Source organism: Nothobranchius furzeri, chromosome 1, assembly GCF_043380555.1.
Source record: "Nothobranchius furzeri strain GRZ-AD chromosome 1, NfurGRZ-RIMD1, whole genome shotgun sequence".
Classification (NCBI taxonomy): Eukaryota; Metazoa; Chordata; class Actinopteri; order Cyprinodontiformes; family Nothobranchiidae; genus Nothobranchius; species Nothobranchius furzeri.
In genome coordinates this window covers 84,764,779-84,822,880 of record NC_091741.1, presented here as the reverse complement: position 1 = coordinate 84,822,880, position 58,102 = coordinate 84,764,779, and the positions used below count along the sequence as shown (strand labels likewise).

The window sequence follows — 58,102 nt, the reverse complement described above, 5'->3', positions numbered from 1 at the left end:
GTTTTTAGATTCAGGTGCTTAAAAAGACAAACGCACCGTGAGAAGTCGCTGGGGGGTGCTAAAAGCAAGTCAAAACTGGCTAGTTCCCCTTTAAAGGGGACATGTGGCCTTTTTAAGTTGTGTTTGTTCTGTGGTCAATACAAAATATGTTAATGAAGTTCTTTGCACAAAATCCTGCTCTTCTTTAAGTTTAATACCTTCCACAATGAACAGTGTCAGGGCTGTGTCACCAAGAAAATAAGCTGGAGCTGGCCGTGCCCACCCAACCCCGTCTCAGGTTGCTATTAGCTGAGAAGCTCAGAGTTTTTTTTTTCTTTTTTGGGGTTGGGTGGAGCTGCTGCTCCTCCAACAGCAGTTCTCTCTAGCACACTAGAAGTGGTTCTTATCTATGTTCCCTGTTTGTGACATCACAAACGGGGACTTTTTGGGTAGCAATTTCAGAAATCTAGAAATTTCTCCAGCTATGAAGCTAGTTGACGACGGGGTGGGGCTTCACGGACCACTTCGCTGCCGTACAATATCTGTGAGGTGAGGGGGTGCTGACCGTTTAGTTTCCGCGCGTTGTCCGTGGGGGTGGGGGTCTTTTTCGTTTCCGTGCTTCGTCCATGAGAGCGGGGAAGGAGAGGGGGTTGCGCGCAGACCGTTCCATGTGTGTGGAGAGGGAGTCATTTCGCTTCCATACATCTCCCATGAGGGGGTGGATATTTTGTAGCTGTTTGTCCCTCAGTGGAGAAATTGCATTATTACAACAGCTCAAGGACGGGAGCAGCAGTAGCACACAAAAGAAATCAAGCGAGAGTAAAATCGGAAATTAAGATAATCAATATAATTATTGCACATAATAATGATAGTAGTAGTAATATTGCACATGTCGGTGATGATATTTATAGTGGAATGTTACAGATGAATGGGTTCCATACTAGCAGTGACTATTATGGAGTAGCGGTGGCAGAAAGGAAATATCTGCATTATTTTTCCTTCACACAGCGAGGATGGATCAGCCTGTGTCACTGACGCTGCTCCTCAGAGTAGACAAGGCGTTCTGCAAGTGGTGTGACTCATGGTCCAGCATCGATCTGAGATTTGCCAGCACCCTCTTGTCCCCCACCTCTAGTACAGTGTCCAGATGACAGCCCAGGACAGAGCTGGACTTCTTTTTTAACCTGTCCAGCTCCTTCCTCTCTCTGTGTGATGCTGCTGTTCCAACAGACCACACTGTACAGGATTGCCGATGCCACCACAGAGTCATGAGGTCCCTTTAGTAATGTTACTTCATTATTAAGCATTATGTCAGAAAAATTAGCCAGCTGCTACAGTAGGGAAAACAGATGGTTAGCTTAGAGAATACACATGAAGTAGACTATCTGGCAAAAGTATTTAATGTAGTGTTCAGTCAAATATGAACAGTTCTGGGTGTGATTTCTTCAGCATGATGGAAACACTCTTGAGTTGATTCTGTTCTGGGTAACTTGATTTAATGAGAATCCCTCAACTGTTCAAACTGAGATTGCTCTGACTGCAGGTAAGATACAATCACTCCGTTCACCAAATGAAAGTCTGGTGCTTCTACATGTAGATAAAGCTCTTAACTCAGAGCTGATTAAACTATGTGGTGACAAATTCACATTTGGTAAAGTTGTTTTTCTAGTCAACCACCAGAGTCTGAAGGGTTTACCAGACAAGCTACAGATTTTTAGAATATGGTGATAAAATCATCTTGTTTTTGTCAGATGATCATCTGCATTCACAGGAAGGATGGGTTAGGGTAGGGTTAGGGTTAGGGTTAGTGTTCTGAGAAACGCACCAAAGCAACTGAGAAAAACTGTAACATTTGCACAGCAGTTAGTGCATTTCTCAAAACAATTAGTGCAAACTGCAAAACCTAGTGGATAGCCTGCAAAAGCACATCACATGCTCAAAATTGATAATCCATTCCTCAAAAGCAAGTATTCATGTCAATGAAACTGTCAGTGCCATCAAAATGAAAAGTCTTGACACCATCTTTATGGACAAGATAAGCAAATGGCTTTGTCATGTTTTCACTATGACAGTTTATAATTTCAGTGTTTTCCATTGCAAGAATATTTGGTGACACCTGAAAATGCTCAAGACAGCACTATGTCCTACTGGTACAGCCATTTGAAATGTGCAGTAAAGTTACTGTAGATGTTATGGGAGTTTTGGGAGTAACTGAGACACTGAATACGTACGTTTTGCATTTTTACTGTATAGAAGTGTTTGTAATTCTACAGCATTGTGCAAAAGAAAAATATGCTAGTCACTTGTTTACTGTAGAATACATGTAAACAAAAAATCACCCTTTTGGTAGAGCTGTGCACAAATGTGAACAATCTACAGTACATGTAACAGTACATACAGTATTGCACAGTACTGTAACATACAGGTACAGTAAATCATTCTGGCACATCCAGACGTTCCTGTCCGTCTGGCCACATAGTTTCATCTACATCACAGCGGATGTCATCCCTGGCAATGCAGCGAGGAAAGTATCTCCTGGAGTGGCGAATCCATCCTCTGCAGGACTCTGCTGTGATGTCATCACAAGCTGCATCCATGGCTGCTAGCAGGGCCATTTGGGTATGTGGATGCCTGTCATATACCTTCCACCTCCAGGAAGAGAAAAATTCCTCAATTGGATTTAGGAATGGAGTGTAAGGAGGAAGAAGCTCCATAAGCATCCTGTCCTGTGCTGCAAACCACTGCCTGACTACAGCAGAGTGATGGAAGCTAACATTATCCCAAACCATTACATACATTGTCCGATTATCACCAGGACACACACCAATTTTCATTGGTGTGAGATACGGTTCATCTGAGAAAAGTAATTTATGGAGATTTCCCTGGAAACTCCTTAAAAATAGGGTTTTCAAAATGGGTGTACAAATTGTTTGACAAGATGTTCAACAGTTTTGAGTGCAATGACACAAGCAATGAAATGAAGACTATTAGTTGTAAGGACAATGACTATTCAGCCGGTACAAGTATCAATAATTGTGACATTCATGATAAAAGCAAGGAGATAGTGATGGATAACAAGTCAAAAGTGACCATTCTTTAGACATTTGTACTTACTCAACTGCTTCATGTCCAAAGGCATTTGCAAAATGAATGTGAAACCGTCACTAGGTTGTGCCAAAACGACTACTTGTTGTGGAGGTTGAACTAACTGTTGTGCAAAGTTTAATTCTGTTGTGAGAAATGCACCAAAGCAACTGAGAAAAACTGTAATATTGATACATTACAATTAATACTGAATAGATATTTGGTGGCATAATTCACATACATATGAATATGACAAGTTATTCGCCACTTGTTAGGTTTTTGAATTTTATTTTACATATAGTTGCAATCTGTTGAATATATAGCAAAGACTAGTGTTTTTTTTTGCTTTGTTCTGTATGTTTAAAATAAACTTCGTTTACACGAGAAATGCCTGAGTTGGACAATATTTTAAATAATCTTTTCTGTTAGAAAATCAGCTGATAAACTGCTGTTTTGGTTTTTCCACGCCTCCACCGGATGCAGTAACACATCCGAGCCGCTGGGCGGCGGTGCTTTATTTCCACTACTGTGACGTTGTGTCGTCTGAAGCGGAAGTAGCAAGTGGTGCTATTATTAGCTCGCTGCAAGGTGGGGATGAACCTGACAAGTGAATACATTTCTAAAATATGTTTTAACATAAAGGTCAAAAACAGAAGTTTACCCTGAGCGGACATGAAGACGGTGTTCGTAACTGTCGGGACTACGAGCTTTGACGAGCTCATTGAACGCATCACGTCCTCTGAAGTCACACAGGTGAGAAGTTACTGGAACTTATAATAAACTACTAAACATTCAAACAAATCCATATTAAACGTGGTTTTGAATCTCCCGTCAGGAACTGAAGATTCGTGGTTATGAGCGGTTGGTTCTTCAGGTCGGAAGAGGGTCTGTTCTTCCAGCTGCTGACAGCTGTTCTCACGTCAGATTGGAAGCTTTCAGATTCAAGGACTCGATAGCAGAGGACATGAGACAGGCTGATCTGGTCGTCAGCCACGCAGGTGAGTAAACACTGAACTGAAGCCACTGACTCACTCTGCTCCACACTCGGCTCTTGTCTTAATAACTTGTGTCCTTTAGCCACTAGACCTGCTAGAGCCTCTCAGTCGCACCCTTGGCTAAATGTTACCCTCCGGGCTCTACGCACCAATCTTAGAGCTGCGGAACGGAAATGGCGCAAAACAAAAGATCCTGGTGATCAATTGAAATTTCAGGAATTACTGTCCTCATTCTCTGCCAGCATCACTGATGCAAAGAAAGCTTTCTACACTGACAAAATTCTCAGCTCTACTGACTCTCAGAAACTATTTTCAACATTCAAAACTCTGCTCAACCCTCCTTCTCCACCTCCTGCCAACAATCTATCAGCTGACACCTTTGCCTCATTCTTCACTGACAAAGTGGCAGCGATAAGAAAACAGTTTTCTCAACTGGCCACTCCTGAACTTTCACTACCACAATCTCCTTCAAGCCCAACCATCTCAGACCCTACTGCTTCATTTTCCTCTTTTTCCCCTGTCACTGAGAACTGTGTGTCCAAGCTTCTCACGTGCAGCTGCCCTACTACATGCCCACTTGACCCCATTCCAACTAAGCTGCTCCAAGCTATTGCTCCCACAGTAGTCGCAGCAGTCACACATGTGATCAATGCATCACTGACATCCGGTACATTTCCCACCTCTCTCAAGCTTGCTCAGGTTAAACCGCTGCTAAAAAAAACCATCTCTTCCTCCAAATCATGTGGAGAACTACCGACCTATCTCTCTCCTCCCTTTTCTGTCCAAAATCATTGAAAGGGTGGCTTTCAAGCAGATAACAGAATACCTCTCACAAAACTGTCTGCTTGATCCTTACCAATCTGGGTTCAAAAAGGGCCTCTCCACTGAAACTGCTCTGTTAGCAGTGACTGAATCCTTAAAAGAAGCTAGAGCGACTGGCAAATCCTCAGCACTTATCCTGCTCGACTTATCGGCTGCATTTGACACTGTCAACCATGGCTTCCTTTTGTCAGCACTCTCTACCATGGGCATCACAGAGAAAGCACACGCCTGGTTTGAATCGTACCTCACAGGACGATCATTCAGCGTATCTTGGCTTGGACAATCCTCTACCGTGCACCACCTTGCCACAGGAGTCCCCCAGGGCTCTGTACTAGGACCTCTTCTCTTTGCCATATACACCACCTCACTGGGTGAGATCATTCGATCACATGGCTTCTCCTACCACTGCTATGCAGACGACACCCAGCTCTATCTGTCATTTCCACCGGACGACCAAACTGTCTCTGCACGAATATCAAACTGTCTCTCTGACATATCAAAAGGGATGAAATCCCACCATCTCCAACTCAACCTCTCTAAAACTGAACTACTTGTCATCCCAGCAAAACCATCCATTCAGCACAATATCTCAATCCAAAATGACTTCCTATCGCTGGCTCCTTCAAAGGCAGTTCGAAATCTGGGTGTTGTGATTGATGAACACCTGACCTTTAAAGATCATGTTGCCTCTGTTGCCCGTTCATGCCGCTTTGCGCTGTACAACATACGTAAGATCAGACCATACCTAACACAACATGCCACCCAGCTCCTGGTGCAATCTACTGTCATCTCCCGCCTCGACTACTGCAATGCTCTTCTAACTGGTCTTCCAGCCTGTACTGTGAAACCTCTTCAAATGGTCCAGAACGCAGCGGCGCGTCTGGTCTTCAATCAGCCTAAAAGAGCACACGTCACCCCTCTGTTCATTGAGCTCCACTGGCTACCGCTAGCAGCACGCAACAAATTCAAATTGCTAACACTAGCATACAAAGTCCGAGATGGTACGGCTCCCATCTACCTGAATCCTCTTGCAAAGGCTTACAACTCGGCCCGGCCGCTCCGGTCATCACAGGATTGTCAGCTAGCAGTGCCTACACCACGCTCAGGACAATCCTGACTTTTCTCATGCATCGTTCCACAAATGTGGAATGACCTTCCTAACACTACCAGAACTGCAGCTTCCTTTTCTATTTTCAAGAAACTCCTGAAGACCCTGCTCTTCAGAGAGCATCTTCTAAACTAGCACCTTGTCTGCACCCGTCCCCATCTCTACTGTCCACTCCTTGTTCCCTCCTCTCCATGACTGATGTCAATTTGTTGTTGTTACTATTGTTGTTAGCCTCAAGGGCAAAATGCCGATTATCACTTGTAAGTCGCTTTGGACAAAAGCGTCTGCTAAATACATAAACATAAACATAAACTTAACTCCTACAACCAGAATTCAGGCTATAGATGTCAGGATGAGAACAATAGGTGGTGTGTGTGTTTATTCATGGGAGATTTTGTATTTGGTGTATTATCTGTTCATAAACCTACACATCTTTAATGTTTTGTCAAAACCTCATTTGAAGCAATGCTGAAAAGTCGAGCTATTAAACATACATTCCATCTTTTTTTTCTTTTTATCATCTTTCATCACTAAACTTGAGTTTGATGTTTTAATTCCTTTTCCTCTAACCACTTGACTCTTCAGCAGGAGCCTCTAATTTCTGCCTTTACATGGCAGGTCTGCGTCTGATCCTTCTTATGCTTCTCTGCTGCGTCATATTTAAGACCTTGGCAAAGACAAAATAGCTTGTAATTGTTTGGACTGATGATCCTGGGTCTGCAGCTGTTTAAGATATAGTGCCAAGGGTCAGTAACTGTTTGAGTGAATCTCTTTCTTACACCTGTAGCTCCTAAAATGTTTTCACGCTGTTGGTACATCCAGTCAGTGGCTTTTAATAACTTCTTTTTTGAGTTTGCATAAACCATTTCTGTTTTGTTCAAAGCCAGACGTTGCTTTGACCTTTAGGTCCATGAATACATTTATAAAGTTCAGACCAGGAGTTGAAGGCAGAAACGTGGTGATAACAGATGTGAGAGCAGAGTTGTGACAGAAAACTGACGGTTATTGCAGCAGACAGATACAAATATTACAGACAGAGCAGCTCAGCTTCAGTCTCACAATTAATGAATCTCTCAATAAACAAGTTCTGGCTTTTTAGTTTGCATGTGTAAAAAGAATCTAATGAGCAGTTCATTAACTGATTTATAAAGTGATTTGAGTGCACAATGGGACATGCTTAATGTGTGTGTAAAATAAGTAGAAAAGAAATGAGTAAGGAAAAATCAGTGTAGCTGATCATCAAACCATAACCTTAAAGTACTTTATTGTTTTTATTAGTGTTTTGTATTAAACCAACAATGGTAGTTGCTGTGTTTTATTTAGTGAATTTTCATGATTTTATACCCAGTCATCACTGGTCTGAGACTTTGTCTCAGTTGCCACAGCTGGTGTTACCAAGTCTCTAGTCTGCAGACTTGGTTGGTAGGAAGTATTTAGTTGTGACACCTGCGACTGTAGGAGTGTTCTCTGAGGAAACATCAACCTGCTTTCTTTCCTGCTTTTTTAACCAGATTTTCTTTGATTCATTATTTGAGAACCCAGAGTAAATGGAAAGAGAAAAAGAGGATTTGAACCTATAACCTTCTAGCAAGGCAACAGTGCTACTAACTGTGTCACCATTATATTTGTGTTAACTTTCAGCAACAAGCAGGTATGGTGTTTATTACTCAAGTAATGCAAGGAATGAAATGGTAAATGATATTTTAAAGGGACACTAGCCAGTATGGACGTGCTTCAACACACCGTAGTGTCTGTTTTAAACCACTGTCGTAAAAGCAAACTGTTTCCCCCTGTCTCTTGTTGTGTGCCCATCTTTTCAAGCCAGCTGACCACGTTTAAAGTTGGTGCAATAGCATGATGGCGAGGTCTGTATCTAATTTGAATCCTTTTTTGTCCCTGAGCTCTCGTCACTCAGAAAATGCTTTCTTGATGTAGACTCGTTTCAAACGTTATTTAACTCTTTGTTATCTTCATCAGATAAAGATTTTCTTTGTTCCTTCAGGCTCTGCCATGGTGAACACGATGCATTAAATGCCAACCATGTATAGCTCGTCTGTCCTGAGTTGTAAATGCGGATTACGCGAGATACGAGATTTTGTGAGACTTCAGGTCTCTGGTCCGGAGAGGCTGAAATTGTAAACGTGGAATTCTGCCCATGGAACCCTGGAACGAGGAGGGGGCTTAAAGACTAATCATTCACCCTGTAAAGGGTCATCTTAACACCTACTGACTCAAGAAAATGACTTAAAAACATGAAAAGGTTTCTTAGTAACATTAATCTAATCATATTTAGTTTTTCTCCGTTGGTTTGGCTCATTTCTTGAAACAGAAATTACATTCTCAAACCTCTAAGGTCATTTGGCATCACACTCTTACAGTTTAGCACAACACTAAAGCTCACCTGCAAAAGCTCATATCTCTTCCAAAACTGTTCACTCAGGCTTCAATCTAAATCCCTTTCTCATTTAAACTCTCATTAGTGTCTCCAAAATGGCTAAGATCTTTCTCAATAGCTTTGGCTCATTTCTCGACACGGATCGGACATTCTCATCATTCTTGGTGCTTTCGTCAAAATAAACCTGGATGGTTGATCACAACAACATGGTTTACCTGCAAAAGCTCATATATCTCCTAAAACAGTTCACTCATGTGTCAAAACTACATTTCTTTCTAATCTGAATAGTCAGTGCCCCCAAAATGCATCGTCCCTTTGGCATTGTGTGAGTACTGCCATACAAAATGTTTAGACGTTTTGTCACTATGGCAGAGGACCAACAATATACAACCGAAAAGAGTAGCCTCCAAGGTTTGACATCACAGATTGCACTCACACTACCAAGGAAATTATAACCAATTTTTATTCACATGCAAAGAAAGTTTCATACATATGTAAAAAGAAAATATACGTTACAGTAATACAGTAAATTGTATGAACACAAAATGAAAAAACAAGGACGTATTCAGTGGTCGCTGTACTCATTCTCTCGCTCTTGTTCACTGTCTTCACCCTCCTGATTATTTACACGCTGTTGTCCGTCTGGCCACAGATTCTCGTCCACATCACAGCGGATACTTTCTCTTGCGATGCAACGAGGGAAGAAACGGTGTGCATGTCGCAACATCCCCTGCATTGATCTCCTGTAATGTCGTCACACGCTGCGTCCATAGCATGGAGCCGGGACGGCTGATCCTGAGCATGATGCTCATACACTCTCCACCACCAAGCAGACAAAATCTCCTCTTATCGGGTTGAGGAAAGGAGAGCAAGGTGGTAGGAACTCATGACTATGGCGTTTAGACCCATGCCACAACTCGTGCACGCGGATTGGGTCCACATCGCGCGTGTGAACGGGACTCGCGAGTGAAAATATACATGGCGAGAGGTCATTTGTGCACTGAGAGGGAGCAAACTGTGTCTGTGAGCGCACAAGGATGTGCACAAGTGACAAACCTGCATGCGCGCGTTGCCAACGAGCACACGGCAGAGGAAAACGTGCGCGCGCGGCAGCCTCTCTGCGCGCTCGGTTTCTGACTCCGCTCGCTCGGCTGTTAAGGGGTTTTGGCACTCTGGAGGCGTGGCCTGTGGCAGATCCTCTCTGTCCTCTGATTGGTTAGTTTTGCCCGCACTTTACCCTCTACCTCATTGGCCCATTGGCTTCCTGTCGGACCAAAATGATGGGAGCTATATCTATATAAAAAAATCTGATATTCAGTAGTTGTTGTCATAGCTCAGCTGGGAGAGTGGGTGACTCTCGCCCCGGAGGATCCAGGTTCAAGTCCGGGCAAGGAAAATAGAGTAGATGTTATGTTAGTTTTTCCTAATTTCTGTGATATTATTTTACAGTTGTGACCGTTCGACTGTCATTAAACATCCGAATGTTTGCTGGGCAGTGTTTTAAAAAGTGCACATAAGCTAGATTGTAACTTGTCCATTACTACAACCCGCCGTGTGCTCTCAGGTCTGAAGATAAGCTCCTCCTAGCTGTTCCGAATGCACGTTTAAAAAGCCGTGGAGAAAGGGCTTTCTCTGTCTGTGCACCGAAGCTGTGGAACACATTACCACTGCTAGTGAGGCAAGCACCAACAGCTAGCATTTTTAAATCACGCTTGAAAACTCACTACTTCAACCTAGCTTATACCACATAATTATGAACCTCACTCACATCTGCACTGTTTAAAAATGGACTCCACAATTATCGACTTCCGTATTATTGAGGTTCTTTGTAAAATGTTTTTTCCTATTTTTATTCACCCTGTGTCTTATTGATTTTTAGCTGTTATTTTTGGGAATTTTGTTGTATTTCCTTTTTATCTTTTATCTGTGTTCAACATGTTTATATAACGCCTGTTTAATTAACCAACATTTTTAGTGTACAGCGCCTTGTTTGGTTGTAATGCCTTGTGAATGCGCTTTATAAATAAAATTGGATTGGATTGGATAGATGGTTTTAACCATATAAAATTATATTTTTTTGTGATACTGGAAAAATACATACTGAAATAAAACTACTGATTGAAAATTTTATGACTGTGGTTGTACAATATATGAGTCACTAATACACTGCAAAGGCCCTTAGAGTGGGGCTTCCAGAGAGAGAGAGAGAGAGAGAATTTGTATTCTGTCAAAGTTGTAATATTACTTCAGACACTCTTGAGAGGAGACTCCAGGTAAAAATAGACTTGTGGGTGTAGGTATGTTCAAGTTAAAAAAGTTATTGCCTCATTAATGTATTGTTTATTTTTTCAGCATTTAATTGACAAATTATCCTTTCAAATAATTAATTGATGAGTTACATAATTGTCCATTTAGAATTGTTGAATGGACTGAGTCAAGTTTGGTGCACTTTATATATTTCAAAACATGTTACTGCGATATTTTTTTTCCTTTGTTTATAAATGTCCAAATGACATGCTTTAAAAACTCCTCATATGGAAAATATATTGCAGCAGAATAAAGATGTCCAAAAAGTGTATGTAGAATGCTCCACCTCCTCCCGCTACATGCTTGCAGTCACTGCCATTCTGTTGTTCCAATGTCGGCGCGGGTGCACATCTTAGTGACATCATGTGTTATCGCAATATCGCGGTAGAGCCAAAAACGTATCATTACCCAATTTCATATTGTTTCTACCTTATATCGTTTATATTGCCCACCCCTAATCAAAGTTAATTTGTGTATTTTAACTGAGCTGTCACATTATTTTAATATTTATGCTAATCTCGCTAATGGAAAGCACATTAAATTGTTATACAAAAACAAACTGCCGTGCCTTGCATTAGTTATTTTGAACTTCTCTATAAAATCTTAGGTACACTTATGTTGCAAGCTTCTCCTAGGTTTTATAACTGCTATCATGTTCTTCCTTAATAGTGGAGTCCAGCAACCCATCCGTTCTCTGTGGCTTCAGATTTAGTCTTTTTAGATAAATTTGAGTTTTTATTTAAAGTTAGTCCATTTAGTTGACATTTTATTATCTCTAATGAGGTTCTATTTATTTACTTTTTTCCTCAGGAGCAGGAAGTTGTCTGGAGGCTCTCGGCGCTGGCAAACCTCTGCTGGTTGTCGTTAACGACAAGCTGATGGACAACCACCAACTGGAGCTGGCCAGGCAGCTCCACATGGACAACCACCTGCTGTACTGCACATGCAGGTAACTCTCACACATGTTGACATTCGCTCATGTAAATGATAAAACTTCATTAACAAGGTTTTTGTTTTCTTCTTCTGCTCTCTAATGGTTCAGCACCCTGAAGGAGACCCTGAGGGATATGGACCTGTCTGTCCTGCAGCCGTTCCCACCCAGGCAGCCCAAGAACTTTGCAAACTTTTTGGACAAAGCTCTCGGAGTTAAATGAAACTTTCATTCCACCAAACGGCTCACCGTTTGTTACACAAGAGTTTTATTACCAAGGACTGTAAATAATTTGTTTACAGCTGAGTTGTGTCATTTTTCTGCTCAACAAAACCACGCCTGTCTAAGTTCCTGTTCCTGTTTATTATTTTCTATAAATATGTATATTTATATTCATAAAGATAAAATTTAGAACTTCACCAGTTTAAGGACTTTGTGTTTAATAATAATCAGAAGAAGCCATGCTCTGGTTGCATAAAAGGTCATTAAGGTGCAGCAAACATTTGAAATGAGTCACTAGACAGGATCTGTTTGAAAACAAGCTTCAGGTTCAGTTTTCCTGGTGTTTTTATTTATTTATTTTTTTATAACTTTGGAACTAAAATCGCATTTTGTTGCTAGAGCTAGATTTGTGATCATTACAGCTGACTAATGAACCCAAGGGCTCTGTGTAAAGGTCAGGTTTGGTGATAGCAGATAGTGTTAGACAAAACAAAGATGCACGATGCCGAAATTTAAAATAATTCTTCAAAATGAGTTTCATTACTGCTTGATTTACTTGCGATATTTTAGTTTTATTTGCATCTTCAGTGGATACCTGTGATACAATTTATTTGCTTAATACAAGTGCAAATGTGTGTGTGTGTGTGTGTGTGTGTGTGTGTGTGTGTGTGTGTGTGTGTGTGTGTGTGTGTGTGTGTGTGTGTGTGTGTGTGTGTGTGTGTGTGTGTGTGTGTGTGTGTGTGTGTGTGTGTGTGTGTGTGTGTGTGTGTGTGTGTGTGTGTTTTTTGTGCACACATAAGGACCAAGGCTTGCTGGGTTGGTGTTTTGCATCTCTCTAGTTTGTGTAATCCCTGCATGGCTCGCTGTTCCTTCACAGCAAGTAAATATCTAAAGCGAGGTTGTCAATTATTTGATGAAATTTAGATCCGCAGCACTCTGAGCATCTTTTTAAATATAAATTAATTTACAAAAATCTGAAAATACACTGCCTGGCCAAAAAAAATAAATTGCAACCCTATTGGATAATTACTGCATGGGTGATTATAAAGTTATTTAACCCCAACTGGTGAAACGAGTTGCTTCTCATTTCTTAAACAACCATGTGAAAAGACACATCTTGTGGTCGTGGAAAAGATGTTTGAGGAGTGTCAGATCATTGGCATGCATCAATCTCCTTGGAAAACATCAAAGGAGAATGCAGAAAGGACTAAAACTGGGGTTAAGAACTGTCCAATTAAAACTCATGAGTCCAGATGGACCCTGTTCCAGAGTGATGGTGCATCAGGGTAAGAAGAGAGGCAGATGAAGTGATGTACCTATCATGCCTAGTGCCTACTGTACAAGCCTGTGGGGGCAGTGCTATGATTTGGGGTTGCTGCAGGTGGTCAGTTCTAGGTTCAGCAACAGGATGTGCTCCAAGAATGAGGTCAGCTGACTACCTGAATATACTGAAGGACCAGGTTGTTCCATCTTCCCTGATGACACGGGTATACTCCAAGATGATGATGTCAGGATTCATCAGGCTAAAATAGTGAAAGAGTGGTTCAGGGAGCGTGAGACATCATTTTCACACATGGATTGGCCACCACAGAGTCCAGACCTTAACCCCATTGAGAATCTTTGGAAGGTGCTGGAGAAGGCTTTGAGCAGCGGCCAGACTATCATCAATGCAGGATCATGGTGAGACATTAATGCAACACTGAATGGAGATAAATCTGGTGACATTGCAGAAGCTTACTGAAACAATGCCACAGTGAATGTGTGCTGTAATCAAAGCTAAAGACAGTACAACCAAATATTAGAGCGTGTGACCATTTTTGAATTTATTCTTTGGGTGGTAACCTTTTTTTGGGCCAGGCTTTGTATTTGCAGCAGATCATTTTAGGGGACAGGTGTTGTCACCTTTCTCTTGAGGGTGAGATGATTAAACACGTAACCTTGTATTCTGGTTATCATTTTCAGAGCACTTCCTCCTCCCCCAGCCAAGAGCAAGCACTGGCTTTTAAAGTATTTCAACCAAAGTAGATTAACTTTTCTTCCTTTGCCTCGATTTGAAAGCATCCTTGAGCAAATGCTGTATTTATTTATTTATTTTTTTACTAAGATAAGAAGCTTGTTTGTAAATTTTCAATCATTGTGGTTTTCATTCATGGTCAGATGTTGTACAGCAGTGACTTTAAAGTTACTATAAACTAAAAACAAAAGCTTAATCATCACATCTGTAGTGTTGGTACATCGTTGCCAACTCATCATTTCTTATAAAGAAGAGAGTCTTCACTGGAGGAGGTTTTCTGAAGCAGGAAGTGATGGGTGAACATCAACACGTACTCCATTCAGGCCTTTTAGACTTTAAACTGTAAAGTCTATAAGAAACGTCGGCCCCCTCTGTTGCAGTCATGTCCTCTGATGAGCAAACAGTTTTATTAGTCTGTCAGCACACGCTGAGAATCAGTTTCTCCTGTGTTATGGTAAAACGCCAAGCGGCCAGAAGTGTTTAACAGGAATAACTCGGAAGATTCTCTAGGAAAGTCCCTTCTGTTCTGTACTGCCAGTTGAATTTCAGAGGAAACAGGATCTGCTGAAGCTGGGGCACCAGCTTCTGTTATCAAGTGACATTTTGATTGGACTCATTCTCACATTAAAGTGACCTTTCAGATATTCTGATGTAGGTTTCTGTAAAAAGTTGTCGATAGCTATGTGAACAACCTCATCTTGGAGAAACGGATTAGATCTCAGTTCTGACCTAAAACAACCTGATCCTAAAGATTTCACAGCAGTTCCTGTTACCATTACTTTATAAACTTTTACACCTATTTATACCATATTTCACATTATGTTTGTTTACATATAATTCAATGGATGGAGATTGGCAACTTTAGCACTTCTGGTTGAAATGGCCGAATAATTCTGTCCAAATAACCATGAAATTTACAAAGCTTTTGCAATTTGAACAAAATCTGAAATGAAATTTGTTGTTAGCTTGTCTGTTTGATCAAACTAATCTGTTAATCCAAGTCAAAACTATTCAAAAGAGGGTCCACAGCAGGTAAGACGGTTATTATTCATAACTTTTCCATAGAACCCCACTTCAAAAAATCTGAAATATCATTTTAAATCAGAAAAAGCGATGAAGGATTCAACCAAAATCACCAAAGATTTTAAGATTGTCAAATTTTTATTGTTTCTCAGCCTGAGACCAGCTTAGTTCAAGACATTTTTATTATTTTGCATTTTATTATTAACATCAATTATAAAGTGGAATGTGCTGTTAGAGGTCAGCAAGAAATTCTCAGTTTGATCACGAACAACAAAACATATTGTAAACCCCACTGTTGGTTGGCTTCTATTCTAAATTCCCCATTTGTGATGTCACAAACTGGGGCTTTTTGCAAAGGCTTGTTTTAGGCACATGATTCCTAAAATCAAGCACTAACAGCAGACAGATGGACAGATTTGTTTTCATTTATTGTGAGTTTACAGAGGCAGAAGAGACCCACAATGCAGCACAAAGGAATGCAAATGTGAGTTTTGCATTATATTTCCTAAGTGGCTGAAATTCTAGTTTTCATTCTCAGCAACAGACCATCACTTTGTCAAGTAGGACCAGTAGGTCGAATGCACATCATTAAACCAATCCTGAACTTCATCGCATCAAATCTCCACATGCTTTCTAAAAGTAAATAACTCAAAGTATGGAAAATCTAAACACAAATGAGAGGGAAACAAAGTCAAACAGGGTGTGATGGGCAGTTCACTCTCATTTCTCCTTAGTTAGCAGGTGGCTAACTGCTAGGCCTGAGCTCTGCTAAGTTAGCTGGTGCTAGTGGTTAGCTGGTGCTAGTGGTTAGCTGGTGCTAGCGGTTAGCTGCTAAGACTCCTCTGTCTGGAGCATCTGGAGGTGTTCAGGGTTTTGAGAAACAGCTGATCCAGTAGCTTCGTCCTAAGGCACTGCTCACAACATGAGCCACCAGAAATGAACCGAGCAGCCTCGACTAGTTGCTGTGCTGGATATTTAGTCCTTTTGTTTCTAGAGGTTTGGCCGCTACATAGGTCTGGTGACGGGGCTAGACAGGAACCATGAGTGCAGAAAAGTAATATGAATGTTCTCAAAAAGAAATTTGATTGGAACAAACCAATATAATGAGAACAAGATCTGGATAGGTGCACAGAAACAGGGCCAGCTAGATCAATGCTTGGTCAAAAGGTCAGTTATATAAATCACCTGACATGAACCCAAGTTAATTTGCACATTGGCTAATGGTTGAGCATCATGCAGATCTATGTAAACCACGACATTGTGAAAATCAACTTTGTGACGCTTTTATATGAAACGAATAAAGATCTTCCTCAGACTGCTGCCATGAAGTTACACACAATGCCTTTTGTATGTTGTTGGTGAAAACTCTCTCGCCACATGACTAATAGTGAGTCACACCATGACACAGGAACAGCAGCTGTATAATGTTTTCACATTCGTTTTATCTGAAATAGGATTGTGAGACCACGATCTGTCCTTAGAGTGAAAATATCATAGAGAAAAAAAGCCTTTGTTAGATACTGGTGAGTTGAAAAGAGGACTTTGGGGATTTGTGTCGTGAGAAAGGTTAGATCCTGTGTTTTTGCCCCGTGACCTCTGACACATGGATAGTGTCGGCTTTTAAAAATCTGAGTGTTTACCAAAGTGCTCTGCAGTGCTTTGTAAAAATCAACCTGTGGAGTGTCCACAGATATGTATGTGCCAGCCTCTGCATAACCGTCTAAGAAACTCCAGCCTATAGTTGAATTATTTCAACATCCAAAACCTGCTAAATTAAGATCCACATCAAAGAGTGGCAAAAGGTTTCAGAAGAGATAACAGAAAAGAAAAACAGAAGGTGGAAACAGCTCATTGACTAATGTTCCCATATTTTATTCCACAAAATTGCAAGAAAGAGCCATTTTCCATGGTGGGTGATATTTAATGCATTCTAATGTTTGTATACAATCTGACTGGACTTTAAACATGTCTGTCCCAAAAGAACATTCTGACATCCATTTAAATAGTGAAACATGCAGCCTCGCAGTTAGAAGTTTCCATTCTGTTTTATAGTGACTTGTTCCCTGCTATATTTAGTTCAGCTTCTTGGTTTCAAGTTCAGGTTCAACTATTTTCTTTTTCATTTTAAAGAAAAACAAAACAGTGTTGTTTTTGGTCGAACGAGTGCAAAGAGCGAATCACAACGCTCAACACGGTGTGTGTCACAGAGGCGTTAGCATCCTTGTTGTCTGTGGAATGAAGCTGAAGAACTTTCTACTTGTTATGAAGCAAGGTGTGTGTGTGTGTGTGTGTGTGTGTGTGTGTGTGTTAAAGAAAAATTTGCTTCCTGTTTTTTAGTTCAGTTCATGCCTCATTATTTGGATTTGTTTTTAAATAGATGTACATTAATATGAACAATGTTGTGAATAATTTAGCAAGCTAGCTATCATTTTTTATATTTTGCTTCCAAGGAGTCACATTTTTAAATGATCATTTCAAGCAATCTTGATCAGTTTTTCTTCTAGTTTTTCTTTGGACTTTAGCTGATTTTTCCACTCTTTTTTATTCCAGTACCTCATTAACCTAGAAATGATTTAGACATTAAAATATCCCAATGATTCGTGGATTGAACTTCAGGGATCAATCTGTGTTGTTTCTACATATTAGCCTACGCAAATGAGCAAAGACATCATTTCGTAGACCACAAAGACCCAATTTGTTGAATTTCTATGCTTGACACTGGAAAATACTACATAAAACACAATTTGACAGATAAGAAAACATTTAAAGCACAAAATATGTGATCCTAATTAGTTCAACAGCTTCATAACGCATGATTGACTTAATAATGATGCAGCATACAGGTCCTGTTTTAGATCTTTGCTGAATTTTATTTCTCTATTTTCCAAACACACTGCACAATATGTTGTCGGACAGACAACTGATAAAAATGCAGCCAAAGTTAAAAGAACAAGTACAGTCCTAGGAGCTGACACATAGCTGGTAATCTCATTTTATAGCAAGCCATTGTAACATATAACCAAGCCACACATTTGCCCCCTTCCCTGGTTGTTATGGTTCTGAGTAAAATATTGTTCTTAGTGGTCAGAATCAAGACTGTAAAAAGTAGGCATGTGGTGTTGTTCCACTATTGAAAAGTGAAGCCATGATTTACACGTGCTGCCTTTTAAATATGATAAAAAAAGAGATTTATATAGCGCTTTTTAAGGTCTCTGCTCTACAGAGAACCCATTATTCACTCACTCACTGGTGGTGAAAACTTACATCATGGCTTCAACTGCCAATGAGCAGTCTGCCAAGTAAAGTGTCCTTCCCAAAGACACAAGTGCAGAATGACTAGGAAAGAACAACAACCCTCTGATCACAGCACAACCTGCCCTACCTCTTGAGTCACTGCTGCCTGTATTTGTCTTTTAGGAGCCATAAGGAGCCTAATCTACGCCCATCTACTTCCGGTCCATGGGTCCCCTTCTGCCAAAAGATAGAATGGTAGTCTATGGGCCAATAAAAATTATTTTCTAATCCCATTTCATATGTGCCATGGAGTTCACATGTGATGTCTTTGAATTTTAAATACACATTTTGAATCCAAGAAAATGCTTGGCAAAAGTGGCTTTATGTTTTATGTGAACACATGTAGAGGACACCAACTGCTTGTTTTACCAAATTTGTGTCACATGACCATACAAGGAGGACAAGGAGAAGAAAAATGGCCGAGTTTAGAAATATGCACCCTTCATCCAGGATGACAGAAGGAACATGGAGAAAAACAGAATAAATCTGGCCATGTGGTAAGTAGCAGCTACGCTGGGGGAGAAGAGTTTCTGCGGCAACGTCATATATGCGACTTGTGATTTGTTGTCTTTTTATTACAAAGTTTTTACAAGCAAACAAATCTCAAAGTACGTGACAGACATTATCAAAACAAACATTTTTTCCACTTAAATATAAGTACAACAAATGTGTGTTCATTCAAGGCGTCTCAACTAACAGAAGCTAACCGTTAGCATTTGCAACTCTACAACATGTCAGAACTCCTCCAGGCTTGTGTTAATGGTGAGAGATAAAATATCAGTGTTGCAGAGCAAATTGAGTAAATGGTGGAGTCTCATGAAGAGATGTCCAGTTCCAAAAAAATCCAAAAAGGATTCCAAACCCTACTGTGTTCTGCTCACCTCTGCTCTGACTCACTTGTAGTTCTTGAAACAAGAGCACCAGAGCTTTTTTCCACAGAGACTGATTCTTAGGGCAATTATTAACACTAGAGACCACTGCAAATGTATTGAAAAAAGATTAATTAACTTAACTTAATAAAATGTTAAATTCTTTTGTCAAGGATTTTAAGCAGTGTTGTGGTGCCTTTTATCTTCACTTTCGTGTGGAAGACAGGCCAAACCGTAGAAAAGATCTTCATTTTGATGGGTACCTAGCTATGATTGTTTGTTGCCTGAAGGACCCACCAACTCATGTGCCCTGTTTTTTTTTTTAGTAATAAACCGTCTCCTTGATTTTTCATCTTATTAAATCAAAAGTGAGCGTCAACATCATACTCGACACTCAGATTTGGAAACCTAGAAAGATCTGATTTTAAATTCTCGTTTACATTTTATATGATACATCAGCTTTCCTTACCACTGATTTGGCCTGTTTTTGCCTCTCTGCGCTGTTGTTTGCAGATGTTCATTAGCATTTAGATATAGCCCTCGGTCTCTCGGCTCCTCCTCCTGCGCTATGATTGGGCACACTGTTACTGGAGCTGTCAGCCCGGCTCTGGGAAGCTTTCCTTTCCTCTCAGTCCAGGCAGCAGCTTCGAACAGGCGGACTACTACCAACGGTAGTCGCGCTCCCTTTTGTTAGCCAGCTCGGTAATCATCCAGAGAGAGACTCCAGCCGGATCCATGCAATAACACACTTGTGTTTGGAAAATGATCATCTGCACGAATAAAATGGAATACCCCTTAAGATCGCAGTGCCAGCGAGTCCAGAAACAGGTACCACATTACTAACACCATCCGCTAACTAACTAGTACTGTTCATTCATTTTTACAAAGAGAAAAGGAGAAAAACAGGCGCTTTCGGCAAACTTCACAGCCATTTAGACTTTTAAACCATGTTTCTCACTGTTAGCAATTACAACTGAACGTTTCGCCAAATTGCATCATGTTTCAGTTGGTAAACTTTTAAAACGGAGTAATGCTAACCGGAGCAGTTTCGGCTAGCCGAACCAAACTTCTAACTCAGCCAACGGCTCACCGAGCTAGCTAGCTTGTTGCTACTAAATCATAACCGAACGGGCAGATTAAGATTTATGTGTTTTAATTCAGGTCTGGGAGTTGCTACATTCGCTTATGATTGGGGGAGGGGGTTGGGGTGTGGGGATGGTGGAGTGGGGTGTCCATCTCCTGCTGTTAAAATGTCACGTAAAGCTCGCAACGTTTGGTCGTGTTGAAACAACGGTGTAATAAATAAAAACCAGTTCCTGGATGTGGATGTGTTGTTTACGTTAATGTAAGCCACTGCCTCAGGGCTAAAGTCTGATCTGACCCTTTAAGTGGTATTTTAGGACTGATGTGACGCTGTCGTGGTTGAATTTGACTTTTTTTTTTATTTAAAATTAGCCTAAGGTAAAACACTACGTGCCATTTTAGTTATGTGGAGGAAGCTGCAGGTGGAGATGACATCATCTGAGGATTTGGACAAAAGAAGCAAAGTGTGTCAGTTTGGTGTGGAGTAATGCAGTCAGTGTCATTTAAGTGCTTTTATCTGAAAATATAAAACACGATAATGTAAACGTGGTAAATGCACAAGTGCATGCTGAGATTCTGCTTCTTTCCCCCTCTTCACTTGAGGCCCTTCTTAGAACTGGAGGCTCTTATTGTGCTGTTTTTGGCTGAACTGGACTGCCAATCAAAGTTGTTTTTCTCCCTTACTCATGTTTTTTCCCTTTGCAACAGCAAGGGGCGCTGTGCAGAAGGCAGCAGGGAAAAAAAGATGTTTACTGCAGATTTGAGTCCAGAAATGGAACAAAATAAACAATCTGATAGCGTATACTCTGGTATTAAGTCCAGTCATCATTCTATGCAGATTTTATTGATCTGGGATTTGAAAATCTGGGACTAACAATCGTGTTTTGTTAAAATATATACTAGTAAATTAATAAACAAATGTGACTTTGATTTGATAATCAACTTGCTCATAATCTATAGTCTTTTACAGAAAGGTCAGATGACTGTAGATTGGCCTTTTTTCTGTCCTGCATCAGTCTTTTGTTTGCCTTGTGCTGCATACCCTTTCTCTCCTGCCTTCTGCAAATCGCTTTAAGCTGCAGCTGGTTTGTTTTGCATTGCTCCTTGAGTTCAGGTTGCAAAGCCAAAATCAGCCCTGCCTGCTTGTTGGTGCAGGAGGAGGAGTAAGGCGGGGGTGTTGATGTAGCTGGGACTGGGCATATGATAAGGCTGGACCCCCCGGCATGCTCATTTGGAATGTAGATCGAATGTCCTCTCATATGTGCAACAGCCTCCTCCTGAAGCCCATCTCCTACTACACAAACACACCTTCACCTGTAAAGATAGATCATTTTTCTCTCCTTTGTGCATCTATCTCTCATTACTCTGTGTACAGTACTGCTGGTTTGTCAACCTGTGATCAAAGCCTGCCTTTGTCTGCATTCACCTATCCTCCCCTCAGTGACATCACCCCTGTTTTTCATTTCTACCCTGCCTCATGCTCCTCTCTGATCGATATACAAATGACCTCTTGAGGCTTAGGGAGATTTTTTCCCTTTTGAATGCCAAATTACATGCACCTGTGAATGTGTTCTCAGAACAAGCCAGTTTGCAGGCTAAAGTGGAGTTTGAGTTCATCTTGTGATGTGGACTCTGCAGAGCGGTAACATCAAAACAGCATTCCTGCTTTTCTCACTCAGGCTGATTTTTAGTAAGCGAGAAAATTTCAGTTTCACAATCAGTTCTAGTGGCTGACAGCGCCTGTAAACACAAACCATAGGTTTCTGTGCATTCATCCAACTGAAATGTTTTTTTTAATGCCACCCACAGTTGCCTATATGTTTCCTAGGTGCATTATATGTCCACCCACTCATGCTCGTTACCATTTTTTCCCTTTGATGTGGGTGTGTGTGGTGTTTTTATTTTTATTTTATGTGTATGTGGAAAATAAGGAGGGCATCTCTTTGTCAAAAAGTACTGCTGCGTGTGGCTTCTGGCTTTTTTTTACAAATGACACAGATGCATCTAGGTGTCTGGACAGTTTCAACTTGAGTTTTTTTTCTTTCACGGATCTAAATCGCAAAAAAATGTATTGTATAGTAATATACATATGCCATAATATAACTTTAGAACATAATCCACCTCTAAAATGTTTTAAATCAGTTAAGTTAGACCAAAAATGTCTAAAGGTTTGGATTTGACAGAATTCTTGAATTAGCTTTTCTGGGTTGTCAGCAGTCTTTGGTGTGAAGGATGTGTCATTTCCTGCTGCGTGAGCCCTCACATCTACTGTAGTTCCTGTTTCAGTTTAACTTTGCAATCGAATTTGTCTAGACATGTTTGAAATGAAGACGAAAATCCCCATTTTCTCAATAGCTGTGTGATTTCCAGAGATGACCCATTCAATTTCCCCACCTGGCCCAGGAGTGTTTTCAGTTATTGCAGTTACTCTCAGCCTTTCCATTTTGTTTGGATCCGGGGATGGAAATGACAAAAGTCTGTGTCAGAAATCGACTGTTTTCTTCAAATTATTAGTTCATCCTCGTTGGTATTTTGCTCTAACTTTAATAAGCCATCAAAGATGCTGCTCACAGACCCATGTGGGGCCCACAAGTCACAGTTCAATGCATATCAGACATATTCTTGTTCTGAATGATTAAATTCCTCCAAATGTGCCTCCCTCTACCACCGTACCACTCTGTCAGAGAGTCGGTGGGATCTTGGTTGTTTTCTGTACATTCCAAAAACGTTTGAAGCTCCCACAATGCTAAAGATGTTTTAGCAAACACAAGAGCTTTGTTCCTACTGGTTTCTTCGACAGAGGAGCCTTTCAACTTTAAAGTTCCCTGCACAGTCTCTGTCCATGTTCAGCGATGAGCTGAACTGTAGAACCTTTAATATGATCCATGATTTGTGTTGAAAATTGCTGAACAGTGCAGTTTCCATGGAGTTTCACTCGCACCATTAATGGTGCCTTAAAGTGTGATCATCAACATTGAGATCAGAGCTTTTTCTTCAACAAAAAACTGGGAACAAAAAATGGGTTTATGCCTATTTCATTTTTTGTGATTCTTCATTATACACAGAGTAAAAAGATCTTGTTTCTACCTTTGCCGGGGGCTCGTCCGGGACGAGCCTCTGGAAGAGGTTGAAATGAACAATCACAAAAAATTAAATCTGATGGAAAACACAGAACAAATGTAATAAGAAGGGTTGGTGCTAGGGCTGCACGATATTAGGAAAACCTGCTATATGCGATAACAGTGATTAATATTGAGATGAAGATATTACTTGCGATAAATAAAAACTTCACTCAGGAACAAAAATAATCAAAAACAAAGACAGAAAAAAATGACCAAAAAAAAAACATAAAAATGAGAAAAGCAAAAAATTTGAGGAAAGGGAAAAAGAAAATGAACAAAAAAAGGTAATCAGTGGATCCCGGGAAAAGCAGAATCCGCAGAAAGAGCAGAACAATGCTAACTCAGGTCTTTGCTAACCATCAAAATTGGGTGTCGTCCGCCTCGGGTGCGGGCATCTAACCTATGAGAACCCACCCAATTGGCCAGATGGGTGAAGAGCTCTGTTTGATTTGTTAAAAATACATCATGCTTCTGTTTGACTGACAGAATGCATTATGTGTAGCAAACATTTGAGCTGACCACTCATTGCGATATTTGTCTGTTCTTTGCGATATGCATATGCGCATGCTGATATCGCGATGACGATATAATTGCGATATATTGTTCAGCCCTACTTGATGCCTTCCTACTGCCTTAGGTTTTTGCACCCAAGACTTGTTTTTCACATATAGCATAAGCCTCTGAAACGGGGGTGTTTCTGTGATCCGACCGCTCAGTGTAGCAGTAACCTACATTTAGTAGCTCTTGTGTTTGCTGAGTAATGCTGGTGTGAATGTGCTCTTGTTGGGTCTTGATTGGCAGGCACCTGTGCACTAACTCCTACACTATTTCTTATTGGTGCTGACAGACGAGAGAAGGTCAGGGTCTGCGTCGAAGTATGTTTTTTGTTTTCCTGCCAACTCCTCTCGCTGGCTTTGATTCTTTCTTTTTTTCCCTTGTATAAACCGAGATTAGGGTGAGAACGGTGTTAACCTGTTTTTTCTACGATCTGAGAAGTCTGATTATATAGGTCGAGAGGTGGAGCTTTTTGTTGGATCAGGCTGAAACCATCAGCCGTGCAGGGCGAAGGGAAATACCACATGGAGTTTTCAGCCACATAAACACGGTGCAGTTTGCTCCGAGCTGAACAAGTTGTGTCTGCACAGCGATGATCCTAGATAGCAGTTTGTGTTGTTCCTAAAAGTGTTGCCAACAATTCAGCATTAAGCTCTCAGCTTTCACATACAGAGAAACAGAGCCTGTGGCCGAGCTCCCAACACCTTTTCCTAAAGGCCATTGTCCAAAAGCAGGAGGGCTGAGACTCTCTCTACATGCTTCTGTTTCTATTGGCCTCTGACTCCTCGGTCCAGTTGCTCCCATTTTTTTTAGCGTTTGGCCTTCTCTATTTCTCCAGAGCTGCACGAGCTTCCCTTTTCAAGGCCTCTGAAGCTCGACTTTCATATTAGTGGCTTCATCTGGGTTTGCTTAGTGTGTGAATCCCCCATTTTTGAATCACAATTCTGATGTTTTTCTCCTTTTCTTTTTCTTAATTTTAGCTGTACTGTGGCTATTATTGAGCTCAAGTAAACACTAGCTAATCCTGTGTCTGGTCTACACGTGATATACATGAAGTAGGCTCATAAGAAACTTCTGATGACGATGAAACTGAGCTGACTCTGTGTCTGCTCGTTTTAATTGATGAAGAAATAAAGTCTGGAATGCTCTCACCCCTCAGTGGCGCCGTTATCGCTTTGCATTTGCTGCTCCTCCAAAACGACCTCTCTTCGGTTGATTTAAGGTGTAGAACATGATTCCAGTCCAAAGCACAGCCTGAGCCCATCATCACATGGCGTGGACACTGAAGTCCAGCTTTCTGTTGAGCCAAGAAGCTCTGGAACAAACGGAAACTCATAAATACCCGAAGAAAGTTAGTGATGCGCTGCTGCTTTTATGGCTGTTTTATTTGATGTGAAATTAGGTTTTTATGTCTGTGATTTTTTGTCGTAGTTTAAGGAGAATCTTTAAAAACAGATGTGATACATTTATCTTGAAACCACTTTCTACTTTTTGAAAAACAATCGGTCTGAGTTTCACATTAAGGCTGAATGTTAAAATAGTCTTCTTCCCCTATTTCCTGAGTTAGCTGCTGATACAAAAAAGACGAGGAAACACTTGGATCAGAAAAGCCAGTCAGATCTATGTCACACTGAAAATTAGCGTTCATGGACTCACCCACTTTGGTTCACGACGGGGAACGCTGTTGTTGGTTTAGCGTCCAGGAAACAGCAGAGAACGGGTGTGTCCGAATCCACGGGTCCTCGCTGGTCTAGCAAGGCCGGGTCCTTGCTCGACCGCTAAGACCAGAACCCAGCGGCTCTGAATTCGGACAGTCTAGCCTTCACCTCTGCGGTGGCCTGTAGGTCCTGTCACAGCCGTGGCGGCAGCTACACACAAAGGAAAAATACTAAAGCTAGCGAAAATGGAGCAGGAACATTAAGGAGCTACAGCAGCTTCACGTCCATCAGCAGCGTTTGTTCACAACCGTTTTCAGGTAAAGTAACTTTGTTTATTCTAGAAGCTTTCAAGACTTGCATGTTAACTTTAGATGGTTTCATGTATGTTTTAAGCTACAGAATGAACTTGTTAAACGTACACAACACATTTGTACAGAGTATTATTGTGTAGGTAATTAATATAAACCAAATGCATTATAAATGTTGAATGCAGTAGGAAGTTTTCTAATTTAAATTGGACATTGGAACTACTTATTCAGCATCAAATGAGGGTAAAATGCTTTAAAAAACAAGCTTTTAAATAAAATAGCATTGAAGTGTTTTCAATGTGCATTTGTTTATTCAACTTAAGCCTAATAATGATTAATTTGTCTTAAAAATGTAAATTCTTTGTAGTTTTTATTTAACTATTCCTTGCTGCTTTTCTTTAAACTGAACAGTACCAGTGTACTGCAGGTTATAGGTTTGTTTTACATTTTTCAATAAAAAACCTCTTATTTAATCTATTACAGGTCAGCATGCACTGTGCTGCACATCTGCATCTGTGCTGGTGAAGTTGTGGGTCTGGAGGATGAGCCTGAGGAAGATGTGTATGGAGGAGGTCAGTGGTGCTCTGTCCTGCAGGAGGTACCAGCAGACCACCACTACTGTTAACAGGCAAGTCATTTATATAGGAACCTCAATTAAAAACAACACTGTGGTTTTATTTGCTGAAGAGTCACAATTGTTATACCGGTGGATCCATAAACCATCTCCTCATTTCATATTTCTGAATACATCTTAGAGATGCAACAGCCGTCGTCTGAGCCAGCCCAGCAGTCCCTGTAGATGGACGATGGAGTGGACAGTGAGAGGAAGCGTCCCAAAGCTCTCTCTGCAGACCGTCCTGTATGATGTTCCTCTGGCCAGAAACGTCCAGCCACAGGTCTGCTCCAGCCCTCCATCCACGTCTGGATCCTCCTGCAGCAGATCCAGCTGCACTGTTAAAGACTTCCTGCTCACTCAGTTTAAATAAATGATCCAGGAAGAGTCACTCAGGTTAATCCTGCTTTAACCGTACATAACTGGTCCATACTGGTTTTGATCTGTAAATAAGTGTAACCTATTATAAATAATCTTGTCTCCTTACCATCTTTTCATTTTCTGTTCATGTAACATGTTCAAAAACATCTGTAATAAAAAAAACTAGTGATGAAATCAATGACCAGAAAGAGTTATCAGTTAGTATTTGTTTTAATAAGTGTGTTCAAATATCTAACAGCTAAATAACATTAACATGATGACAGTAGAAGGCCTCTCTCCCAGGAGGACCACCAGGTAAAGCCTCTCCTGACCCTGGACACCTGCAGTCTTACAGAGAAAATCAGAGACCACGGGACAAAAAAGCAATAAACACTTTTTTACATTTATCCACATGAGAAGATAAAAATTATATTCTTCACACAAACTTTTTACTTCATTAAAATGTGTCAGCTGTGTAAATCCCTGAATGTAAAACTACTTTTCACAGCAGAATACAGAACTACTGTGGTCGTGTGTAGCCCTAACCCTAAAACAATTGACAAGTTTAATTACACACACACACACAAAAGGGAATAACCACAGGGCCCCCGATACAAACTCGTTCTGGCTGATTTCTGCCTATTTAAAAAACAAATACACAAACAAAAAATGTCTATAAACAGAACCGCTTTAAGCTTTTTAGTTTTCTACGGCTAGATTTTAAAAACTTACGTTTGAAACTCCATAGCTCTCCCCATTTTCTCTTCCTGTTGAAAATCCACAGCTGGCTTGCAAAGCATGCTGGTATAGCCTTGTTCTGTGAGGATACAACAGACCCGTCCTGGAAATGTGGGTGGAGCGAGGACGCATTTGAGGACGCAAGAATGAGTATTCTTGGAATTTGGACAGTATTCGTCGCTGCGCTGTGACGTCATCGACCTCTTACAAGCATCCTTCCCGTGGATTCATACACACCCAATGCCTCAGCCAGTAGAAGCTCACTGTTAGCATTAGCAACTTCACAGCACAGCAGAACCCCTTCAGGCTTGTGTCATTTGTGGAGATAAAACATCAGTGTTGCAGAACAGAGTCAGTGGTAGAGTTGTGTTGCTGTTAGCCAATCAGAGGAGAGACGTCAGAATATCAGGAAATAAGACTCCAGATCCTGCTGTGTTCTTCTCCCCGCTCCTCTGGCTCACTTCTACTTTCTGAAACGGGGGTGCCAGTGCTTTTTCCCCCACAGAGATTGACCCACATTCACTTATGCTGGAGACCACTGCAGACATGTTAAAAAAAACGAGTGACCTTGGTCTTTAAATGATCAGTCTGTCTGAAAGTTTTAGCTGCAACATGTATAAATTTCAACTTAAACAAATTCAGCTGATCTTGATTATTTCAGATTTTAATCGGTGGTAAGTTTTCTGTCAGCAGCACACATTTCAACCAGGATTCAAACATCAACAGGAAAGTTCTCAGGGTGTTCTTTAATAACAAAAAGGTTAATAGTTGTCTAGTTTCCCTTCAGAAACATTTATTCTCTTTTGTCCCGGTTTCTTTAGGTGATGGTGAACGGTGAGAAGGAGCGAGTGTCGCTGCTGTTTATGAAAGCCCTGGTCAGCAGGGGGAGTGTGGACGCCGTGTCCCAGCAGATGGCATCTCACCCTCAGTATCTGGAGAGCTTCCTGCGCACACAGCACTACATCCTGTACATGGACGGCCCCCTGCCGCTGCCGTACCGCCATTATATCGCCATCATGGTCAGTTACCTGGCTGCTGTCTTTGGCACAAGGTTTAATTTTAGATAAACAAGCAGCTCCCAGCATGTTCTGTGTAGAGATGGAAACGTCCTGATTGTATCCTGCAAGTTTTATTTTCTACTCCTCGTCTTTCAGGCCGCCGCGCGGCATCACTGCAACTACCTGGTGTACCTGCACTCGGCCCAGTTTCTGAGGGTTGGCGGAGACCCCCTGTGGCTGCAGGGTCTAGAAGCAGCACCAGCTCGCCTCCGCCTCCTCGACCACATCAACAAGGTTCTAGCCCACCAGCCCTGGCTCACTGCCTGCTCCCATATCCAGGTACACCAAGGGGGGAACTGAAACACACACACGGCAATGTGAAGAACACCACTGAATGGTTTTATTTGTGTCTGTTCTCTGCAGGCTCTGCTGAAGGCAGGGGAGCAGTGCTGGTCCCTCGCTGAGCTGGTACAGGCCGTCGTGATCCTGGCCCACTGCCACTCCCTCTGCAGCTTTGTGTTTGGATGTGACACAGACTCAGACTTTGCCCCTCTGGCCAAATCTCCCAACGATACCCCGCCAACCTTCTGCCCCTTCGATGCTGCCAACGGCAACACCAACGTGCCTCAGTCGCTCGCCGCTCCTGCAGAACATAAAACACGACGGCGGGTAAACAAAACGGACATGTTAAAATAGTAGTAGCTTGAGAATAGACCTTTCTTTGTAGATATTTAGGTTTACTGATCACTTGGTTTTAATACAAAAATATTCTACTTGTAAAAATTTAGATGCATTGTGGATTGAACATAACCTCACCCGAGATTCTTACTGATGCCTTCAATTCAGTTTAAAGCTGCAAACTTTTTATGACAACAATTTGCATATTTATTTAAAACTAGGATTTTCCAAAAAACTATTTTCCTTCAAAATTTCATATCAGACCAACAGGCATGGTGCAATGTGTTAAACTTTACAGATGCTGCAGAAAAATTAGCGTGTAAAGGTTTATTTTATATGTTATTATATTGATGTCAGTAATTTATCTTGGACTGAGAGACCATCAAAAGGCTCAGGAATCCTTTGCAGGTGTTCTGGATTCATTCGCTCATTTCTCATCAGCTGTAAGCCATAATCATCACAATTATAACAAATAAAGGCTTGAAATATCTAGCTTTGCATGGAATGAGTCTACCTCATATATTAGTTTCACCCTTTATGCTGAATTACTTAAATGAATGAACTTCTGCTTCAAATTTTTCAAGTTTCACATGTATTTGGCATTAAGAGCTATGGAGAAAGTGCTGTAGCCAACCATCACGGGGACAATCATGAGCTCTTTTAATGTTGTTCTTCAATCATTTAGTTAGATTCCCCCAACTAGCGGCTCATGAGCTACATTAACTCATTAATTACTGCACATTTATCTAATATTGCTGCACATGTTTAGATGGGAAAACTTGTGCAAAACATATAATCTTGGTTCTTGTTGAATTATTTAATAACTAATGTTATTTATGTTGTTATAAACATTATTGTCATGTTAGGTCATGATGTTCAGCTCATGAAGCCAAGCTGACTGTTAATTTTATTAGCCGAAGCTTGTAGAGAGACTTTTTGTTCATTGTTTAAAATGGATTATACCAATGATACGTTTGTCTCTTTCCTTGCTTAAGCAATCTTTTGCAGCGCATTAAATCAGCTGATGGTCATGAATAAATAAATGCTTGTTTTGGCGTCACATTGATTCAGACAGATTAAATGTGTTTGATTCTGCTGGAGTGTGAGTTTCTGTGTCTTTAAACTTGTGTTTTGTGTCGACAGTCCTTGGATTCTGGCTGTGACATGGTGTGTCTGAAGGAGAGGATCCAGAAGTCCCGGGAGGAGCAGGAGAGGAAGGACGAGCGTTTTCTACAGACTCAGACACTCCAGCAAACAGGTGAACCACCGCAACAACCAAGCATGTGCATGTTTACGCTCGGGTGGTTATCTTGAGTGTGAAATTCAGGTCACATGGTGTGAAACTTGAGCACGCAGCCCATTCCTCAGCCACTCTTGGGTGACACTCTGTTCGTCTCCCTCTGCTGTCATCGTCTCCATTTTTAGACATGGAAGAAGAGGAGGAGACGATATGCTTCGCAGATCCGTCGCGTTTTGTCACCGACCCCGACTTCTGCTATCAGGAGTTTGCCCGCAGGGATGAGGACCACTTCCAAGTTCTGAGAGTTCAGGTGGGGTCACAGCAAAAAACAGAATAAATAACCGAAATGATCACAGACGATAAGTCAAACGCGTTGTTCTGGTGAGGTTTAATAGTTGGTTGTTTTTGACTATTGGCAGGACTACTCATGGGAAGACCACGGCTTCTCGTTAGTCAACAGATTGTACTCCGACATCGGTCACCTGTTGGACGTCAGATTCAGGAGTGTGGCGACTCTCCCCTCCGTGCACAGCCCTGACCTGAAGAGGGCGATCTGGAACTACATCCACTGCGTGTTAGGAATACGGTGAGTTCAAGGCCTCATTCTACGCCGCTTCCTGCTCACACAAGACCTCTGATTATCCTTCAGTGAATAAACGCGTGGCGCTTTTTTCCACAGGTACGATGATTACGACTATGGAGAAGTGAACCGGTTGCTGGCGCGAGATTTAAAGCTGTACATCAAGGCCGTGGCTTGTTATCCAGATGCCACCAAAACCCCGGTGTGTCCGCTCAGCTGGACGCTGCTCAAAGCTTCTGAGAGGGTAGGAGGGTTTGAAACCATAACATCGGGGATTTTTGTGTTTAAAGCTGTTTTTTTAACCAGGTTCCCTCCTCTTCCCTCTCCTCAGATACACGTAAATCTACTCATCATGGAGGCCCGGCTGCAGGCGGAGCTGCTGTATGCACTCAGAGCCATCACTCAGTACATGATTGCCTAAGTGATCAGACGAGCATTAAGTTAAAACTGTTTAGCCGGTACAGAGAGACTCAGAGACATGAAGGTGAGGAATGCTCGACGGGGGACAAGAGCAGCACTTTAAAGAACACAGTTCGTAGCTGTGCCTCATCGATGTCCGTTTTCCCTTCTCAGATTTATTGTGTTTATACCACAGTGTGCCATGCTCTCCGCTCACTCCTTCCTCTTGTGAAGTCCTCCTACCAAACATCCTGGCTCTCTATGGTCATGTGCAATTATTAGTACCTGTTTTAATTTTTACCCACTGTTATGTGTTCCAGTTCAGTCTGTGAGAAACTGCTTGGTTGCAGCGGAGTAAAACATGGCCAACACTCCTTTTTTTTTGGCTGTCGTTTGATCGTTTAGCATAACTTGTTTTTGTTTCATTTTGACAATCCTTGTCAGTTTCGAAGGACATTCAGTCGACTGTGAAGGATGACGGTTCTGCTCTCCCTGACATTTCGTATTAATGCTGGTCCAGAACAAACACAGCTGGAAGTTCTCACATCACTATAGTTTCTTTTAATAAGCACCTTTTTAAACTTTATATACATATATATATATATTTATAAGGCAATTAGACAAGGTTTGTGCATCCCACGTCTTTCTTCTCCACTCAATAACCGTTTTGACTGGTTTCAAACTTTCACTCGTAGCTTTTGCTAAAACTCATCAAATTCCTGAGTGAAGGTACTCCGTTTTTGTTTCCGTTCTTCCTGGGACTGACACAGGACGATTTAAAAGACTTTCTTTTTTTGCAAAAAAAAAAAAAAAAACTACTCTTTGTGTTTTATCTGAATGAGACTGTTGGACCTGCGTGCTGCACTGTAGTCTGAATAGGTGCTGAGGTTTGGCAGACTCTGTATTGTTGGATTTGGAGGCTGCAGGATGCATCAAGTGCATACTGACAAAAGCAAAAGTGCTGTTAACACTGGTGCCTTCAGACTGAAACTGGGGAGCTGCAGGAATGGAGGGATGTTACTGCTGGAGGCAGAACGTGGGTTTTGGGTGCAGCTGAGAAACACTCCCAAGTGAACATATCCTTGGATGAATGGGAACAGAGTTGTTTGTGTTTTGTCCAAGTTGTAAGTCAGCAGCCTTTTTGATAAATGTCACTCTGAATGCCCGTGTTTTCAGTCAGACTCCTCATAAGAGCCCCAGCATCTCAGAAAGAGCCTTTGACACAGATGGATGTTAAAAATGTTCGACTTCAGTTCATTTAAGTAAAAGACGGTTATTTAAAAAATGCAAAAAGAAAAAAAAAGTGCTCAGACATGTTTTTCAAAATGTGAAAATCTTTTCTATAAAAATACTTTTGAGAATAACTGCTGCCTACTGTTTTTTTTTCCATGCATCATTACTGAAGTGTGGATGACTATTTACACCACTCTGATATGGGAGAAGTGGGCGTCGTATCTAATGATCGATGTGTCGTCTGTTCCCAAATATTTCCAAGAATTACAGTTAACACTTAAAATTTTGAAGATGTATTATCAGCGCAGTAGTTACATGATTAAAATCTGATAATTTAAGATATGATGTCATCTTTAAGGCTTAATGTGTCAGTGACTAAGTTTTCTAGGGTTAACTGAATCATAGCTAACTCTAAAAACTAATTTTAATTTATGCAAAACGAAACATTTCAGCCATTAAAATGTAAAAAAAAAAAAAATAAAACCCTCCATAAAACAGTCTCGCTCAAGCTTCAGAAACACCTGGACAACAGCGCTATCTAGTGGCAGACCTGCAGAAGTCAATGAGTAGAACAAAGTGGGTTAAACAGTTTTATTGAGTTTTTTCTGCTGCTCTACTGGTTGTCATCTCTGGCTGACTTTACAATGTGTAAAGAAAGAAAAAGAAAGACGGAGGTGGGAGGGAGGACAGGAGTGAGAAAACTATCAAGATGATTACAAATCAGAAACATCATTCCCACTCGCCTTTTATTGTAGAAACAAAAATCACCCTTTCCAAAATCTAAAACGCTGTAACAAACAGGGGCATCTTCTCAACCTCAAAAACATACATGGACTAACTGCTACTCAACGATAACTGAGGAAAACAAGTATTTTTGTTACATAAGGGAGGATATAGGAAAAATCACGTGACTGCCTCCAGGCAGCAACCGTAAACTGGAGAAAAAGCAGCTGCTGCAGCCTACCAGCTGTTATTTACGGGCCATCAGCTCATTTGCATATACGTCTAAAGATTATTACATGTTATGACTGAAAATAATAAGAAAAATCATGCAAATGCCAAACAAGTTGGTCTTTTGTTTCCAGATTAAAGGGGAGGGGGCAAGGTATTAAAGGTGTAAAGAAGAAACAATGGAGGATTGTTGACTGCGTGCTAACTCCTACAATAACTGAGATCTTGTGAGCAAATCCAGAGGCCCTGATATGCACCGACTGCGTCATGGCGTGCTGCAAATACATCACGTTTCATCTAGCACCATTTCACCATTTTAAATAAAATTAAAACCATTCAGGGGGTGCGCAACACAAATCAGGAGCTAACAAACTCACAATGAGGATGTTCTGAAGAATCACAAAATGAAAAACAAACACAATCTGTTATTAGAGGGGAGATGGCTGCTACATGCATCACTGTGCTCTAGTGTTTTCAACATTGGTGCTTAAGATAAAGCAGGACAAAACAAAGGGCCAGGCTGCTGATGAACACGGCTCATCCACGGCATCTCTGCTGTTATTAAAAACACAAACAGGAGGATAAATCAGAGATGTGGCACATGGGTTTCCAGTCTGTGATGCACCATTCGTGCAAACTAGATGATTATTTTTGCTGCATCTAATTACGTCAGCCGTTTTCCCCCCCGTCATTTACTTTTCCGCTGAGAGGTAATGGTTGTGCGAGTCTTGCTATGAGATGTGATTTCCATGTGGATCTTCAATTGGAATAACAAAAAAAAAAAGTCACAAAGCCTGTGGCAGGGAATCCTAACGTGTGTCAAGTATTTGTCTCGATTAATTCATTAAAAACAAAATCACGTCACGGTAGTTTGCAAAGCGTATGTACACCAAGGATACCGCGTCAGGCCCAAGCGCTCCCTAAATGCCATGCAGATGCAAATATTAGTGTTCCTTTGGTTATGTAAAAAAAATCTACACGCATCCTTTACAAAAATAGAAGTATAGAAAATTACCGTTAAAAATGATCTGAGAATGCTTCCTCCAATGTAAAAAACATCTGCTTTTATTAGTAATATATGTAATTGTATTAATATCTAATCCATCGTCTAATTTATATATTAAAACTATAATCAAATATATTCTGTTTTACTTCTCACACTGGGAATTAATTGCTTTCATGTTAGTCTTTTATTATTAAATTATTAAAGTGTGAGAGGACCCCCCCCCCCAAAAAAAATAAACCATCAGGAAAATCCTCAAAAGCAAAAAGCCTTTGAGAAGTGATTTTTCTTTTAAATTTCCTTCAAGATTTCGTTTTCATCTCTCCTGATAAATCTGCATAGTGTGCCGTCAAGTAAATGTGCAACATCTATATTACAGTTTCTTTTTAAAAGATTATATACTCACTCTCTACTGAAATGATACACATTGCTGTGGATGCGTTCTCGTAGTTTGGGGTCCCTGTGTCGCAGGGAACCTAAGTGCTCTGAAAAATGCACAGACTCCAATGGAAAAACAAATAGGAAGGAAATAAAATCAAGTACGCGATTTGAGAGTGGAAGCATTCTGCTGTCGAGGAAGTTGTAATACTTGGCTGACCGATCACTCTCTAACAAAGACTTACTCCTGAATGCCCCGTGGATAAATTCACAAATCACATTTCTTCATTTTGTTAGTTTAAACTGCACATCAAGGATTAAAAAAAACAAAACAAAAACAAGAAAAGACACCCTCAAAGTGACTAACACACCGGATTGACATTAAAAAAATGTCAAAATGCAAGTAAATAAACTCTTTTAAATCAATTATGTTGTAAATGTAAAGGTGGTCCGTGATCACAGCACGCAGAGTGTCCAACGTTCCTCCAGGCGCCTCCTATCAGGGCGGTGCACCTTGTTCAGCCGATCTCACAGCGTGTGGTCTGACGATCCGTGCAGAATGTCGCAGCAAAACTGGCCGATTCTCCAAAGAACAAAAAATCATAATAATGTAAAAAGTTCAACACCAGCTCTAAATAAATCTGGGGACACCTTGTCTAAAGCTACTCTGATGAACTCCCAGGACAGAGGAGATGATGACTTGTCTTTCCACTCCAAAAATACGCTCTCACGCACATCCTTTAAAAAATCAGTTCAGATTGTAAGAAAAGAAAAAATAAACTGTGCATAGTAGCCTGAATCTCCTCACTGTCCTACGCGTGTCTTGGCACGTGACATGGGTCAGGCCCGGGTTTTGCTGTTTTAACATCCGAGAGAGAAAGTTTGCGTTTTATGGGAAAGCATTTTGAGCCTGCTGGGAGGAGGGGCGCCCCGTTGTTGAGCAAGAGGTCAGATCCTGCAAGACAAGGAGATCGATACAAGAGTCATTAATGTTGATGCTGATTGGCTCGTCCTGGGAACGGAAGCGATGCACTTAAAAGCTTGATTACATCCGTGTACGCAGATGTGTGTGAAAATGTAGCACGCTCTCACTTCTTTAATAAATCACGTAGACTCAAATGACTTAAATAGTAAATTCACAGTTACAGAAAACAAAAAGGCTAACCGTCATTTGGGACAATAAAAGCTGTAAATATCTGCTTACGATTAATTGCAGATTAACTATTTAACAAATTTTCAGCTCTGAAATGATAACCTGACCGCATGGCCTCTTACAATATGAGTATCTACACGGTTTCTCTGTTTAACCTCACTTTACCACTAAATAATGTTGCTTATTAGCTCATTAAAGGCCCAAAGTGTCCCTGAGACATGATCAACAGAGAGAGAAGTCCATGTACCTGGCTAGTTTCGTGTGTTGAGCTGCAGAATTAGCTGGGTACCCAGCTGTGAGCCGGCCCCTGTGTGGACGGGCCGGTGTAACCTTGACCTCCGGGCAGGATGGGGTCAAAGTTGAAATCCATGCCATCTCCATCCATGAGGTCACTGTTAATAATGTAGTCCACATCACAATCCAGGTTTTCTGTGAACATTTCTATGTCTATGTCTGTAGGCAGACGGTCCTGGCCTGTGGGGAAGCTGAGTGGAGCTGGAAACTGGTTCATAGTAGAGAGCGATGATGGGTCCTGAGACATACCTGAGAGGATCATCCCTATGCCCATCTGAGAGTGATGCTGCTGCTGATGGTGGTGATGGAGGTGATGCTGCTGAGGTTGCATCTGAGGCTGCAGCGCTATTGGTGCCACAGTGCTGGGCTCCAGCCCTTTACCCACCTGTAGCTGGTTGGAGTTGGGCCTCAAACCCACCACAGATGAGCCCAAACCCATTGGACCCATCCCTCCAGAATTAGGCATGAGAGAGTCCACCTGCGCCATCAAAATATCACTTGGAGGAGGGGAGTCTGAGGTGAGGAGCGCCTCCAGACTGGAAGGGACATGGCTGCAGTAATGGCTGCTTCCACAAGAGACGGGGCTGGGCATGGGGTTGAAGATGGAGTTGCTGAAGGTCGCTGGCTCTTTGCTCGGTCCACACAGAGAGACAGAGGCCTGGGTCCCGGTGTTGGCAGGGGCCTGGGAGACGCTGTTTGGCTGCAGCTGATGGAAGGAGGAGAAGTTGGAAGCCCGTGGCAGCAGGGTGGAGGCAGAAGGTAGTGGAGTGGGAGGTGCTGGTGGGGCTGTGCTGGGGCTGGCCCCTCCTTGCTGCCCAGTCATCAGGGTCAGGTTGTCGATCAGATCCAGCTCCTCCATGACGGTCTCTGTGAGGGTGGGGGTCAAGCTGCTGCTGGTGTATCTCCCCAGCAAACTGTCCTCAGGCAGGTTATCGTCATCCTCTTGGACAGGAGCGATGGGGGACAGACGTCCACTCAGGGTGCTGGCATTAGAACTTGTGCGGGGGCGGAAAGTTGTCCACATGTCCCCATCGTCCAGGCTGCCGCGGGACGAGGGGCTGCTACTGTTGACGCCCCATTTAGGAAACTGCTGGGATGAGTTAGGGCTGTCGGCACCGGCTGAACCGGTGCTGCCATCGCCTGGCAGCCCCCCTCCTGTGCCGGCCGCTCCCGCCTGCTTTTTGGTCTGCTTGGCTCTCATGCGGCTCTTCAGCAGTTTGCTGCTGTTGTCCATGGAGACAGCTCGGCGACGAGGAGCTTTTCCAGTCTTCCCCCCTTCAGGATTCAGCATCCACCAGGAGCTTTTACCTGTTGATTCATTGTGTACCCTCAAGAACTTGTTGTGGAGTGATAAATTGTGGCGAATCGAGTTCTGAAAACAGACAAAATAGAAAATTATCAAATCCAACAGCTGCAGGTAGGAAGATTATATTTACAGATTAATCAAAAAAATTTACATATAAAAAAGCTGAAAACACTTGTTTTTAACATTTGAACTCACCTTCCAGCCGGCTGAGCTGTTGCTGTCTCCTTTATCTCTGAAGTAAGGCACAGTTTTCACCATCCAATCATAGATCTGAGCCAGGGTCAGCCTCTTTTCCGGTGAGTTCTCGATAGCCTGGCTTATCAGATCAGCGTAGCTCTGGTTCCCCCAAGCGTTACGCCGGGATGATCCTTTGCGGGGCGTCGCTCCAGCCCCGCCCACACCGGCTGTAGCCACGCCCTCAGCCGCTGCCGCCGCTTTCTCCGGCTCAGACGTGATTTGCTGCGGATCGGGCTTGTCCTCATCGGCAGGCGGGGTCCCGGCGGCTGACTCCGTGCCGTCCGTCCCCTCCGGTTTGACAACAGAGATGTCGGGTCTCGGGAGAGGCCACGTGCAGGAGCGGGGTCTGCTCTGTGGCTCAAAATCTGGGTCGATGGGGGGCATCGACGAGTCGTCCATCATGGCGGTTCCCTGAACTTTTCTTTCACCAAGTTTCTCTTTAAAAAATGACCCCTAACAGTTTAAAAGTAGATCAAAGTACGAAGAGAAACTTTTTGATCCACAAAAAAAAAAAACCACAACTGGGGGTGTCTACCGAGAAGTCTAGAAGAGACAATAATCTGGACACACCAATGGCCTTGGTTAATCCTCAGATTGGAGATTAGGGAACCCAAATAATCTCCTTAATAGTAACTATTATAAACCTTCCGATTTATACAGAGTGAAGGAGGACTGTGACTGGAGTCCTTTTGTTTCAATGAAACAAACAAAAGTGGCGGAGTGATTTGGGGCACCTAAACATCTGGATCTACAGATGTTTTGGCTCACATGGAAAGCAATAAAAAACAATCAAATGTCAACTAAAACAAAACAATGCCATTCCACTTGAAAAACACTCAATTTACGTCTTAGATGTTTAAAATAATAATATTGAAACGAGTTGAAACAGAATTATTATTCAATATCCAATAATGTTTCTTTTTACAAAAGTACAAAACTATAAAGACTCACGCAGGAATTAGTTTGATACAAAGGAGCTTCTGAGGAGAACCACCGCATTTGTAAACAAACAAACAAAAAACATCCAAACTTTCTTTAACAAGGCACAACTACAATAAAAAAGTCCATTGTACTACACCCAGCTAACAGCCACAAGTCAGTGCGGTTGAATTAAGAGTTAAGAGTAAAAATGTCTGTCCGCTGACTGTCAGAGGAGCTACTTTCTGCTGCCCCCAAAAAAGTACAAACAGTTCTGAGACGCTCCTCGCCGCCTCTGCGGCCAGGCTAGGAGAGAAACACCCAGACTAGATCCAACGAGAAAAAAAACGCAGGTAGAGCGCTTTAGTGTCCAGTTTTATAGTGTTTACTGTGGTAAAAATGTCGAGAGGGTAGAAAAGTAGCATAAAAAGTCCGTGCCTCAAGTCTGCACGATCCGCCACATTGCGGCCAGGCGCGTGTCACCATCTGCCATGTTTCTCTACTCTCCTGCCGCGGCACACGATGTGTACAAAACTCCCCAGAAGGAGGCACGGATTTCGGTCAAATTTTCCTTCTTTAGCTCTGTGAACTCGATAAATACAGCTCACAGTCTGTTCCCGGGTGCTGCGCGAGGCTGGTCGGCCCGCAACTCTGTCGGCTCCCCCAGTCGCTGCACTTTGAAAAAAACAGCACAACCACCGTAACGTTAGCTGCTTAAGCTCCTGCTACTCCAGAGTTTACAATCCGTGGAAAAGTCGGCGAGAATCCTCACAAAACGTCATCCAAGTAGCCGTTTCCAATCGGTGGTGATTTTTCAAGTTTTCTTTCGTAGTACCTATCCAAATATTAGCTTATTCACTCTCTTTTTGACTTGTTTTGCTTTGTTTTGTTTTGACTCGAGGCGAAGACTCCCTTCTGACGTCTGTTTACCACTGTCAGGCAACGTGATCTGCGCATGCGCGGATAGAACTCTGGGAAACCGAGTCACTCATGTGACAGACGTAAACAGCAGACCAGGGAGGCAACATGTACCTCTATTATATAACCGTTTATGAAAGTGTTCTAAGGACACTTGGTTCATCCAAGGTGATGACTGATACATCTGAGAAGATTCGGATTACCTGGCGAAATACCTTGTCTTTGTTCTTTAGCGTGACATACTAAATTTCTGAATTATTCTGAACAGATTAGCCAGGTCATCTGTGGAAGAACAATAGTATGTCTGTAAATTATATATATACATATATACACACACATTCGTGAGTGTAAAAAAGAGCATACGTGATTAAATAAAAGCTGAAATAATTTTTTGATATTAAATCTTGAAAATTTTTTTGTCCTAGTTATTTTTCTAAATCCTTCAAGGATTCTTTGGAATCAAGCCTACTTTTTAATTATATAGAGAAAAGGAAAAAATAAACTTTATCTATCCATCAATAACAAGAAAACCCTCATCATCATGGTTTTGTTTTTTTATTCATAGTGATCTGATTAGGTAAGATCTTAGTTCTCTAATACGGTGTGTGTGTGTGTGTGTGTGTGTGTGTGTGTGTGTGTGTGTGTGTGTGTGTGTGTGTGTGTGTGTGTGTGTGTGTGTGTGTGTGTGTGTGTGTGTGTGTGTGTGTGTGTGTGTGTGTGTGTGTGTGTGTGTGTGTGTGTGTGTGTGTGTGTGTGTGTGTTTACACCATGGTTTACACTGAGCCAGGGTCTTCTGGAGGTTTCTTCCTGGTAAAAAGGAGTTTTCCTCTCCACTATTGCTGCATGCTTGGGGATTCCAAAACAAGAGGCCAACCATATTCAGAATCACATACCTGCCTGGTTGGTCTGACATCGGTAGACTCAGACTGGTGTTGGAAGATTGCCAGCTAGAATGACGTGATCAAAAACAAAGCGCTCACAGCACGATGAAAGCAGGGCTGCTTTAGGTATGTGTCTTTGCAACACTGCCAACGGCTTCTGATTGTGTAACTAACTCATACCTGCTAATCCTTCAGCTTCAAGGCCTTAAAAGTCAGAAACCATGGTGCTGTTTACCTCTCTGTCCAGTGTCTCACTAGTATGCACACAGTTTAGAACCAAGTAAATGTTAAATGGTAATTGGTCTATAATTGATATAGCACCTTCTAGTGTCCTGGAACCCCCCAAGGCACTTTACAACACAATCTTTCATTCACCCATTCACACACATTCACACCCTGGTAGTGATGAGCTATTTTGTAGTGACAGCTGCTCTGGGGCACACTACTCTATGCAGGCACCACCAGTCCCTCCAAACACCTCCTTGCCTGCTGGCAAGATGGGTTAACCCTCCCACTGTCTTCATGGGTGACCCCGCAAGGAAAGTTGACCATTGAGCAGGATTGATGGTTCATCCCTTGACGTCCTCAAGGGATGAACCATCAATCCTGCTCAATGGTCAACATTCCTTGCGGGGTCACCCATGAAGACAGTGGGATGGGTAAGTGTCTTGCCCAAGGACACAACGACAAACTGAGCGGAACTCAAGCCTGCAACCTTCCGATTATGGGGCGAGCACTTAACTTGTGCGCCACCGTTGCCCAATTCAAGTCTTGGGATCAAATAAAGTCAACGTCTTTTCCCCATGTCATCAGATGTAGCTTTAGTAAAGAGGGCTGTGATGTGTGATAAAAACCATTCTCATAGGTAAAAAAATGAACAACTATATTGGAGATAATTTTTCAAACAAGAATAAAGTTTGATGCAAACAGTGTTTTAGTCATTAAAGTGTTTATATAGCATTCTGAGACTTGAATGGGATTGGTTTGAATTGAAAATGTTACTCTCACAAGACATGTTTTTGGCAAACATTAAAGGAAAATGTGCACCTGTAGAAAACAACAACTGTACAGCCTACAATGTTAATTATGGTGAAAGCAATATAGATTATTGAAATTCCCTGTCTCAAACTTTGCCGTATCAGTGATCACCAGCTCTAAATAAGAGTCAGTGATGCTGGTATTTTGTTGTCTGAGTTGATGTTGTATGACAGAAAGGTAACCTAAAATTATAAATTATGAAGTGACTACTGTGGTTTAACTCCACCTGACAGCAGGCTAGTTAGTCTATGTGTACTATAATTTCTGCTTAGTCTGTGCGTCCTTTTTTAAATTTTGAATTCCTGTTCGTCTTCCTGTTCATTGTAAGGAATGATAACACACCCAAACCGAAACTGAGCTTAATCTCCATCTTTAATGTTTGCTTTTAAACCTGCACCGCTCCTCATTAGCTGAGTCATGGTTGAGATGAGGCTGGTGAGAGGTTTCCTGTGTAAAACGCTTCAGTGGCTTCAGGTGTCTGATTGCCAGGAGCAGATACAGTTTGCCTTTTAACATTACCGACATAAGAGCATCCTGTAGCGTCAAATGCTCAATACAATAACAAACAAGCATGATTCACCTCTGTGCTTTTGTTTTTCTGTTGCCTAGCTTTGTCTACTAATCTGAAACTGGATCAGTGATGGCATTAAGTGGATTTTTTTTTTTACCTTCCAATGATCATGAGAGGAACTTTATGTTGAAACACTGTCATCTGTTTTAATCTACTCAAACAGATGCTGCTGTGACATTAAATCATGTGCAAGGTATAGTTATTTGATCCTCTAGATCCTCTCAGTCGCACCCTTGGCTAAATGATACCCTCCGGTCTCTACGCACCAATCTTAGAGCTGCGGAACGGAAATGGCGCAAAACAAAAAATCCTGGTGATCAACTGAAATTTCAGGAATTACTGTCATTCTCTGCCAGCATCACTGATGCAAAGAAAGCCTTCTACACTGACAAAATTCTCAGCTCTACTGACTCTCAGAAACTATTTTCAACATTCAAAACTCTGCTCAACCCTCCTTCTCCACCTCCTACCAACAATCTATCAGCTGACACCTTTGCCTCATTCTTCACTGACAAAGTGGCAGCGATAAGAAAACAGTTTACTCAACTGGCCACTCCTGAACATTTGCTACCACAAACTCCTTCAAGCCCAACCATCTCAAGCCCTACTGCTTCATTTTCCTCTTTTTCCCCTCTCACTGATAACTGTGTGTCCAAGCTTCTCACGTGCAGCCGCTCTACTACATGCCCACTTGACCCCATTCCGACTAAGCTGCTCCAAGCTATTGCTCCTACAGTAGCCGCAGCAGTCACACATGTGATCAACGCTTCACTGACATCCGGTACATTTCCCACCTCTCTCAAGCATGCTCAGGTTAAACCACTGCTAAAAAAACCCCATTTCTTCTTCATCTCATCTTTACTCATTCTGCAAAGCAAACTTTGGTCTAAATGACAATCCTTCCCATCTTAGATTACGGTGACATCATTTATAGGACTGCTTCAAAAAAACTTCTTCATAAACTCGAAGTCATTTATATCTCAGCAATCCGTTTCAATACTGGTGCCCCTTTCAGTACTCATCATTGTGATCTGTACACTAGTCAACTGGCCATCACTCCATTCCTGCAGGATGTTACATTGGTATCAGCGTATATACAAACGGTAAAACGCCGTCATATCTTCCCCCAATACTCATCACTTCCAACAACCAGCGCAATTTATGTTCCAATAACTTAATCTCTGGTTATTCCCAAAGCTCACACCTCCTTTGGCTGCTCCTCCTTCCGGTTTGCTGCTCCCAACGACTGGAACGAGCTGCAAAAATCACTAAAGCTCACTACCTACATTCCATTATCTACCTTCAATAATTCATTACAATCAATAGTTTCTGATCAATGTGCTTCTGAATACTTAAAGATTGTTTTAAGTCTGTTCTGATTGCTTGTACATATTATATATGAGAACAGTCTTTATTTCTAATTGTTTTATCTTATTTTGATCTTGTATGTATTTATCTTATCTGCTTTTCTTTGGTGTAAAACTAACTATTTTCTGTTGCTGCTGCCTCTTGGCCAGATCGTCATAAATGAGAACGAGTTCTCAATCCACTCATCTGGTTAAACAAGTCTTTTTAAAACATTTGATCTCACTAATTTGAACAGTAGTATTTGTCATGGTCTGTGTCTGCGTCTCCCTCATGTGTCTCCTTGTGTGCTCCATTCCCCTCTAAGAATCCCCCTTATGTGTCTCTTTGTGTTCCTCATGTGTCCCCTGGTCTTCAACCCTCCAGATATTCCCTCCCAGGTCCTGTGTTCCTACAGTCTCCCCCAGTCACCCCTTTGCAGTTTTTTATAGGTTCAGCTTCTCATTTTATTAGTCTCTTTAGTATGTCAACTGCAGCAAAATCTATGTTTAAGTTTATTCATTTAGCAGACACTTTTATCCAAAGCAACTTACAATTTATAACCAAAGGGCATGTTTTGATCTGTGGGTGAAACCGGAGTACCCGGAGGAAACCCACGCATGCATGGGGAGAACATGCAACTCCACGCAGAAAGGCCACAGCCGAGTTTCGAACCTGCAACCTTCGTGCTGCGAGGCAACAGAGCTAACCACTGCGCCACCATGCAGCCAGATCTAGAAACATGGACCAATCTTGAAACATCCCGTTTCATACCGGGCCAAAAGAAGTGTTGCAGTAAGCGGTGATAGGTTTTAGTAATGCCCAAGTGGCCCGACCATTGACCTTCATGAGCTAGTGACAGGACTTTTTGTTGGTATTCAAGAGGCACGACAATTTGTTTAACCTTACTCCACCCCGTTGGTTGTGAGATTGATGAAGACCATTGACGCAGTAACACATCATTCTCTAAGAAGTAGGCTTGAATCTTTTTATTGGCATCCTCAGCACTTACCACATTACTGTAACAGCTGTTTAATGACGCATCAGCCTTCTGCGCTGAAATCAGGTGTTCTCGAGTTATTGAGAGAACCACCTCATCTGCGCTCGCTTGAGACTCATCAGAAGCAGCCGGGTCTGGAATCAAAGGAGTAGCACTAGTGTCAGTATCTTTTTCCTCTGAAAAGGCAGACATTAACACAGTGTCTGCCAGTGTAATATCAGAGTCCCTTTTTGCTTGGGCACGAGTGATTACACAAGCAGGATGCAGTTCTGGACATGAAGAGGTAGAATGAGATAAAACCTGACTCAGCGGTTCATCAAGGACCTCCAAGTTTGGAAATACTAGACCTCCAACGATGTCGTTTCCTGATAACATTCTTACACCGGTAATTGGTAACTCAGGGCAAACGGCAACAGGAAAATAACCTGTAACAAACTGAGAACGAATATGAATAAAGTGCATTGAGTGCGGGACATAACCCATTTCTATTCCTTGTAGAAGAGTGTTAAACCCAAATGCGCTTTCGTCAGAGAATTGCAAAGCATCTGCAAGTATAACAGACTGAGACTCACCAGTGTCTCTTAAAACCCTGATTTGTTTCTGGTCAGCCGGATTGTCTGTAAGAGAAACAAGAGCATCTGAAATAAAAGGCTCAAAACAAGAATCAGGTTTTTTCTCACCACAACCAGGCTTCTTGCTACAGGGACTGGCTTGTATAAAACCAACTCCTTTGCTAGGCGTGTGTAAATTAGACGGGTTCTTTCTTTTAATGTCAAACAGTCGGCAATGATGTGTCCAGGCTTGTGACAATAAAAACATTCACGATTTTCTTGTGCTATCTTAGTTTTTGTCACAGAGTTGTGTGGTACAGGGCTACACATCTTTTACACTAAAAGTAGACCTGTGGGTGAGAACATATTCATCAGCTAACACAGCAGCCCCAGCAAGGGTGAGGGCCTTTTGTTCATTCAAAAACAATACCACACGCTCAGGTGCTTGTCTTTTAAACTCCTCAAGTAACAGGAGCTCACGTAAGGTATCAAAATCCTCAGCTTTTGAAGCAGAACACCATTTGTCTAACAAAATCCCTTTCTCTCTAGCGAACTCTACGCAAGTCTGACCTGGTGATTTCTTAAGCTGTCTAAACCTTTTTTCTATAGGCTTCCGGGACCAATTCATATGCCTGTAAAACTGCGTCCTTCACACATTTATAGTTCAAACTATCCTGCAGTGGTAATGCAGCTACCACTTCTACCAGTTAGCTTGCACTGCAACAGAAGCGGCCAAGTCTCAGCAGGCCAGTGGAGAGCACCAGCAATACGTTCAAATGCAGCTAAGTACGAATCAACCTCGGACTCTGAAAACAAGGACAAGGGTTATGCATTTGCTGATATCAAATGCAGTGGTTCTCACATAGTCTGAACTCAGTGACAGGGGCAGGTGCCATTTGAGCTTGAGTTTCCAGCTCCAGCTTTCGTAGTTTCACAGCAGTCTCTGCCTAAATTTCAAATTTCCTCATTTCCAATTTCAACTGGTCTTGTCTTGCCTGAGCTTTCTCCTCTGCCTCCAGATGAAGACGTGTCAGCCGGATCTTCACACGAGGTCCTCACGGCTCTCCATGCTGCTGGAAGTCTGCGGATCATAGTGAGGGAATGTAACTAGGGTCAATACCTGCTCAGCTTTCCCCGCAACTGACTCAGCTTCACTTGGATAAGGGCCCACCACATGGGCATCTGGTCGTAGTACAGCAGGGTCCTCAGGAACCTGCAAAAGTCCCGCTTCCACCAGTTTTGTTACAACCATAGTCTTTAAGTCCATTTTAAGCACCCCTGGTGGTATTTGGAGACCAAGGCGATCCGCAATTTGCTGCAAGTCCCGTTTGCGGCAACTCTCAACCAGCTCATAAGAGGGCGCTGCTAAAAACGTCTTTAGGTCAAACATGGTTAAAACACAAGATACTCCCCAAACACAGGATTAACAGGATACAAATGAATCCCAGACGAGCCCCCACTTATGTTACATGCTGGCTATGCTAGGAAGGTAAGGAGGCAACTTAAACCCGTGACCAGATGGAATGGGAGGAGTACATGCATTTAATAAAGAAAAACAGCAGATAAATAAACTTACAATATACAGAATGGCACAGATAAATACTAACAGAGAAAAACCTTACCAAACAAACAGGGCATTCACAATATTAACTTAAAGCGCTCTTAGCTGAGAATGTACCAAACAAACAAACACAGGCTCAGAAGGACTTCAACTGAAAGAGGGCAATAGCATTTACTACCCCTAAATCCAACCAGAGGAGCTTTAACTCTCTACACAAACCACCTATAGGTCTAACCAAGCTTCTAAGCAACAATATCACACTAGTAATCCTCCACAGTAGTCTAACAGCACAAAGTTCCAACAAAGCTGACCAATTGGGGGAAACTGCCCACCATCAGCTGCTCCCCAACTGCAGGCAGACCAGGAAGTCTCTTATAAGCCACCCAGCAGCTGATTGCTGGATGATTCCCAGCTGATCCCAGGTGATGGTGGAGGAACCAGGAACAAAGCCAATTGAATCCCCTCGGCTGCAGGCTGAAGAACATGGAGAGCTGGGCTGTACACTCAGACAAAACAAAACAAAACTAAGTACAGAGACTTTTCTAGAGGCATGAAACCAGGGATCGTAACATACGGCAATACCACTCGACCAAAATATATTACCTCTTTTTTGATTCTGTTCTTTCACATATGTTTTAAAAAGAATCTAGCAGTTTTGTTAATACATTTGTGTTATTTTTCTGATTAAATGTTTGTGAATATGGTAAAGTAACCTCCGTATTGTTCCCTGTTGGCTTCATCAAAACATGATCTCCGGCTCTCACTGGAGCGGTTCGCAGCCGAGTGTGAAGCATCTGGGATGAGAATCAACTCCGACCATGGTCTCAAGTCGGAAAAGGGTAGAATGCCTTCTTCGGGTCAGGGATGAGGTTCTGCCCCAAGTGGAGGACTTAAGTATATTGGAGGATTTCCCCAGAGAAGCTGGCCCAAGTGGCTGGGAAGAGGGAAGTCCGGGCCTCCCTGCTTAGGCTGCTGCCCTCGCAACCCGACCCGAATAAGCGGTTGAAAATGGATGGGTGGATGAATGGATGAAATTTCCGTAAGTCGTACTTTCAGCCATTCATCCAGTGTGACGTCATCGACAGGTGCAGGATTCCGAGCCAGCCAGAAGAAAACATGGTAACTTATATGGCGTCTCACAAAGACGCTAGACTTGCGCCCTATGTACTTTAGACCCCGATTTTTATGGTTAGATGGTACGAAGCAGCCAATAGTTTTCAACAACTGGATCATTTTAATTTTCAATATTTCAATAGATATTTCCAGAGATTAACGGTAAAAACTACACATTGTCTCTTTAAAGTTTGCACATCATGTGTTTCAATAGAATTGATCTCAACTGTCCAAACACCATAATAAAGTCATTGCTACTGAAAATAAAAGATTAAATAAACCAATTAAATAATAAATGAAAAAGTGACAAATTATGTTATATTAGTATTTTGATATATTATACATCAGTAGACCATTATTACAGAGAAGGCTGTGGAATTCCCATAGTGGTATAGATGTTCTAAATATTGAATGAAAAACTAAAATCTGCAGAAACAAAACAATGTGCGCAAAGTCAGAAAAATGTGAAAAAAGTCAAAACGCCTAGGAAAGTATTTTTTATTTGACTGTTCATTTATTAACCATTCATTTATTAAAGAGGACATTTTTCTTAAGTTATAATAATTCTATGGTTGATACAAAACATGTCCATGGAGTTCTTTTCACTAAATCCCTCTCACATGAAACAATATCCACAGTTTTATTCTTGATGGCTTCAGTGTCTTCCAGCTATGAGCCGAGAAGCTCCAATACCAGGGAGGGGCTTGGAGTAACGCTGCTGCTGCTCCAGCTGCAGCTCTCTTACATGGGAGAGGTGCTTCTATTCTATTTTGTGACTCCAGAATTGGGGACCTTTGGAAATGGCTTGTTTTAAGTACATAAATCCTAAAACCAAACACTGACAGAAAATGGATGGACAGCTTTTTTCTGGTTTGGAGTCGTCGTCGTCGTCGTCGTCGTCGTCTTCCTCCGCTTATCCGGGTCCGGGTCGCGGGGGCAGCATCCCAACTAGGGAGCTCCAGGCCGTCCTCTCCCCGGCCTTGTCCACCAGCTCCTCCGGCAGGACCAGATTGGATCAGCACCTCCAAATCTGAGACCATGGTTCTCGACCGGAAAAGGGTGGCTTGCCACCTCCGGGTCGGGGGAGAGGTCCTACCTCAAGTGGAGGAGTTTAAGTATCTCGGGGTCTTGTTCACAAGTGAGGGTAGGAGGGATCGGGAGATCGACAGGCGGATTGGTTCGGCGTCTGCAGTGATGCGGACGCTGAGCCGATCTGTCGTGGGGAAGAGGGAGCTGAGCCAGAAAGCCAGGCTCTCGATTTACCGGTCGATCTACGTCCCAATCCTCACCTATGGTCATGAGCTTTGGGTAATGACCGAAAGAACGAGATCGCGGATACAAGCGGCCGAAATGAGTTTCCTCCGTAGGGTGGCCGGGCTCAGCCTTAGAGATAGGGTGAGGAGCTCGGACATTCGGGAGGGACTCGGAGTAGAACCGCTGCTCCTCCGGATCGAAAGGAGCCAGTTGAGGTGGTTTGGGCATCTGGTCAGGATGCCTCCTGGACGCCTCCCCGGGGAGGTGTTTCGGGCATGTCCTGCCGGCAGAAGGCCCCCGGGTCGACCCAGGACACGTTGGTTTGGAGTGTTTGAGAAAACCACGTGGCAGCACAACAGGATGCAAAAGGTGAGTTTAGTATAATATGTCGCTTTAAGACTCTAATATCTTGTTTTGTTTAAGTAAATATTTTGTTTTTATAATTTTGAAGCCATCTTGTTGCATACTTCACCTACTGGACTTTGACTAAATGCAAGTCAAGGAGGGTGTGCAGTTGTCATGGTGATAATCTTCATGGAAACTGGTCAAACCCAACCATCTGATGAAAATGAGGAGATGGTTTCTGCATAAAAAAGAAAGAAGGGTGCTGTCACACTTCATGGCTAGAAAAAGAAAAGCCTCACTTATGTACCAAATGAAGACCTATCTACTGTAAATGCAACCGACAATTTATTTTCTGTACTCCATCTCCCAGAAGCCATTGCGTTAAAACCCAGTTGATATCCGACGTCCATTAGCATCCCCGACTCAACCATTACCATAGCCATCTGCAATCGACATTTTCCCCTTAAAACACTCCATGCGGATTCGTCAACTCAACTGAATGCAAAGTTTCGCCACGGTCATCAGATGCAGGTGAGTTTTCCGCGTCTAAAACCGTCGTTTCATGTTTTATTAGCCTCTGAAATCTGATGAGCTAAGCTAAAGTAGCAGCTAACCTCTTCGTTCGCAAAAGACTCGACATTTATCGGCTCAAAACTCGACGTATTCACTGCTATGCCTCTGACTAGACGCATCTCATAGCTAATTGATGACTTAATTTGCTTATTGGCTCCACGTAAAGTACTTAACGATCGTGTCTGGTTAAGTAGCGTTAGCCTGTTAGTGTTCACTGCTGGAATCTGGAGCTGCTGATGTCCGTAATTCTTCCTGTCTGACAACTTTATTTTTCCTGTTCCTGTTTATTTGACTGTTCTCTTGCTGCTTGTGCTGTTGTTGTGCTGTCCTTTGGTGTGGTATGGTTGTAATATTGGTTGTGATATCAGAAAGATAGCACGCTGTGTTTAAAACAGTCTGATTTGTGTCCGGATTTGGTGCCAGGCTGTGGAAATCCAGCCTCACAGAGTTGGTTTTGTTTGTGGCAGGGCTTTGGCCCCGTCTCCAGCAGCTGAAGCACACCAGTCTTGCCCTCTCTGCTCCACAATCATCGTGATTTCTGAGCCATGACCACCCAGAAGGATCATGATGTGGTGAGTGATGTTCTGACATTTCAGAGTAAAACTCAGAGGAGACGATCAGTCGGTCATTAAATGTCACAATCCTTTGTTTTTTCTAAATTAGTCAAGGGTATTTACATAATTGTGCAAAAGGTCTTTTCATTCCTCATTCTGGTTACACACTTCTCTATTTCACTTTTTTAGATAATGTTCTCAAGCAGTGTTTCTTCAACCTTCCTGGTCTTTCCAAATGAAAGGACAGTTTAACCCTTTGATGCATGAATTATGAAATCTTCAACCATGATTTTTTTAACAATTTTTTTATTCATCTTTAGGTGTGAATGAAACAAATTTCAACAAATATTTTTTGTAAAATTTTATAATTTACAAATAATTTATTACATGTCCACTTCAGTGTGCAGCGTGCTTTCTGAACATGAAATATGTTGGCTTGGCTTACCGAAGTCCAAATGGAGGGGCTCAAATGCAATAAAGTCTTCAACAGCTGTGCTTAATAGCAAAAATAAATAAATAAAAATTTTGAGTACCTGTCCACTGTAGTGACCATTATGCATCAAAGGGTTAAAACTCTTTTTCACAGTACCATATGTGATTATGTGGTTAAAACATCTCACAATCATTTGTTAAAGTTAGCATAATTTGTGTGTTTGTGTTTTCTGGGACGTATGTTGGGGGGGTTATGGATTAGCAAGCTTCCACAAACACTTAGTTGGGATCGTGACGGCTGTTCCTGTGAATGCCATCTGTCTAATCTCAGTTAAAACGCTGGCCTACTTTCCTTTCAAGGTTTAGATGCCAATTGAGTGTACCCTCTTTATGCCCTGCCCCCAATTTTAACCAAAAATAATAGGCACGTGCATTTATACAACTGTAACCAGGAAGATTAGGTGCGTGTTAAGTAGTTTTAGTCTTGGGGCATAATTAACACTGGGGTATGTAAAGTTCTGAAATTACATCAGCACTGTCAAAGTTTAGGCAGGTGTGAGAGAAACTGCTGTAAAGTACAAACATATCCTGATTGGCCTTTTTTAATCTATTGCTAATATAAATTGATATACAGAAGAGAAACTACATCAACATTCGGTTGTACCACTCTATTACAAAGAATCGAGGCTGCAAGTTGTTCGTAGCATCTTAAAAACGGACCACAGATCTTTTGTGGATGTGGGGCTGACTTTCTCTTGTAATTCCATGCTATCACTTTCAGGAGTCCCCGTTCTTCATGGTGAAGATAGAACTTATTGACACTGCTTGTATGTTGGGGGTTGTTGTTCTACTGCAGAATAAAACTGGGACCAGTCAAAAGCCTCCTGATTCCTCATCAGGGATAAGCATCAGCTTGTATTTCTCATTGCTGAGAATGTCGTTAATCCTGACGGAAAACTCCCAGTCCATATGAAGAAAAACAGCCCCAAACATACAAATGCCAGTCTTGGGTTATCTTCGTAAAGATCAGAATGTTGTCCCATAAGTGAGTCCTGCCGTAAGAAGTAGGCGTTCAGGCTTTCTTCATTCTTCCTTTAGTGTGATTTAGAAACTTCAGAATATTGTTTTTTATTTTTTTTAATAAATACTTTATGAAAAAGACACGTTGAAAGGTATAAATCCCCAACAAGGTAGCAACAGATTCAGTAAATTGATTTATTTTATGTATTTTTTTTTTTTTCAGAAAGTTACAGTCTTAAGCTTCAAATAATTCTTTGGATTGTTTTGACGGATGTTGCCATGGGTAACTGGGCAGATTTGTTTTTGTTTTTGTTTCTGTCGAGGTTGAAAGGGATGACCACAAAGCCTGTTAATGATGATATGGATGTGCAACCTCACATTGAGGTTACTGGGTTCAGAGGGAGGAGGCGAGGGCAGGGGACCACTGAGGGTGGGGTCTGGGGTGGGGGGTGTTGTATTTGTAAACAGATCAGAGAGTGAGGTTGTCCACTCCCCCCACCTCATCACGTTGAGTTAGCTAAGTCTCTTTGTTCTGTTCTCTGTGACACGTGAACCAAAGAAAGTTCATGTTCCACCTGTGAAGGATGGCAAACGTGAAGAAATAAGTGCTCCCTTCTGTCACTTCAAATAGAGATTTACTTAGTGGGGTGTTTTTATTAAAGGGTGGTTCACTGGAAAAAATAAACATTTAAAATTTATCTGTGATTATAATCAGTCACTGAATTTTTCATGCAGGCTAAACAAGAAAATAGTCTCCTTCACTGAATTTTTCATGCAGGCTAAACAAGAAAATAGTCTCCTACACCTATCTCCTGCATTAGCCTCTGATAGAAAATAGACAGTGAAACTCTAGGACACATGTCAGACACAAGGCCTGCGGGCCAGATGTGGCCCGCCACATCATTTTATGTGGCCCGCGAGAGATTCAAGTGTCTTAAAACAGGTCTATGCCGCTTCAAAGCGCACATTGGCTATAAACTACATTTTCCATAATGCACGGCGATTGTGTTCCCAGTGTAGTGACTCGCCACTAGGTCGCAGTGCATCCACTTCCATGTTTGATTAATGCAACAAGTGAAAATAACTGTCCACACATTATCCCAAAATGTCCAGAAAGAGAAAGGTTGATGCAGAAGGAAGATGTTTCAACAAAGATGGAACATGTTGATGCTTCAAGGAGAAAAACCAGTACGTCTTTACAGTCATTAGCGTTCATGCTACTAGCATCAGCGTTTGCAGCATTACCCCCTCTGCCTCGGACAAACTGAAAACACTCCTCTTACTCAGTGCTGAGTTTACTCAGCCGACTTTGAAGCCCAGAAATGGATTTTAACAGCTCAGAAATCTGTTTGCTGCTGACATAGGAAGCGCACCGACCAACTTCCAGACTGAGATGATTTAACTCCAGTTTAGCGACACGCTCAAGTCACTATGACTCTGTGGCTGCTGCGGCTTTTATCCCCCTCCCAGACACAACTGCGTGGTCCATTTGCTCTCCATGTCCAGCAGCACAAACCTGTGTGAGCAACTTTTTCTCACTGATGAACTCCTTCCTCAGCTCAGAGCCCAGCCCCACAGAAGCAGGTCTGGCTGGAACAGGTGAGCATCACAGGAAATTAGAGTGGAGAAAACTGGGATTGAATTATTTTGGTTTTATTAACCTTTTCTGCTCCAAAGCATGAAAGTTAATAGGTGAGATATTGCATTTTCATTTAAGATAATTACTATTTTTTATTTATGTTGTTGGCCTGTGAAAATAAGTTAAACCTACTTTAAAACAGGACAGATTACAGATAGAAGAATAGAATTGAAATAAAATAAAAATCCCTTTTATTGTCCATCAGTGGGGAAAGCTTGGTGTCACAGCAGCAATAACATTCATTACAGGAGCAACAAAAGTGAGTAAAAAATAAAAAATAAACAAGAAAACATAATAGAAACACTTAAAAGATTCAAAGGATAAACAAATAAGAAGAAATGCAGAATATATGCAGATTTTAAGGAATAAAATATTTAAAATAAATTGAGACATAAGTAACGAATACTACTGATGTGTGCTTTATTTAAAATCGACTTGCTAGTGTGTAATTTGGGTTATTCCACATTCAGTGTTACTGCAAAAATAAATTTGTTTCCAAATGAAAAGGTTCTGGAGTGGTTCGCAGCCGAGTGTGAAGCAGCTGGGATGAGAATCAGCTCCTCTAAATCTGAGACCATGGTCTTGATTCGGAAAAAGGTAGAATGCCTTCTCCGGGTCAGGGATGAGGTCCTGCCCAAAGTGGAGGAGTATAAGTATCTCAGGGTCTTGTTCACGAGTGAGGGAAAACTGGAGCGTGAGATCGATACGCCGATTGGTGCTGCATCTGCAGTGATGCGGGCGTTGCACCTGTCTGTCGTGGTGAAGAGAGAGCTGAGCCAGAAGGCGAAGCCCTCGATTTACCGGTCGATCTAAGTTCCTACCCTCACCTATGATCATGAGCTTTGGGTAGTGATCGAAAGAACGAGATCGTGGAGACAAGCGGCCGAAATGAGTTTTCTCCGAAGATTGGCTGGGCTCTCCCTTAGAGATAGGGTGAGAAGCTCGGTCATTCAGGAGGGGCTCAGAGTAGACCCACTGCTCCTCCACATCAAGAGTAGCCAGTTGAGGTGGCTCGGGCATCTGGTCAAACAGGGAAATAAAATCAACATAAAAGAGGGCCAAATTCAAACACGTTCAGGGAACACCAAGCGGAGGAGGTGGGTTTTTAGGCCACTCTTAAAGACTGGCAGAGATGGGGATAGCCTGACTGAGGGTGGCAACTCGTTCCAGAGTGACGGTGCTAGGACTGAGAAAACCCGGTCCCCGCGAGTATGACACCTAGAATGAGGGACAGTGAGCAGGCCTTGGTCAGAGGAGCGCAGAGCGTGTGATGGGGAATGTCTGTTCAGGAGTGTGGCTAGATGGGGGGAGCACCACCCTGGAAGAAATTGTAAACAAAGATGAGGAGTTTGAAGTATGAACGTCAACAGACCGGAAGCCAGTGCAGAGAGGTCAGAACCGGACTGATGTGGTCCCATTTCCTGGTCCCAGTCAGGAACCTGGCTGCACTGTTCTGCACAACCTGTAGGCAACGCAGTGATGACTGACACAACCCTGCATATAGAGTTGCAGTAATCAAGCCTAGAAATTACAAAAGCATGGAGTACCCGCTCCAGGTGGGCTCTCGACAGCATAGGCTTGATTTTTGCAAGGCGTCTCAGATGAAAGAAACAGGACCGGATCACAGAGTTGATGTGAGCATCAAATTTAAGTCAACCGTCAATTTTCACCCCCAGACTGGTGACAACTGGTTTTGAGTAGGGAGAAAGAGGGCTAAGATCAACATAACGACCCACAGCCCTGCTGTTGGGGTGAAAAACAATGAGTGTGTTTACATGCAGCCAGTAACCCTTTTAAAACCCGAATATTCACAACAACCTGGTTCCTCAGGTCCATGTAAACCTCGCCAAAAACCCGGCGATGCTCATAACCGGGTTTTTAAAAACCCGGTTACTACACCTGGGGTAACCCTTTTCTAACCCGAATGTTTGGTCGTGTAAACGCATACCGGGATATCCCCATCAAAGCGTGTGTTCTGCGCACGCTCTGTTCGCAAGGAATCTTGGTCTTTAGAGTAGCGAGGCGTCTTGTATGCGCCAGAACACCGGAAGTAAACAACAAGTTGGGAGCAACATGGCGAGTCGCGGCACAGCACCACACTTTTGGAGTGACGAGGAAAATAAAGCACAAACAAACGCGGTCGCTATCTCTTCTGAACTGGGAAACATGTTGTTGTTTTCACAGGTACCAGAACAAGAAGAACCGGAAATGACGCATATTGCGTCTGGACGTAGTCTATACGTCCTGACGCTACCCCAACATCCGCATTTAAATCGGGTTATGCAAGTTAGGGGTAACTCTTTCTATTTATGCTTGTAAACGGGTTATTCTGATCAACTCAGAAACCCGAATACCGACCTTAACCCGATCATAACCCGGATATTGGCTGCATGTAAACGTAGTCATAGAGCTCTGTCTTTCCCTCTTTCAGGTGCGGAAAGTTGGCCATTAGCCAAGACTTTACCTTGTTAAGACAGGACACAAAGGACTGGATAGAGACCTTTCTCCTGACACAATGGAGAGTAAATCTGGCAATCGTCAGCATAGAGATGGAATGCTAGGCCACGTTTACGAAAGATTGACCCCAGAGGAAGCAGATAAATGGCAAACAAAAGAGGACCAAGGACCGATCCCTGCGGGACCCTCCAGCGGAGCCTCTACCAAGAAGAAAAAACATCACCCAGTTTAACACAGAATATCCTGTTGTGGAGATACGATCTAAACCAATCCAGAGCAGACCCTTTGATCCCAACCCATCGTTCTAAGCAATCAAGTAGAATCGCATGGTCAACTGTGTCAAAAGCTGCCATCAGATCTAACAACAGAAGCATCAGACCTGAACCCTGATTTGAAAACCTCAAACTGATCAGTCTCAGCTAAATGTGAGACCAGCTGCTGATAAACGACTTTCTCAAGCAGTTTTGATGTAAAAGGCAGGGTAGAGATAGGCCTGTAATTTTCGATCACAGAGACATCTGCACCAGGTTTCTTCAGGGTCGGCCGAACAACTGCTGCTTTCAAAGCAGCTGGGACAACACCTGTGCTGAAGCTCCCATTGATAATCTGGCCAAGTGATGGGCCAAGACACGGAAAGGCAGCCTTCCAGAGACGAGGCGGCAGAACCTCAAGTGGAGAGCCAGATGGCTTCTGCCTTGCAACAAGCTTACTCAGCTCAGAATAAGAAACGGTATTGAGGGAGCTCAGGGTGGGTGGTGATGGAGGAACTGGAATAGGGTCAATAGAGTTACCAGAAATAGTTGCTCTAATGCCCGATAATATATGAACAAAGAATTTGTGAAAAACTTCAGAGTTTCCAGCAGCTGTAGGAGACATGGAGCTAGGCTCTTGATACACCAGAACAGAGTTTAGTGTTATGTAGAGAATCTTGGGATTCTTAGAGTTTGTTTCAATGATGTCTGCAAAATAGGCAGTTCTAGCAGCCCTCACAGCATCCTGATAAGCAACCAGTGATGCTCTGAACAACTCATGCGAGACCTGTAGGCCATCCTTTTTCCACTTTCTCTCAGAGGCTCTACACGCCCGCCTACAAGCCCGTGTGACATCAGATAGCCAAGGCTCCCTCCTAGGCCTAGACTTGCAAAGCTTGAGAGGGGCAACCACGTCCAGGACCTGATTACAAACTAAATCAAAGTGTTGTGAATAGTGATCAATGTTAGATGGATCTGGGTTAAAGGTCTCTAACCTTACAGACATACAGTCCACAAACTTTGCAACAGTTTCTGCATCCAGGGCTCTGAACCTAGTAGCTGGAGCTTCACACACAGGGACAGGACATGGCAACGTAACATCACAGAGTGTTGAGTGGTCAGAGAATACAGGAGGCAAAGTCTCAAGGTTCATGACAGGTAGACCAAAAGAGAGAACCAGGTCCAGGGTGTGACCCCTGGCATGAGTTGGGGACGATACCCATTGAGTTAAATTGAATGAATCTAGCAAATTCAAAAAACCTTTAGCAAGCACATTGTCAGGACGGCAGATATGGATGTTAAAATCACCAAAAAATAGGACATAGTCATATTTTAGGTTGCAGTCTGCCACAAGATCATAGAAATCATTGAGGAAGTCTTTGGAGGGTGATAAATCAGCAAGACGAGCATGCGGGGGGAGATGCACCTGTTCAAATAGGCACAGTTCAAAGGAAGAAAATGACATGGTGGGTGTAAGCTGTTTACAAGGAAAGCTGGATTTTAAAACAACAACCAGCCCACCACCTTTGCCCTGCGATCTAGGGATATTAAGACAAGAGCAGCCAGGTGGTACCAGCTCCAGCAGGGCGCTTGAGTCACCAAATGGGATCCAGGACTCACGGATGCACAGAAAATTCATCATGTTGAATAAAAAAAGTCCTGAAGAATAAAAGTTTTGTTCTGCACAGACCTGGCATTGACCAGACCAAACCGGGTCTGCGGCGGGGCTGCAGCACCGGGATCGCGCACGGG

At 42.3% G+C, this 58,102-nt stretch overlaps 4 protein-coding genes across 4 annotated transcripts in view; 3 read left to right on the top strand and 1 right to left on the bottom strand.

Annotated features, from left to right (window-relative positions):
• Positions 1-3,586: 3,586 nt before the first annotated feature.
• Positions 3,587-12,630, top strand: LOC139069810 (UDP-N-acetylglucosamine transferase subunit ALG13). The gene is made up of 4 exons (XM_070550767.1): positions 3,587-3,816; positions 3,899-4,061; positions 11,501-11,639; positions 11,733-12,630. The coding sequence occupies exons 1-4, from the start codon at positions 3,736-3,738 to the stop codon at positions 11,842-11,844; spliced, it is 495 nt and encodes a 164-aa protein (XP_070406868.1). The 5' UTR covers positions 3,587-3,735; the 3' UTR covers positions 11,845-12,630.
• Positions 12,631-19,622: 6,992 nt separating this feature from the next.
• On the top strand, positions 19,623-31,754 carry sesn4 (sestrin 4). Its single transcript, XM_070550761.1, has 9 exons — positions 19,623-19,871; positions 28,302-28,499; positions 28,635-28,817; positions 28,902-29,147; positions 30,300-30,414; positions 30,582-30,706; positions 30,816-30,982; positions 31,076-31,220; positions 31,308-31,754. Exons 1-9 carry the CDS (start codon positions 19,806-19,808, stop codon positions 31,395-31,397), a joined length of 1,335 nt encoding a protein of 444 aa, XP_070406862.1. The 5' UTR covers positions 19,623-19,805; the 3' UTR covers positions 31,398-31,754.
• A 3,932-nt stretch (positions 31,755-35,686) lies between these two features.
• Positions 35,687-38,481, bottom strand: foxo4 (forkhead box O4). The gene is made up of 3 exons (XM_070550760.1): positions 37,889-38,481; positions 36,341-37,759; positions 35,687-35,895 (listed from the first exon to the last, which is right to left on the bottom strand). Exons 1-2 carry the CDS (start codon positions 38,330-38,332, stop codon positions 36,371-36,373), a joined length of 1,833 nt encoding a protein of 610 aa, XP_070406861.1. The 5' UTR covers positions 38,333-38,481; the 3' UTR covers positions 35,687-35,895; positions 36,341-36,370.
• An 11,276-nt stretch (positions 38,482-49,757) lies between these two features.
• Positions 49,758-58,102, top strand: part of ubl3b (ubiquitin-like 3b) — a 13,275-nt gene continuing 4,930 nt past the window's right edge. Inside the window, exons 1-2 of the mRNA XM_070550759.1 lie at positions 49,758-49,955; positions 50,465-50,569. Coding sequence (XP_070406860.1) covers positions 50,543-50,569 — 27 coding nt within the window. The 5' untranslated portion in view covers positions 49,758-49,955; positions 50,465-50,542. The remainder of the gene's footprint in view (positions 49,956-50,464; positions 50,570-58,102) is intronic.

Excerpts from the sequence above, each read along its gene's own strand:
- LOC139069810 (XM_070550767.1), top strand. The coding sequence starts at position 3,736 with ATGAAGACGGTGTTCGTAACTGTCGGGACTACGAGCTTTGACGAGCTC. Across the intron at positions 4,062-11,500 it reads TCTGGTCGTCAGCCACGCAG|GAGCAGGAAGTTGTCTGGAG; the intron begins GTGAGTAAACAC and ends TTTTTTCCTCAG. Across the intron at positions 11,640-11,732 it reads CTGCTGTACTGCACATGCAG|CACCCTGAAGGAGACCCTGA; the intron begins GTAACTCTCACA and ends CTAATGGTTCAG.
- sesn4 (XM_070550761.1), top strand. The coding sequence starts at position 19,806 with ATGATCATCTGCACGAATAAAATGGAATACCCCTTAAGATCGCAGTGC. Across the intron at positions 30,415-30,581 it reads TCAGACACTCCAGCAAACAG|ACATGGAAGAAGAGGAGGAG; the intron begins GTGAACCACCGC and ends CTCCATTTTTAG. Across the intron at positions 31,221-31,307 it reads TGCTCAAAGCTTCTGAGAGG|ATACACGTAAATCTACTCAT; the intron begins GTAGGAGGGTTT and ends CCCTCTCCTCAG.
- foxo4 (XM_070550760.1), bottom strand. The coding sequence starts at position 38,332 with ATGATGGACGACTCGTCGATGCCCCCCATCGACCCAGATTTTGAGCCA. Across the intron at positions 37,760-37,888 it reads ACAGCTCAGCCGGCTGGAAG|AACTCGATTCGCCACAATTT; the intron begins GTGAGTTCAAAT and ends GTCTGTTTTCAG.